This window comes from Octopus sinensis, linkage group LG10 (assembly GCF_006345805.1).
Source record: "Octopus sinensis linkage group LG10, ASM634580v1, whole genome shotgun sequence".
Lineage (NCBI taxonomy): Eukaryota > Metazoa > Mollusca > Cephalopoda > Octopoda > Octopodidae > Octopus > Octopus sinensis.
In genome coordinates, this window is record NC_043006.1 from 33,241,725 (window position 1) to 33,313,813 (window position 72,089).

Sequence of the window (72,089 nt, forward strand, 5' to 3'; positions counted from 1 at the left end):
CTTAAGGAGATAATAAAAGATACTTGTTCAAGATGCCGCGAGCTGGGAGTGAACCCGAAGCTACGTGGTTGCAGAGCAAGCTTCTTGACCACACAGCCATCACTGCACCTAAGTGATAAAATTATTTGTTAAACACAAAGCCGCAGATCAGAGGATGTACATTTTACATGTTGAAAAACAAAAAAGAAATAGATTAATTTGTATAATTACGGGAAATGATTGAGAGAGGTTAATGACTTGAAATCGGATAATGAACTTTGAAAGGTGATACAAAACCTAGCAGTATTTTTTTTCTTTTTTCAGTGAATCCCCATAAAGAGGACGTAATCAACAATTAATTTCTCGCGATAATTTACTTGCTTGGAAGGCGGCGAGCTGGCAGAAACGTTAGCACGCCGGGCGAAATGCGTAGCCGTATTTCGTTTGTCGCTACGTTCTGAGTTCAAATTCCGCCGAGGTCGACTTTGCCTTTCATCCTTTCGCACTGGGGTCGATGTAATCGACTTAAACCGTTTGTCTGTCTTTGTTTGTCCTCTCTATGTTTAGCCCCATTGTGGGTAGTAAAGAAATTGGTATTTCGTCTGCCGTTACGTTCTGAGTTCTAATCCGACGAGGTCGATTAAATAAGTACCAGTTACGTACTGGGGTCGATATAATCGACTTAATCCCTTTGTCTGTCCTTGTTTGTCCTCTCTGTGTTTAGCCCCTTGTGGGTAGTAAAGAAATAGGTATTTCGTCTGCCGCTACGTTCTGAGTTCAAATTCTGCCGAGGTCGACTTTGCCTTTTATCCTTTCGAGATCGATAAATAAAGTACTAGTTACGCACTGGGGTCGATGTAATCGACTTAATCCCTTTGCCTGTCCTTGTTTGCCCCCTCTATGTTTAGCTCCTTGTGGGCAATAAAGAAATAAGAAACGTTAGTACGCCGGGCGAAACGCTTAGCGGCATTTCGTCTGTCTTTACGTTTTGATTTCAAATTCCACCGAGATTGACTTTGCCTTTCATCCTTTCGGGGTCGATAAATTAAGAGCCAGTTGCGTACTGGGGTCGATCTTATCGACTGGCCCCCTCACCCAAAATTTCGGACTTTGTGCCTAGAGTAGAAAAGAATTTACTTGCTTGGAGAATGCAACGAGTTGGCAGAAACCTTAGCACGCTGGACAAAATAATTAGCGGCATTTCGACGGTCTATACGTTCTGAGTTCTAATTCTACCGAGGCAGGCAGGCAGACAGACAGACAGACAGACAGACAGACAGACAGACAGACAGATAGACAGACAGACAGATAGATAGACAGACAGATAGATAGATAGATAGATAGATAGATAGATAGATAGATAGATAGATAGATAGATAGATAGATAGATAGATAGATAGATAGATAGATAGATAGATAGATAGACTGACAGATGAGGTCTATCCAAAACGAAACCGACTTTCAAAGAATGCGTCAACCGTCCAGTGCAGCTTGCTCGCAAATGTTCAGTGGTGACCTTTAGCCATTAACCTTCACGTGCTAAAATGAACGTATGCCTAGTTCCATTGGCGATATGTCGTAAGTTTAACATCGAAGGTTTATGGTGTGAAATCTGTTCCAAATTGTGAGTACATTTACTGAGAATTTTCTGATGTTGCTACAGACCTATAGGTATTGTGGCCATACAATATTATGTGTGGTACCAAAGTTTCAAATCGAGAACATCTACCAAACACAACCCCAATATCGAGATGACCTTCCACAACAACGGACGGTAACCAGATTGCGAAAGTGTGTGCTACAATCCGTGAAAACCATCACCTGACTGTTGGTGAAACTTCTGACGAAAAGGATATCTGTAAAGGCTCCCTCTTTAACTTGTATGAGGTGATAGATGCTATCTCTCTCGTTCGGAATAAGCATTAAAAATAGTAAGAAAAACTATATTGTTTGTTTTCTTGCTGCAGATGATTTTGTTCATCGTTCTGGAAACAGGAGGCGCAGATGAATTGTAAAAGCTCACCATCATAAACAGTAGTGATTTGCTTCCATCTATTGTGTTATGTGATTCTGAAAGAATTTTCATGACTGAATATAAAGATGGTCTTCCGTTGCCTTTCTGCGAGTAGGTTTTATTGGACTCTCTCTTCTCGGCCAGATACAAACAATTTCGCCTCAAAACACAAACAAACAGAACCATTCCTATAAAGTATTTTATCCAAATTCCTAAGATTTTATTTAGTGGCTCAATGAAGGTCACCTTCGACACAGAAATGGAATTCAAAGGAGAATTGTGTGCATCGAACAATAAACAGTAAAGCGTATTATACCAGGGAGTAGACTAGTTCTGCATGTCATCATCCTGGAGATGTACTCAAGCTAACGAGGATGCTCCTTATGGTTATTAAACCTCCTCGAAATATCAGCCACATTTCCTTTAAATCACACACTGTTCTCATAAAAGGGATGGTCTAGTGGTTTGAGTGTTGCGTTCATGATGGCGAGATAGAAGTTTCGATTCCTGTACCAGGCGTTGCGTTATGTTCTTAAGGAAAAACACTTCGTTTTACGTTGCTCTGCGATCATTTCGACATATGTCGTGTAGCACACCTGTACAGATAATGCCGATTTGATGACGGGAGTGAACCAATGCACAGTACAAATGTTTCTTCGCTATAAACAAATTATCTGTGCAGCTTGTTCAGCAAGGAATTTCTTAGCTCTAACCTATCGTCTGCCACAGAAGAGTCCACAGCTGTCATAATAAGATGATACACCTGATTAAGTTTGAGAAAACAAAGACGCGGCTGTCGCGGCTTGAAAGCCTTTGATCATATATCAGCTTTAGTTCAGTATTGATCAAGAATTGGACAACAATAACAACGATAAAGACTAGAAGCAGGAAAATAAACCAATTTAACTTGTCTCTGTTTATTTCGTTACAAAACTTTTACGGTGTAAGTTGAGGCAAACGATGTGACTTGATAACATCTATCATATATTCCCCTCGTGAAAATTCGGTTGGCATCAGCTTAACACCACTGAGACGGCCATTTAAAGTTGTGATATTTATTGACATTTTATGAAAATATTAATAGTTATTTATTTGAGAAGTTATATCAATGTGTTATGCAGTTTAGCTTGTTCTCCATGGAAATTATAAATAATGTAAATAAGAAATATATTCGTATAGAATGAATATATAAATAAATATAAGGCACGCGCAGGAGTTTTCTATTTATAAGTATAGTTTATATGTGAATTTTCCAAATTGTTTATATATACATATATATATGTAGTGGGGGAGTGTTTGCATATATATATATATATATATATATATATATATATATATATATATATATATATATATATATATATATTTATACACACACACACACACACACACATTTATACATATATATATATATATATATATATATATATATATATATATATATATATACATACATATACATATACATACATAGATATATATATATATATGCGTATACATATGTATTCAAACACATAAATATATGTATGTATATATATATATATACATATATATATATTGTATAGTATATTATTCGAGTGTCTTGGATTAAATGAAATACATTTGGAAAATAAAATAAACATTTTATACATTGAAACATGTATATCAAATAAATGAGAGTATGTGTGCGCGCACACATATATATATATATATATATCTGTGCGCATGTGTGTGTATACATATATACATATATTTATATATATATACATACATATATATATATATATATATATATATATATATATATATATGATAATGGTTAAGACAACGTGTTATCTTCGTCACAACAGATGTAATACTTGGTTAAAACTTAACAGACTCTCAACACCTATATTTAATGAATTTGACAGGTTTTCATCTGAAGAATTCCATTTTGTAAATATATATATTTAATATACATGTCTCTGTGTATAGAATGTATATTTTGTTTTCCAAAGGTATTTTATTTCATCCAAAACACTTGGTAATATATTGCATAAGAGGAAATATGTGATGAAGGAAATGGAGAATCCGATTAGAACGTTTTGCGGCTTTGGTTCCGTCACTCAGCGGTCTGAGTCGAATTCTCATCTGGGCCAACATTATATTTCTTCCTTTTGTGGCTGTGCGGTAAAACGTTTGCCTTTCAACAACGTGGTTCCAGGTTCAGTCTCATTGCGTGGCACTTTGGGCAAGTGTCTTTTACTATAGCCTCGGTCCGACCAAAGCCGCGTGAGTGGATTTAGGAGGCGGAAACTAAAAGAAATCCATCGTCTAAATATATATATAAGTTTATGTATGTGCGTTTGAGTGTGTCTTTGTGTTTGTACCCCAATCACTACTTGACAACCGACATTGGTGTTTTCCGTCCCCGTAACTTAGCGGTTCAGCCAAAATAGACGATAGAATAAGCGCCAGGCTTTTAAAAAAATAAGTATTGGGTCGATTCGCTCGGCTAAGATTCTTGAAGGTGGTGCTCCAGCATGGCCGCAATCTAATTACTGAAACAAGTAAAAGATAGGCGTAGCTATGTGGTAAGAAGCTTCCTTCCTAACCACATCCTACTATAGCCTCGGGCCGACCAAAGCCTTGTGGATGGATTTGGTAGACGGAAACTGAAAGAAGCCCGTCGTATATAAGTATATGTATATATATGCGTGTGTGTTTGTGTGTCTGTGTTTGTCCCGCAACATCGCTTGACAACCGATGCTGGTGTGTTTACGTCCCCCGATTTCCTCGACTAAAGGCGGTGCTCCAGCATGGCCGCAGTCAAATGACTGAAACAAGTAAAAGAGTAAAAAGAGAGTAAATATTTCCTTGGTGTGCCTTCGGCATGTATAACGTATATTTAAAAACAAAGTGCCATTCCTAATGTGGTCAGCTGAAAATAATTCTTCATCATTTGAAATTTCAATAGTAGAATGGAAAATATTTTCATCATTAGTGTTGCGTTAATAAGAATTATTCTCAAAAAAGGACGAGGGTGGAGTGGGATGGATGTAGACTGCTGCAATTTCGGATGAAAACTAAAATGGAGATATGTAACAGTGTGGGTCTGGTCTTTGGTAGTTAGGGTGGCACTCCTGGTATATTTCGTCCTCCAAGAACCATGCGGCCGTGTGGAATATAGCTTCCTTCTTAACCGCATGGTTCCGGGCTCATTTCCACTGCGTGGCACCTTGGGTAAATGACTTCTACTATAGCTTCGGGTCGACCAAATGCCTTGTGAGTGGAAGAAAGGACACATTTGATAAATGTCGGGGTTAAACTAGTTCTAAATTACCGTTACTGCTGCTACTACTAAGAAGTGATTCCTTATATTTTTAAATCAATCTCAGGTAAAAAGGGCATCACCCACTGCTACCTGGCGTTGAACCGACCACTGAATCCTCAGTCTTTAGCGACGGAGAACCACCATGTATATATATGTGTGTGTGAGAAAGAGAGAGAGAGAGAGAGAGAGAGAGAGAGTGAATGTGTGTAAGTGGGGAGCGTGGTGTGTGTGTGGGTATGCGTGTGTGTGTACGCGCGAGTGTGTGTGTACGCGCGCGTGTGTGTGTACGCGCGAGTGTGTGTGTACGCGCAAGTGTGTGTGTACGCGCGAGTGTGCGCATGTGTATATGTGTGTGTACATGTGTGCATGTATGCGTGTGTACGTGTGCACGTGTGTATGTGTGTATGTATGCTTGCGTGTGCGTGTGTATATGCGTGTGTGTGTGCTCGTGTGCGTGTGTGTGCTCTTGTGTGTGTGTTCTCGTGTGTATGTGTGCTCGTGTGTGTGTGTGCGTATGTGTGTGTTGATGTGTATATGTGTGTGCGTGTGTGTGTGTACGTGTGTGCATGTATGCGTGTGTACGTGTGTGCGTGTGTGTGTGCGTCTGTGTGCGTGTGCGTTTATACCAAAGTGTAGTGATGGTGGTTAGCTGAATGGTTAGAGGTCTTCGATTCCCAATCGTAAGGTCACGAGTTTGGTTCCCGGCGATGTGTTGTGTTCTTGAATAAGGTATTTTATTTCATGTAAGCCCAGTCCACTCTATAAATTGTACCCGTAATTGGAAGGGACCAGCCTTCTCACACTCTGTTTCACGCTGAATCTCTTCGAGAACTACGTTAAGGGTACGCGTGTCTGAGGAGTATTCAGCCACTTACACGTTAATTTCACGATCCGTAGATAGAATCAACTGGAACACTCGTCGTCGTAACCGACGGAGGACCAATTATCAAGGTGAAACAAAAGGAGTTAGTGGATCTGCGTCGGCAGAAAGTGAGGACAAAAAACTTCGCAAAATGAGGAAATAATTTTAATTTCTCTTCATCAAAGCAAAACAATTTATTCAACTTTGCAAACTTACAGTGTTTATAGGTGTGTGTGTGTGGGGGGGGTGTCTGTATCAGGATGTGTGTGGGGGGTGTCTGCATCGGGTTGTGTGTGGGGGGTGTCTGTATCGGGATGTGTGTGGGGGGTGTCTGCATCGGGATGTGTGTGGGGGTGTCTGTATCGGGATGTGTGTGGGGGGTGTCTGTATCGGGATGTGTGTGTGGGGTGTCTGCATCGGGATGTGTGTGTGGGGTGTCTGCATCGGGATGTGTGTGTGGGGTGTGTCTGTATCGGGATGTGTGTGGGGGGTGTCTGTATCGGGATGTGTGTGGGGGGTGTCTGCATCAGGATGTGTGTGGGGGGTGTCTGTATCGGGATGTGTGTGGGGGGTGTCTGTATCGGGATGGTGTGGGGGATGTCTGCATCGGGATGTGTGGGGGGTGTCTGCATCGGGATGTGTGTGGGGGGTGTCTGTATCGGGATGTCTGTGGGGGATGTCTGTATCGGGATGTGTATGTGTGGGGTGTCTGCATCGGGATGTGTGTGGGGGTGTCTGGATCGGGATGTGTGTGGGGGTGTCTGCATCGGGATGTGTGTGTGTGTGTATCGGAATGTGTGTGTGTGTGTGTGTCTGTATCGGGATGTGTGTGTGGGGTGTCTGCATCGGGATGTGTGTGGGGGTGTCTGTATCGGGATGTGTGTGGGGGGTGTCTGCATCGGGATGTGTGTGGGGGGTGTCTGTATCGGGATGTGTGTGTGGGGTGTCTGTATCGGGATGTGAGTGTGTGTGTGTGTATCGGAATGTGTGTGTGTGTGTCTGTATCGGAATGTGTGTGTGTGTATGTGTGTGTCTGTGTCGGGATGTGTGTGTGTGTGTCTTATCGGGATGTGTGTATGTGCTTATCTGTTGTCTGAATCTGTTCAGATAATAACATTGTCTCAGGTGAGTGTGTGGTGTTGTTGCGAGCCGGAGTGTTTACGTATGTGTGTACGTGTGTGTGTGTGAGTGAGAGAAAGGGGGGAAGAGAGTGAGAGAGAGATGTGGCTGTAAAGTGCTTAATTATCTTTTGAATGTGTTCAAATAATTATATTGTCTCCTGTGTCTGCAACGAATATGCGTAGATACGCGTATTTGCGGTGTGTGTGTGTGTGTGCGTTCGCGCGCACGCGTGTGTGTGTGTATGTGTGTATGAGTGTGTGTGTGTGTGTGTGTGTGTGCGTGTCTGAATGTATATGTGGAGGCGGCATACGCATACAGAAAAAGCTGCGTATTGTCTATGTGTTTGTCTATGTCTGTCTGTGTATACGTGTACGTTGTTGATTTGCTCTCTAACAGTGTTTAGATAATTACATCGAGTATCGTATGCGTTCTATAGTTCTTTGGTTTGGTTTAGGAATACTGGAACAATGCCTCCAATGTTTTATGGATTTTATGTCGTCTCAATGGATGGCCGAATATTCTCTTTGTTTTTTAGTGGTGGGGACGAGTTTTTTTCTTCTTGTTTGCTTTTTTGTCTTCAGACATAGAATCTATAGCGAATGGAGTGACGAACTGATGGAGACTGCAGCCGTTCCAGATTGCTGAGAGAAATGATTCTAGGTGTCTTTGTTTTTTAAAGTTTCCGTGCCAATCTCAGTCAAATTTGGTAGATAATTTTCGGGCACAGTTGTATAACAGCAAATTTTTTTTTTAATTCCAAACTGTCTCTGTAGACGTTCCTGGAACGAGAATTTTCTTACGTCCTTTCTTGCATGGTAGAGTGTGAAACAAAAATTTAGAGAGTCTTTCACACACACACACACACACGCGCGCGCACACACACACACACACACACACACATACACACACACTTGCACTCACACAGAGGCAGTAGAATGTAAATTTACGGACAATGTGGATTACAGTGGCCTTCACTAATCAATTTGATTAGAAAAGTTTGACTCCTACTTAAAAGTATTCGGCTACAGATTAAATCCCATTTTCATTTGTGTGCGTGTGTGCGACCCTGAAACCACGGTCCACAGATATCGCTCTGTCCTGGGGTGGGGATGCTACACCCCTCTGTTCGAAAATATAAGGACACATATAGTGTGTCGTATAGCCAACAGGAAACGATGCTTCCCGGGGCTAAACAACAGTAGCATTCATCCCAACCGGGACTGGCCATATTATATTAATAAATTGGTAAATAACTAGTGTGTGTGTGTGTGTGTGTGTGTGTGTGTGTGTGTGTGTACGTGTACACTAGCTGAGGTACCCGGTTGATAGCCATGAAACATTTTTCGTCAAATTTCGGCAGTTTTCAAAAAAATTAAAATCTATATTAATGGGTGGACCAATTAGACGAAAAAATGAGCAGAGTCTGGTAGCGAAACCGTGTCGTCATCATTTTTGTTCATGTGCATAAAATGGCGAAATTTTACTCTTTGGGACAGATTTCATCAAATTGAAGTCACGATGGCCAGTGCGCAAAATGCTTGAGAAATAAAATGGTTTTACCTAATCAAAACCTGAAACGCTACGGAATTAAAACAACGAATTGAAATAATAAGCTTTAGCAAATCAAAACAATTCGCATTGAAATGAAGAATTAGCAAATGCTAAATAGATTACCGTTAATAAGCTGTCTGTTTATATCCATGAAACATTTTTTGTCAAATTTCGGCATTTTTCGTCAAATTGATGTCACGATGGCTAGTGCGAAAAATGCCGAAATTTTACGATTTTTGAAAAATCGATGCTGATTAAAAATCGATTTTTTTATTCCAAATGCGTAAGTGGCCGCATGGGCATGAGCCCCACACACCTGTCAAGTTTCCTCTAGGTCTGTTGGATAATCTCGGAAGAGTTAAAGTAACAAATTCACAAACACACAACCTTGCCGTTCATGATTATTATTATTATTATTATTATTATTATTATTATTATTATATTATATAGTGTATAAAGGATCGTGGTTAAGGCCAAAACAATGTGAGGTAAATGCAGGGTAAATCATAAGAAAACAAAAATGTGAGTTAATGTAGACTTACCTTGTATTCAATATTTCGGGGTGATGACCCCATTTGGGTCATAACCTACGCACGTTTCAATTTTTCATTTTCATTTATATTATACAATTAAAATTGCATTATGAATTTAAAAGGTAAAAAACTCTTCAGGTCAAAATAACATATTCATTCGCTTGCTTTCTTCCAAATCTTAGCTTAGGTTTTCTTGGGGCCGGTCAGATTGGAGCAGTCTCGAGTGCAACTGGCCGAAACTGCAGGGATGATCTGGAACTCGACTGACGATAGAAGGCCCCGAATGATTCGTCCTTGTTTTTTCCTGTCCTTTTTTGTATCGTCTAACTGTCCGGGTGTTTTGTTACATTCTTGTTCAACTTTTTTGTTTTGTTTTATTTATATATACACACACACACATATATATATATATATATATATATACACCAAGTAAGTTAGGGGTTGTGGATCCAACCCACTAAGGAATAATACTTATCCAATATACTGTTGATATAATACCCAATTATTAATACACAAGTGTTTTTAATTGCAATGCAATAAACTTACTTATTGTATTAAATGGGTTAAGGTAAAGAAATATTTTACCATTAATTTATATTACAAATAAGAAAATGGAGAAGCACATTAGTTGGTTCATTAGCTTTAGGATATTAAAATGTTGATTTATTTATTTATCAAAACGACAACCATAATAACATACATACATACGGTATATTATTCGTGTATGTATGTTATTATAGTTGTCGTTTTGATAAATAAGTTAACATTTTAATATCCTAAAGCTGATGAACCAACTAATGTGCTTCTCCATTTTCTTATTTGTAATATATATATATAATATATATATATATATATATATATATATATATATATATATATATATATATAATATATATATATATATATATATATATATATATAATATATATATATATATATATAATATATATATATATATATATATATATATATATATATATATATATATATATATATATATATATATATATATATATATATATATATATATATATATATATATATATATATATATATATATATATATATATATAATATATATATAATATATATAATATATATATATATATATATATATATATATATATATAATATATATATATATATATATATATAGAGAGAGAGAGAGAGAGAGAGAGAGAGAGAGAGACATACATATATTAATAGTTATCGCCAAGCTAATGTGGAAGTCCAGAAATATAGGACGAATGCTGCCATCACCTCTAGCTAGCTATGTGACACACAAACCTGTGTCCATTATAACCTTCGGACAGGGGAGGTCAGCCTGTTCCCCTTGCTGGTCAGGCAACTACAGACTAGTTTCAGGGTATTTGCCCCTTATCAATGCAGATCAGCCGAACAGAGCAGGCGTCGCTACTAACCGTCTGTTCGAAGGATTATTTACCTTAATTCAGTGGAATACATCCACTGGTTTTCAAAAGTAGAAATATTAATATTTCTAAGTCTCTCTAAAGGAGACTACGGCAGCGGTACTGGATATTAGTAGTTATCGCCAAGCTAATGTGGCAGTCCATATACCCTGAAACTAATCTTAGAGGACCGTCGCCGAACAATTGACGAACTTGTTAATATGACTGGTGTGTCCTGGAGCTCCTCTCAATGAATTTTAAGCGAGGAATTGCGAATTGAACGAATTGCAGTAAATTTAGTGCCTCTCTTGCTCATGGAAGATTAAAAACAGTCACAACTGAATGTATGTTGTGAACTTTTTTCGAAGGTTATCACTGGTAACGAAAGCTGGTACTACGCCTATGACACGGAAACGAAGCAGCAATCAAGTCAGTGGAAGCATTCAATGTCACCACGGCCCCGAAGTCAAGTAAAGTCCAACGTCAAGATGATGCTGATTTGTTTCATCGATGCGATGAGAATTACCCACACAATATTTGTTCCTCCTGGTCAGACTGTTAACCAGACATTTCACTTGGCAGTTCTGAAGCGTTTGCGAAATAGAAACACCCCGACCAGTAGCAAAATGGAGAGTGGTGGTTTCATCGCGACAATGCGCCTGCGCACACTGCCTTGAGTGTGAGACAGTTTTTGACCAAAAATGACATGACCCCGCTTACCTCACTCCCTCACTCCATATACCCAATCTTGCTTCCTACGACTTTTTTTGTTGTCCGAATGAAAAAGTCCTTAAAGGAAAACAATTTGCTGGTGTGGAAGAGGTGAAAAAAAGCGACAGAAGCGTTAAAAGGCATCGCTTCGCAAGAGTTCCAGGACTGCTTGGAACAGTGGAAAACTCGTCTGGACCGATGCATTGCTCCAAAATGGAGAATACTTTGACGGCGATAAAAATATAAACATGTAAAACTGAGTGAATAAAATAATATTGCAAAATTCCAGTTTTGGGGGTTACCCCCTTGTACATACATGCGTACTGCATTCCTTGTCTGATAACCTAGAATACATGCCCAAAGAAGTCGCATGACTCTACCGTAATGTATTATCAGATGAAAGGTCGAGCGTATATCAGCAGAAGACCATGCATGGATATGTTAGTAGAAAGCTCAGAGATAATTGTGACATTGATCATTAAAGCAGTCTATTATGGACCAACAACCAGATTACTACCTCCCACTTTGAAGGGTACATGTTTGCAATCCAGGAACAGGAAATATCAACCAAATATCTGATGCACAAAAGGGACAAAGATACAAAAAAAGCAGTAAAATGTGACACCCGATGCAGACTTGGTGGAGTTGACACTGACGATATCACCCACATCATAAGCAGTCGTCCGAAAATGTCATCACGGTATTATCTACCGATGCGACATGATATAGCTAGGACCTTCTATAATGACATCCATTGGAAGGATAACCCCGAGAGCATAGAAACGAGAACTCACAGCATGGTAAAAGCCTTAGCCACTTATAATAAAAAGGAGTACTAATGGGATGTCCTAGTGAAAACCTTAATAAAATATAAACACAACATACCTGATATAATGATTTGGGATAGAGAAGAGCAGCTGTGTACAGTTGTGGAAATCAGATGTCTAGCGGATGTTAACATAAAGCTGAAGATCAGCGAAAATGAGAACTACGATGAACTTTTGAAAAATCTGCTGTTACTCTATCCAGATTACAAGTTCAGGTTTATACATGTAAATATTGGGGCCTTGAGATCTGTAACACACTGCCTAAATACCAATCCTGAAATAAACTTAGAAAATCCCTTTGTTATGGAATATATTCATAAACACCAACTCAAGGAATACCGGTGGAATACTCCCATCAAAACTTCTGTCAAATGTAAGCTTAACAGACCGGGTATTGTTGTTTGGGATAGAGGGGCAAAGGTATATATCATCATAGAGGTCAGCTGCCCTGCAGAAATATCTCTTTGAATTTCAAAGAAAAAGAAGATATCTATGGAAAACTGCTTCGAAATCTCCAGCTTCTATATCCAGACAATGAATTCATATACATACCAATAATAATTGGAGCACTAGGTTTTGTTAGTAAATTCTTAAAGGAGAATCTGGATAAACTGGGATTTTCAGGAAGAGGAATTGACCAGCTAATTCGTACAGTACAAGTCTAATCTGTGAGTGGAAGAGTTTTCTCAAGCTCCAAATGTGAATTCGTCTGTGTTAACTACATCCCAAAGATGGAGCTTTGTATCGTTGTTGGATATTGGCTTCCCCCCTCAGTGGAAGATTTATAATAATTAAAAAATAGAAAAGGCATACATACATACATACATACATACATACATACATACATACATACATACATACATACATACATACATACATACATACAAGGGAGAGAAATAGGTTTACTGTATTTAAACTTATGCAGTAGATTTTCAGTGCACAACTACGCAGGTAATCAATATGATTTTTATGTCTTTTTCAATTAAACAAACATGAATTGATCTCAAACATAGCATATAAAAGTTTATCCTACATATTATGCGTGTGTATGTGTGTATACATATGTGTGTACGCATGTATCTGTGTATGCGTGAGTGCGTGTTTCAGTGAGTGCGTGATATTTATGCCACTCCAAGCTGCCTACACAAACTTTTGCCGTCAATGAACCAGTGACTGGTCCGTTTGACACGTAACTAACGACGCTATTATTCAACAAATGTGTGATTCCATAAATGTATGTGTATCCGTGCATTCTTCTATGTTGTGTATGTGTATGTGACTGTGTGTATGTGTGCGTGTGTGTGTGTATGTGAATACACCTACCATTGTTTTTGCACATTCAGCCAATTATATTGTTTGTGTACATCTGTATGTGTGTGTATGTGCGTGTGTGTATGTCTATATATATGAATGCATATATGTAGATATGTTTGTATGTATGTGTGCGTCCGGTTGTGTTTTGACATAAGGAGAAAGCTGTGTCCGGTTTGTATCCCGGTAATTGCACAGTCGTATGTGTGTGTGTGTGTGTGTGTGCGTGCGTGCGTGCGTGCGTGCGTGCGCATGCGCGTACAGAAATTGTATGTGGTTGTTTACTGTATTTATCTTTCGCCTGGGTGTGTTGAATTAATTACATTGTCTGATATTGCTCCGAGTCACAATTTGAAAAGGTATGATTGTCATTAAAATAGGAGGAAGGGGGGATACTACATCTTAATTCGAAAGAAACCAATTTAAAGAAAACTGTCAAGAGACGACAAAGAAAATAATAATAATAATAATAATAATAATAATAATAATAATAATAATAATAATAATAATAATAATAATAATAATAATAATAATAATGATAATGATAATAATAATGGTTTCAAATGTTGGCACGACGCCAGCAAGTTCAGGGGGATGGTGTAAGTCGATTAGATTGACCCCAGTGCTTAACTGGTACTGCTTTTATGAACCCAGAGAAAAATGAAAAGCAAAGTTGACCTCGGTGGAATTTGAAACTCAGAACGTAAAGACGGGCAAAATGTCGCTAAGCATTTCCCCCGGCGTGCTAACGATTCATCCAGCTCGCCGCCTCGATAATAATGATAATAACAATAACAATAATAATAATAATAATAATAATAATAATAATAATAATAATAATAATAATAATAATAATAATAATGGCATATTACCAGTCAATGTACGCCACTAGCCCAGAAAGAGTATAAGAGACGTCATGACAATAAAGCAAGGACTGTTTATTGGACACTTTGCAACAAGTATGGAACTGACAGAGCAAAAGAGTGATAAGATCACAAACCCGAAGGCATCATCGAAAATGATAATGCAAAGATCCTGTGGGATTTTGTGATTAAGTGCGACTATGAGATGGAGAATTGGAAATCAGATATAGTGTTAATTGAGAAAGAAAGCACATGATGCTGGATCATAGATATAGATAACATGCCCAGCTGACAATAAAGTATGCGATAAGGAAGAAAGAAAAGTCGGGAGATATGACAGGTTAGCTTGGGAAGTTAAGTAGTTGTGTTCTCTTTTCGAAAAGCTGGTAGTAGTACCAATAATTGTCGGAGCCCTGGAACAGTGAGTAAAAATCTTGAGAAGTACATGAAACAAATAGGGGTTACAATAAGGGTGGCGCACTTGCAGAAAACAGTACTGCTTGAAACTACTCGAATACTCCAGATGGTGTTCGAAAAATAAGGGGTGTTACCTTAGCTGGCACTGTAGTACATCTCCAGCGTTAGAAGCTGTGCAAAGACAATAAATAATAATAATAATAATAATAATAATAATAATAATAATAATAATAATAATAATAATAATAATAAAACCTGAAGACTAAAACAATACCTGTTGTCATAGGTGCCCTGGGAATGATAGCAAAAGGGGCTGATAGCTACCTAACTCAGGTACCAGGAAACCCAAAAATGGCAGAAATTCAAAAGATAGAGCTCATGGGAATTGCTCATATCCTACGCAAAATACTTTCTATGTAATCTCAAGGTTTAAAACAAACATAATTTTCGGTTTAAAAAAATTTTTTTTTTTTAGACATTCATTAGTACAACACCAAAAACTCCCCCCCCCCCAAAAAAAAAATATATATGGCACATTAGGCATAACAACAACATGAAATTCCAACCTGTTGTCTTTTGAGGTCTCTGGGTGAGACTTGGAGCTAACTTGTACAAATATAAAGCAAAAGTCAAACATAGAATAAGAATAATAATAATAATAATAACAACAACAACAACCGAGTGGGCATGATTGTGGGTGATCGCTGAACATTCCTTGAGTTCGTATTCCGGCAGGAGATATAAATGGAATAAAAAATGCGTCAACAGAAGATTCGAACGAGGCTAAACTGCTCATTGTATTTTATGGTATAAAAAACGTAGTTCTTTTTTTCTTGATCATTTTGTTTTTAAAATACCTCAAAACATACATATATATGTATGTATGTATGCATGTATGCATGTGTGTGTGTATATGTGTCTGTGTGTGTGTATGCGTGTGTGTGTGTGTGTGTGTGTGTGTGTGTGTGTGTGTGTGTGTGTGTGTGTGAGTGTGTGTGTGTGTGTGTGTGCGCGCAAAAATGTTACTTCTGAAATCTAAGATCAACGCAGTAGTTGTAGTGACAAATAATATTCGTATACCACTTTAACATGGCTGTCCGCTTCAGCGGACTCTACTGCGATTTTTTTAACTCCAAGAGGACATCTCCTCTAACTGGTTAACGATGCACAACTGCATCCGATAAAATTTATCTATTATATATATAATAGATAAAAGGAATTAGTAAACCTATGCATATATTAAGAAAGCACTCAGTGGTTAAGTGGAACTGGTTAACAACATCAAGCAATCAGATACCAATAACTTCTAATAGAATTAACATTCAAGATAATTCCTTGTGTATGATATGTAAATCCAGATATCGCTTGGTAGAGTTTCAAGAACTCCAAAGTATATAACAGCATTATGTTGCGTGTGAGTGTGTGTGTGTGTGTGTGTGTGTGTGTGTGTGTGTGTGTGTGTGTGTGCGAGCGTATGTGTGTGTGTGTCTGTTGGCGCCTATATACTTTGCAACACCATAGAGCTTTATGTGGAAAGCTCTGCTTCAGTCTGTGTTGGTAGAGCATTTTGAGGCGTCACTGAATTGTCTTGTGCAAATGGCTGACACAAGATTCTATGAAATTTTCACTCCTTCGTTCCCGATGTTATCAGTAGAAGGTGTATGAGCCGACACAGTGGCACATGTGTCTTCACAATAGATGGTCGAAAAGAGCTGACGACAACGGTGGACTGTTACAGAGTCCCCAGCTCCGGATTTGTAAGCAATCAAATCGAAGCAGTACTTTCTTTGTACTATTTTATTATCTCCAAACGAATGAAAGGCAAAGCTGACTTCGACTTCGAACAGAGAAAACTTTACAATTCATTAAAAGAATTAACAACTCATCAAACTTCACATCAATATTATCAACACTGCACCATTCGCTATTCCCATTGACCTTCGTTCAAAGATTTCGTATCTATTATCTAAAACGTGTTTTCTCTCTCTCTCTCTCTCTCTCTCTCTCTCTCTCTCTCTCTCTCTCTCAGAGACTTTAAGACAAGTCAGTCGGATCTTTGTGGTTTTCATCACTGTTTACAATTATCTTTTAAAGAAATGTTTTATGCATCATATAAATGTAATTTTTGATGCTGAATCCGAATTTGGTATTCATTTATTCCAGAAAAATTTTACAAAAATATTACAGGTATTCAAAGTTTGATAATTATCAGTATTTTCAGCCAATCAGAAAACAGTACGTTCACTGCCTCTTCCATCATCAGGAAGAAGTGTGGGGGGGGAGGTGTCATCGGCATGTCAAAACATTAAACTAGGATTTTATAAAATAAATTATCTTTCTGCTTCTCCTCCTGGCACGCAATATCTCTGGTTACTGTGGAAACGGTACTTGCGAAGTACTGTTTCCGTGGTGCTTCTTTGCTTTGCTTACTATGGAAATAGAAATTTTCGCCAAGGTGATGTGTAAAATATTCACTTCAGATTGGCTAAAATACCCAAATTTTGCAAATTTTAAATGCTAATAACTTTTTAATAATGGATTTATAGGAAAAATAAATTTCATTTTGATAATTAGTATACAAAACTTAATCAATATACCAAATTTGAAAACAATTGGAACAAAATTGTAAACAGTGACGAAAACCATAAAGATCCAGTCCGTCAAATGAAATAGTTAACTTACCATGAATTCGCGTATTCGTCTAATATATAAGCAATTGAATGCATTCGGTATCTACAAGCGATGTGCTTACAAGAAAAGAACGAACAAACAATGCAGTAACTGAAACATGTAGTTCTATTGTTTTGTGTGTTTGGTTTTGAAAATTTTGAACAGCTGTTTTGACTTATTTTTCTTTTTACAATGCTTAGATATGCGTCATACGTTTTAAATAAATATATATTTCTTAAAGCCAGATTGGTTTGAGATAATTTAATCATTTATATAATTGAAATGGCGAGAAAAACTTTTTGAATAAAATATTATATAGTTACAAAATTATTCAACCAACAGGCAGTTGTCAAGAACAGGAGAGAATGCAACTGTATAGAGCAAAGTTTAACAAACTGTAATTCAAAAATGAATTCTGAAACTTTTCCGTCGGTTCTTGAAGTTTGAGAAAATGATTCAGTAATTATCATTCAATTTAGTTGTCGGAAATTCAAAGGAAGACTCGAGGATAAAATGGTAATATTACATACCAGCAGTAATACCGTTGTTGATCGGGTAATTACTTTTACTCTTTCTCGGGAGCCACATTCAAAGAGTTATTATATAGAGAGATTTACTCCTCCTGTATGTGTGTATTTTATAAGAAAAAAATATGTAATAACTGAAGCAGGAAAAAGGTCAATTTCATACACGAACTTCTGTTTGTTTATTATATGACAATAATAAGTGAGTCGTATGTGTTATTTTTATATATCAATACAGTAATGGTAATTATATAATACACAAGGGTTTGGTCGGCACGGAGCTGTAATGAAAGAGAATTGCCCCACGTGCCGCAAAATGGGAGTGAACCTAAGGTTGGGAAACAAGCTTGTCAAACACACAACCACGCCTATAAAGGAGAGATTCATTTTGGATAATATACTCCTTGATACAATATTCTTAACAAAAAGAAGGGATGTTTACGGCGAGAAGACCTTCGGTTTTAGTATTTAATCGAGCAACATGACGGCGAGCTGGCAGAAACGTTAGCACGCCGGGCGAAATGCTTAGCAGTGTTTCGTCTGCCGCTACGTTCTGAGTTCAAATTCCACCGAGGTCGACTTTGCCTTTCATCCTTTCGGGGTCGATTAAATAGGTACCAGCAACGCACTGGGATTGATACAATCGACTTGATCCGTTTGTCTGTCCTTGTTTGTCCTCTCTGTGTTTAGCCCCTTGTGGGCAATAAAGAAATAGGTATTTCATCTGCCTTTGCGTTCTGAGTTCAAATTCCGCCGAGGTCGACTTTGCCTTTCATCCGTTCAGGGTCGATAAATTAAGCACCAGTTGCTTACTGGGGTCAATCTAATCGACTGGCCCCCCTCCTCCAAAATTTTGAGCCTTGTGCCTGGAGCAGAATATATTTTTAATTCATCAATGTATGCGATGTTCTTGACTCTTTCATTTTCGGGTTTTGCCTTTCGTTTTATATTCAAATCTTTAAATTTATTTTTGTTGTCTTTCTTTTGTTGTCCTACGATGATCTGGTATTTTATTTCGTTCCTTCGATATAAATTTTGTTCTGTTTTCTCAGTTATGTTATCTAAGGAGGGAAGTGTCATAATTTCACATTTTGGCATTTACTTTATTCTCTAAGATAAATTCTTAGTTGCATTCTTTTTTCTTGTTGTCTTTCTCTCATACACATTCTGTTTATGCCCATCTTTGCTGATGTTTGTCTTTGCGTGCCGTTTCATTTTCCTTCAGTTCTCCAAGATAATTTTTCTTTTTCCATGTTATAACATATTTTTATATCACTGTGCAGCCGCAGTGTTCTTAGTTATAATCTATCACCCTCATATTTCCGTTCAATTTTTGTCTCTTCATCTTTGATATTGTTTCGGCTACTTGGTTATATATTTCTTTGAATATATTTCTACATCAGCATTTTAAGTTGTATTTTTAAGTTGTTTTTTTTTTTCTTATTGAAGGTATCAACGTGTGTAGTTATTTTACGTTCATGGTTTATATTTATTAGATCTAAATTCTTTTATTGCTTTTCTTTTTCATTTCTGAATGTTTTATTGAGTAATATACTATCATCTGTTGTTCCTCTTGTTACTGGTTGACTTTGCTTGTCTTCAACGTTGCTCCTGTTTGCTTGTACCTTTTGTTCGGTTTCTGTTACATTCTTTGCCTTTTTTTTTGGTCCTGATTGTGTATTGTATAATAAAGTTCTATCTCATCTTAAGCACGCTTTTTTGTGTTCATTTGAAAATATTGCTTACCCTTCGGTGTCGCTTTGTTTGTTCTTTCCTGCATTTTTTAATGTTGTTTTGTTCAGCGTTTTTAATACTATTTTATTCTGCATTTTTTAATACTGTTTTATTCTACTTTGAGGTTATTGCGTTGCTATTTTCCAAAGTTATAATCTGGCAACATTTATTCCTTACTCTACAGGTTTTCATATACTTTGTTATTTTTCGCGTTTATTGTTTCTTGTAGTAAGTTTTTCTACTTTACCTTTTGTCATTGTTCATCTTTAAATATTGCATTATTATTAGTCTTATGTTCTTTGTGATGTATTGTGAGGAAGCTGCCAGCTTTGGTTACCTCTGGTTGTCTTCATGTTTTCTCGTCTTTGTGCCTTCTTTATTCCTCTTTTCCTCTGCCTGCTATTTTGTTTCCATCACAGTCTTTATTTCTTACTGTTTTCCGGGTTTTTTTTAATTTACCGTGATCTTAAAATGGTGCTTATCTACTTATTTTATTTTATTATATATTTTGTTGTGTGTTTATAATCGTTAATACTTGGTTCTTCATCACTTTCGTTGTACTTTTTATTCAATCTGTGATCATATAGCTAGTCCTTCCTCTTAAGCTGCCGTTGCAACTTTAATTGTGTGTATTTTGCTTTCGTTTATTTTTTATTCTGTTTTTTTTTTTCTTTAGAACGAATAACAGAATATGAAATGAATAGCCCATTGTTATTTTTCTCATTCTTTCTTTTACAATTAATACTTTATTCGTTGTTATATTCTGATATCCTCAGCTGCGATTGAATAATTGGTGGTTCGTATTTTTTTCTTCGTTATATTTGCTCAAAAAAGAAAGAAACGGTAAGGTAGAAACTGAAAGTAAAATTCGATATTTCAAACGAACTCTGCTGTGGATATTTATCTTTATGAATTATCTCTCTTTAATGGTGGTCATAGACACACGGAAAATAAGAAACTATTTATTCTTTGATTTCCCATCTTCACATTCCCAATTCTTCGTGTGTTCTTATAGTTTAGGGTTTTCGATTATCTGTTTTTGCGTATCATTAGTCTTCACTGTGCGTTGCTTGGTTCTTCGTAAATGTTTGTAGATTTGGTTCTGCATGTTTGGTAATGTTCTTAGTCCTTCTGCTACGATTGAATTGTTTGGGGCTTTTAGTTGTTGTTCATCTTTAATTATTATTATTAAGTCATGTTTGGTGAAAAATATTTGTTCTTCATCAATCAGTGTTAATGATTGATAACTAAACAAGCGTAAAGTAAAAGGAAAAGTTTGGAAATTGAAATGAAATATGAAAATGGTAATGGAATTAAAATAAAGCATATTTTCCATAATTAAGAACCGGCTTCAAATTTGTCCTTGTTAGTTGCTCAAAACTGAAGGATTGTTCTAAATTTTTATAGTCATTATTTCATTTTTGTAATTAGTTCTTCTGCTTTGATGAATTTTTGGTTGCTTATATTTTGATGGAATATTTGTGATAAATCACTTCATCCTTCATTATATTACTTTCTCTTTATCTTTTTATATTTGGTCCTTCATCTTCTACTGTGATTTATTGATCAACGATTCCTGTCTTTGTTGTGTATTTTTCCGCTTTAATGTTTTGAATTATATATTATTTTTAAATGAAGAAGTTGATAAGCAACAGTTGAATGTGAAATTTTAAAGATTTAAATGAATTATGAAAGTAATAACGAGAAGTTTTAAAATGTGTTGTGTTGACTTAAATCAGTATCTTTATCAATTTAACTTTGGTGAAAAGTATCGTCATTTCAGACATTGTTATATTTTTAAAGAAAGCTAAAGTTCACATCATTTTTAGGAGCTAAAAACAATCAGCTTCATCATTGTACTTCCGCGTGACATCTTTATTAAAAACTGAAGAAATAGATCCAAAGTCGCTTAACAGCGAAACCCCTTCGTGGGACTGGAATTTCTCTGTCTTTTCAGGTTCGTTAACATTTTCTACCGAAGAAGTTGTTCTTCGGAATCCTCTGTAATGTTTTTAGTTACATGTTTTCTGTTACATGAAGCTTTTTAAACAGCCACCATTATGATCAATTGTTAAAAACGTCTTTGTAGCTGCCATGTTTAATTACAGCCCATATTTTTCCTGAAATCTACTGAAATAGTAGACCTAATGCTGAGTAAAATGGAAAGCTGACAGAATCGTTAAGACGTCGGGCAAAATACTTAACGATATTTCTTTTGGGTTTTTATGTCCTTGGCTCAAATCCTGTCGAGGTCAGTTTTATCGTTCATCCTTTTGGGGTCGATAAAATTAAAGTATCAGTCAAGCTCTGGATTGATCTAATCGATTTGCCTCTCCATCTCCTCGAAATTGTTGTCCTTGAACCCTGTAAAGGATCGGCATCCCATTCAGGGGCAATGTTGTTATCCTTTAGAAAACTACTATTTGTAAATCTCACAACGAGAGATATTAAGCAACAGTACTTTGGAGTAAAGATTATTTGCCAACATAGCATGTCAGTCCTGGTTTAGGACTAATGTTGCTGTAACTTAGCCCCTGGAGACATCATCTCCAGCTGATTATATGACACTATCTGTGTCCTTATATTTTCGAACAAGGGTGCCAGATTCCCTTGTTCGAAAATATAAGGACATAGATCATGTCGTATAGTCAGCTGGAGACGATGTTTCCAGGGGCTAAATTACAGCAATGTTATTATCCTTGTCACTTAAATGCCGAGGAAACTGGTTAACCAGCCTTATGAGTGCTAAGACTGAAGAACAAAACACAGTGAGTTAGGTGGGGGAGGGTTCCGGCCACGAGCATAGCACTTGAAATGCTTTTCTGCTTGCATGTAATAGAATAGACTGTACAAAAACGCTATCCTTGATACAGTAAATCCGGGACGTGAGGACAAGTTGGAAGCTGGCTATGCAACAAAGTTTTGTATCAAACTGGACGAAACGTTACAGAAACTTATGAAATACCCCAACTGCTTAAGGATGAACTTCTATGAGTCGAACATCTGTTTTTTGCTGGTACAAAAGGTTTAAGGACGGTAGAGGGGAGGTAAGATGCGATGTGAGGTGTAGGAAGAAGGACGTCAGAACATCAGAACTGGTTGAGAAAAGTCACAATTTTCAGGCTGCTGTGTGTCTATACAGACAATAAGCATATAGTTTGGAGTTGGTGTGGAAACTGTTCACAGAATTATCCAGGTAGATCAGAATATGCGCAAAATTTGTACACAGTTTATTTCCTGCGTACACAGTGACAAATAAAAGGAAAGATGCGTTGGTGACGGCAAAGAGACGATTGAGTTCATTACCTGCAGTCGAAGAGTACTTGAGTCTCAGGTGATCTTTGACGAAAGCTAGATGCACCTTTATATCCTGAAGGCGAGAGATAGAGTGCCCTTTGAAAGTATCCTTGATTCCCCAAACTGAAGAAGGCCAGACAAAGCAAATTCGTTGGGAACCTTGTGGTGGTTCCATTTTCCGACAGTAAGGGCATAATCTACATTCACTAAGTTCCCTCTGGTCAGACAGTCAGCAAAGAGTACTTTGAGGTTTCATCGCAAAAGCCTGGAGCTCTTCTGCCCGGGTCGGTGGCACCTTGCATAAAGACAATGCACCAGTTCTCGGTTCTATCCTGGTAACCGACTACTTGATAGAGATGGGTGGGCATCAAAATTGATCCTTGTTTGCCCTACAGTCTAGACCTTGCTCCCTGCCACTTTCGGTTGATTCCCAAGCTGAAGGCAGAGGCAATAGTTTTGAAAATGAAGGAGGCTGTAACAAGGCTCCTGGATAGCTCCACTTTGGAGAGCTTCTATGGAGCCTTCACGAAATGGCTTGAGCATTACAAATGCATTGAAGTGCATTGGAGTCAGAGAATCCTACTTTAAAGAAGATTAGAGTTTTGTACTTTTTTTTTTAAATTAATAAATGTCTCTCTTGAAAAAGTCTGGAAGCTTCTGGAATTCACTTAGTATTTTTGCATATTCCCTATAGAACTTCGAAGATCTTGAACAATGAATACACCTTCTGTACCAATATTCATTTTAACCAGTTTTGTGCTGACATTGATGGAATATTATTCAAAGTGAATCCATTTCTTGTAAGAAAACTTCGATAGTTTTCTGTTGTATAGAATCTGTAATTTTAGTTCTCCATCATACCTTCATCCATCGAAAGATACGATTTCTTCAAATGTTGTAAATAATTTCGCACGTTCTGCAGAAAATTGCAAAAGAAAACATCTACTGTTGTTGTAGAATGTGATCATTCTGCATTTTCTTATTGTATTCTTTTTATCATCTTCTGCTAAATCCATTTTGATTGCAGATTCTTTCTGGGTAGTACAAACACCACCATAGATGGTTCTCACATCTTCCAGTGATGTAGCTATTGAGACATTTTTCAATAAAGTTTACGGTTGGAATCACTCTCGATTTTTTAGGATAATCAAGGTACATCAGTCCAATTGAGGCGATTCTATAATCCGACAATTATTTCTGTCTCATGTGTAATGTTCCGAGAATTACAGATCACAGAGAATGTGGACTTAGGTTTAAGCGGATGCATCATAATTATCCATCATCTATTCAGTTAGATTATCTTTATTTCTTTTTTTTTCTTTTGCTTTTTTTTCAGTCGATGGACTGTGGCCATACTGGGGCATCGCTGAAAAATTATTTTTCAAATCTGGTTCTTATTCTAACGGTTTCTTTTGCCGAAGCCACTAAGCTACGAGGACGATAACAAACCAACACTCTCTTGATAAGCGATGGTGGGGATAAACACAAATACTCACACAAACATATCTACATCCATACATATCTACATACATGCATACGTACGTAAAACATACATACATACATACATACGTACACATTGACACACACTCATACATGCATACAGATGTTTGTGTGTGTGTGTGTGTGAGTGTGTGTGTGTGTGTGTGTGTGTGTGTGCGTGTGTGTGTTTGTGTGTGCGTGCGTGTAAACGACGAGCTTCTTTCAGATTCCTCAAATAAATTCTCTCACAAGATTTTGGTCGGTCCGAGGCCATAGCAGAAGATGCTTTCCTAAGGTGTTACTCATAATAAATGCACAAACAAACGGAAAACGGACACAAAAGATCACCAAATCCTCATCAGTTATCAGCCAGAGGGTCAATCGCCTTCAACGATATTACTCCTCTTTGGTGGTGCCGGCAGCAAGAAGTCGCTGAGAAATGGCGAGCCAACAAACAAGGGACCAAAACTAACATAAAGAGAACAAACAAACAAACAAACAAGAAATAAACATATATGCAATACAGAAAGTGAACATACAAACATGAAATAAATGTAATTCGAGAGGTGGTCATTAGTGGACGGACGAGGGACAAAGATGAAAGCAAACAAGACGAAATGTGGTCATACGAACAAAGTGAAATAAATAAACAGACTACGGCCTTCGGACCAGGCAAGAGACGAAAATATGGTTAACGCTAGGCGGAATATCGTAGAGGGTCAGTGAAATGGATTGGAAGTGGAAGACGAAAGAAAATACGACCAGTCGACATGAAGAAAAAGTAGAATAAAAGATGATGATGACCACAGGTCATGTGTCAGTAGTAGGAGGAAGAAAAGTGGTAGAGGGCAGAGAGAGACAGACAGACAGACAGAGAGCATAGATGAAAGCCAAAAGACATAACCCTGGAAATGAATGTGGCCTGGCTAGTAACTACTATACTGCTGGGCATGAAAGAAAAGATCATTGTCCAGCAAGCCACCACCACTGCATATAAAACTGGCATGGCCAGAGACTGGATATGATAATTCAGGCAGTCCCGGGGGTCCTGCAACATATGGTCGAGACCATTACAATCGAAGATATAATGCTCAGGGTTAGACTGGAGGGCAGGATGCCTCGATACTACAAATGTGGCCTGAAAGACCCATCAGAGCGGATTGTCGTCCACCGCCAGTACTGCACATAATAATTGGCAAAGTCAGAGACTGGATATGGTAATCCACACAACCCCGTGGTACCTGGAAAATATGGTCGAGACCATTGCAGTCGAAGATATAATATTCAGTGTTAGAGGGGAGGGCAGGATCCCTCGCTGCTACAAATGATGCCTGAAAGGTTACATTAGAGTGGATTGTTCTCCATCGCCTGTAACCACACAAATGGTTCCGGAGAAGATAAAGGAAACTGCACCTCCACCGCCGGCGAGAACCAGTGGCATTAGTATATATATTTATATATGGACACATACAATAGCATGTATGCTCATACAAATATATGTACAGCCACGTGCATATACATACATACTTACATACATACGTACTTACATATATACATGCATATTCACACATATACATATGCCAGATGAACCAATATCAAGGCAGGAAACTCAAAAGAGACAGCAAGCCAATCACATGGTATTGGTCAATTAAAAGGTGATTGCACTGGTGGTGCTCCAGCATGGCCACAGCCTTAGGGCTGAAACATATAAAACAATAAAAGAATACATATACTCACACATACATCCGTACATTCATACATACGTACATACATGTATATATTCATAGATTCATACATATACATACATGCATGCATCCATACTAACAAACATATATACATACGTACATATATACATACATGCACAAGTATATACTCATAGATAACTCATAGATACATATATGCATACATACATTCTTACATACATCCGTACATTCTTATATAAGTACGTACATATATATATATTGTATTTACATACGTGCGAGCATATACATACATACATACACACATACATATATACATCCATACATATCTACTTGCATGCATACATACATGCATACATACATACATAGACACATACATACGCACACTCATACATATATATACTTACAAACACACCCATACATACACACTCATACATATATACATGCATACGCACATACATACCTACATACATACATGCATACAAAAATACCTTGTTGTTGATGTTAAAATTCCAATGAAGGAGCCTTGGATCTAGATTAGAAACCGGTTCTTCCTCTATTGGCAAGAAATATTGAAATAAAACAGAATAATGACATACATACATACATACATACATACACATATACATACATACATACATACATACATACATACATACATACATACATACATACATACATACATACATACGCACATACATACAAACGTACATACATACAAACGTACATACATTCATATATATAAACACACATACATAAACATACACACATAAATACATACATACATGCATATATATACATACATACATACAAACGTACATATACACATACATGCATACAAACATACATACATAAATACATACATACACACATAAATACATACATACATGCATATACATACATACATACATACATACATACATACATACATACATACATACATACATACATACATACACACACACATACATACGTTCATACAAAATAATATCAGAACGCACATGATTAAGTAGAGAAAAGTAAACGAAAGCCAATAAATCTTTACATATTTCTGTGCAAAAATATGAAACTGGAATTATTCCTTCGAGCCACTTCAGAGAACATAAGAATTTCTAAATTAACAAATGCAAAACAAGTGTTGACTTTTATGAGAATAAATACACAAAAGAACAGAATATCTTGAAGGAATAAAACACAGAACAACAGATAATAACTTGCCATTATAAATAATCTGCTATAAGAACTACAGATAATGATAGTAGTAGTAGTAGTATTTGTAGTAGTAGTAGTAGTAGTAGTAGTAGTAGTAGTAGTAGTAGTAGTTGTAGTAGTAGTAGTAGTAGAAGAACATTACCAGTTATTGTACAGATGGATCATTATTTTGTTACATGCAAACAAAACCAGATAAAATATAAAGGCGTGTAGTTATGTAATACATATATTTTACAAGAAGAAGAAGAAGAGTTTAAAATTTTGCCACAAGGGCAGCAATTTTGGCGGAGGGCATGAGCCGGTTACATCGACTCCAGTGTTCAGCTGGTACTTATTTTATAAACTCAGAAAGAATGAAAGACAAAGTCGACTTCAGCAGAATTTGAACTCAGAACGTGAAGGCGGGCGAATTACCGCAAAGCATTCGCCCGGCCTGCTCACCACCTTAATAATAATAAACAATAATAAGGATATTTATAAAGATAAGGTTAGTCTTACAGCTGTTTCTGGGATATTAGGGATATCCCTTCATTAGAGACGATGTGAGATGGTTAAATATTTCCCTCTATTTAACCATTTCACATCATCTCTGATGAAGGGATATCCCTAATATCCCAGAAACAGCTGTAAGACTAACTTTCTCTTTATAAATGTCCTGAAAATTCCACACACCCTCGGCTTTGTTGTTTCATATATATATATATATATATATATATATATATATATATATATATATATATATATATCTGTGTGTATATATATATATCTGTGTGTATTTAATTGTGCACCTGCGCGCGCATGTGTGTATGTATACACTTGTATGTATGAGTTAAAGAAGAGGAAAAACAACTAATCAAGGTAGGTCTATGGCATTCAAATTCATTTAGTTTGAGAGACTTAAAACTAATACAATATTGGTAGAATTATCTATATCTATTAATTTCACCTATTTGTTAACTCTCTTAATTAAAACTAAACTAAATGAATTTAAATACCACTTGATTAATTGTTTTTCTCTTCTTTAACTCATACCTACTGACACAAAGTTTAGCTACTGATTACCGATTCGCTCCCAACTGGACATTTGGGCGACCACAACTCCAGCCCCTGTTACAACTGGGATCCTTGTTTCTTTCTGTGTTCCTTTCTGTGGAAGAGCGTAGGCTCGAAACGTTAAAGACTTTTTCGCTTCCCGGACGTTATACTAATACATCTGTTTGTTGTCTACACCAACTGTCTTCGTCTTTTGCTTTTTTGTTTTGTGAATTCTCCCTATATATATATATATATATATATATATATATATATATATATATATATGGTGACCCCCTTCGGTCAGACACTGACCATGGGTTTGCACCTAGAGAGTTACCCTCTAAGGCACAAGTCTGGGCAAGGCTGTTTTATGGAAGACCAGCAGTTGCCCATGCATACCGGCCTCCCCTCTCCACGTCACCGATGTTGTCCAAGGGAAAGGCAAGGGCCGATACAGCTTGGCACCTGTGACGTCGCAACTCATTTCTACAGCTGAGTGAACTGGAGCAACGTGAAATAAAGTGTCTTGCTCAAGAACACAACACGCAGCCCGGTCCGGGATTCGAGCTCACAACCTCACGATCGTAAGCTCGACGCTCTAACCACTGAGCCACATATACATACACACTGGAGTGGCTGTGTGGTAAGTAGCTTGCCTACCAGCCACATGGTTACGGGTTCAGTCCCACTGTGTGGCACCTTGGGCAGGTGTCTTTTACTATAGCCTGGGGCCCACCAAAGCCTTGTGAGACGGAATTTGGTAGACGGGAACTGAAAGTAGCCCGTCATGTGTGTGTTGTGTGAGTGTATGTGTGTGCGTGCGTGTGTGTGAATAAAGAATAAAGAACAGATTTACGTGAATAAAGAATAAAAGAATATATACATACTCGTAACTATCGATATATGTAGCTAATACAAAGGCAGAGCGGTTATGTAATTTCGTTATCTGCGCTGCAAATTATGTACAACTTTCGATTTAAATATTAAAAGAAATTTCATACACATTTCCATTTTTACAAAACGGAAAAGACGATCTTGGAAATTTTGAAGAAAATGTATAAAATTTTCATTTATGCCAAAGATCGATTCCAAACCACCTTATCTATTTCCTATGCGCATAATTTTAATATGTTTTGTCTTATCTGGCCTATAAAGCTTACAAACCTACAATCTGAGAATTTCTAAGTTTGTTTTCTTTTTTTTTTTTTTCATAAAACCTTCTTTTCAACTTTGTAAATACGTTTTTCCTGCAAAACAATATCTTTAAGAACGTGTCGAAGAAATGTCCAATAGAAATTGGAATAATTTAAAGTGCCAAATTTTTCGTGGTTCATTGTTCTTTTTTTTTTTGCTCAGGAGTGTATGTGCATTGTGTGTGTGTATGTGTGTGTGTGTGCATATGTGTGTGTGTGCCTGTGTGTGTGTGTGCATAAGTCTGTGTATATATGCAAATAGTTGAAGAAGTGCAACAAGGACGAGAAATACCTGCAGTTGTCGCCATTATGTACAAGAGAAAAATAATGTTGGACATTATTATTTCTTCTTCACAACATGTTTTAAGTAATCTTAGTTTGACTTCTTTAATTCTCAAATCATTGAATACACCGTCACATATATTTTTGCTGTGTGTATAATCAAAGAAGAAAAAATACAAAATAAGCGAGATGTAAGACAGATTGTTAGTTGTACGCAAATACAAAGACAGACATATTGAATTATTTTCTTGTTAGACAATCAACGACTGTTATGTTTTCAGCTTCAGCTGTTTTCTAGAATATTCTTCATACATTGAACAAATATGAAAAAGAATAGATGGGAAAAAACAATAAAATACTTTTACTCCAAAGACGAGCAAATTTAATAGGGACAGAACAAATAATGCATAAAAGTAACATCAATTTATTTATAATTGATTTCGTTGAAAAGTTTCTTTACACTTTACTCCATTTCTATAGAGTTATCTATTGTAGGTTTGCTTTTCGCTTATGTATTAAAGAAATGCCACGGTTCGGTTGTTCACTATCGACAGCAAATATATTTAAAAGAAGACGTTTTTTTTTTTTAGATATTTCCAGGTCATCTCTGATCGGTCGGGCGTGTGATTGAAGAATTTCCATTCATGAATATTGCGTCTTATCACTTTATCGATCTTACTATCAAATGTTGTGCATCACTGGTCACAATGTGCTTCCTCGCACTGTTGCAGCTTTTCGAAAGATGCCATCCCCCTAGCCAGGCTGACATTCCCACATTCCATTTGAACGGAACGCTAGTCTGGTCACAGGGGGTCGCCTGTTTACGGCCAAGTGAACCGGAGCCACGTGAAAAGAAGTGTTTTGCTCAAGAACACGACTCACCACTTGTCTGAGAATCGAAACCACAATCTTGCGATCATGAGTATAACACACTAACCACTAGGCCACGTGCCTTCACATTCCGCTTCATATTCAGGAATAATATGGTTCGGGTTACATTATCCAATATATTCTTTATAAAATGGTAGAGTGTGATATATGGAGAGGGCGCGGACGCGCCTGTGCTCGTATATAGACAGAGATAAAAAGGTACATGCTTACATACATACATACATACATACATACATACATACATACATACATACATACATACATACATACATACATACATATACACACACACACACACACACACAAATGTGAACAACTTCTTTTCAAAAACCGGCAAGAAGGATAATATCTATGGACAACTGATTCGAAACCCGCAACTCCCTGATTGTCAATTGACATTAATACCGATGATCGTTGGTGTGCTCAGTGATGTTAATAAATATTTAAGCCACAATCCGGAGAAGCCAGGGTTTTCAGGAAAAGAAAGAAACCGGCTTAAACGTACTTTATAGATACAATCTGTAAGTAGAACAATAAAAATATGCAAGACTTTCTTTAAGTTCTATACGTAACAATCATTGTTGGTGTTAGCCAAACTCCAATGATGAAGCTTTTGTTTCTTTGTTAAAAACCAAGAAAAATACTGATAAATAAAAAGAAGAACAGGAAGTACATAGGAGTTAGGGTTGTGTTGAAGGCAACGCATTCCGACCGATCTCGTCTGAACCAACACAATACTATGAAATATTTACAGCTACCTCGTTAGTTTATATGGTAACGATGAGACAAAGAAATTCAGACAAATCGCATCAAACAAACACATGTGAAAATATCTATTTAGTGATGGGATAGCCCTGTTTCTGCAAACCGAACTCATTTCGTCAGCTAGAACAAACAAACGAGACAGCAGTAATTGCATGATACCGTTTTGTAAGTATACGTCAGTTATTTATTGGCGGCTTTCGGAAGAAACGACGACGAACAAAATAATTTTAAAAAATCATCTTGGTCTCTTTTATAGGAGAAATTTAAACCTGAACTCAACCGTGTAAAGAAAATACTATAAGTGCTTAGTCGACGAGGCCTTTTTCAAGGGCTGGCATGTGGCCTCATTCCCCATTGAGGTCGGCTGCCGCGGCTTTCCAGCTAGATCAGTGCGCTATTTCCTGCAAAAGATAGATCTGGAACTCAGACAACTGAAGAAAGATATCAAGGAAATGAGGACGGCAGCTGAAACTGGTTTTTACAGAAAACGTATATGGAACCCTTCCGTAAGTGAAGACTAGCTCTGAGATCGCTGTTCCACTCAGGTGAAGCAAACAAGCGAAGGAACAAAATACTTGTGACCCTGAGATACCGGCTGATGACATTGAAGTGTTTCCATCATTGCAATGGATTTAGAAGGAGGGCTTGCAAAACCTCTGAGTGGGTCCTGCATGTGGCAAAGCATCTCTGATTTTTATTTCTCCAAAGAATCAAACACGAGTCGAACGCAATTCATTCTGACCTACGCAATTTGAGAAATTACCACAAAGTATTCAATAAATAATAAACAACGGGTTAACAAAAAAAGCTGTGACATTAATCTCCATGGTAAACAAGGGGCAGTTAAATAACTCAGAAAAATCACAAATAAACACGTGAAAATACCTTTACGTGTTCAAATAAAACTGCTGATTCTTTCGATCCTTTCTATTGATATATCTAAAGTAAATACAAAAAATACGAAACCTGATCGAGCGCACGAAGTGACTTCGTCATTTTTAAAGTACATTTTACAAAAATATTTCGTGTTATTTTGTTAATTTTGATTAATGCATTGGCAATAATTTCCATTATTGTTAAATTGATTTTTATGTATTTGTTGTTGCAATCAACAATTGGATTCCATTACACTTCAATTCAATGATGAAAAATGTAATTTCAATTGACACCAATCGGCTGTTTTTAATCAAAATATGTACGTAGAATATTTTTCATCGTAATAATACAATAATACAAATGTGTGAGAGTGTGTACGTTCGTTCACAAACCAAACTATTTTAGCTTTGATTGCAAAAAATATATCACCGTTTATTATTATTATTTTTTTACATGTTAATAAAATTTTCTCTCAGGTATTTACTCATTTCTTGTTTCTATCAGAAACATTCGTTCCAATTATTTTTAAATTTCTGAAACAATTAATGCATCACAGTCATTTTAAAAAGAAATAAATTACCGATTAATTTGTTGGCAATTATAGGCACAGGCTTTCCAACAACATGGTTCCGGGTTCAGTCCCACCGCGTGACACCGTAAGCTCATGTCTTCTACTATAGCCTTGGGCCGACCAAACCGTTGTGAGTGGATTTGGTAAACGGAAATTGAAAGAATCCCGGTGTATATACGTGTGTATGTGTGTGTGTGTTTTAAGCCTGGTATTTATTATATCGCTTATTTGACCGAACCGCTAAGTTACGCAGATGTAAACAAACCAACACTGATTCACAAGCAGCGGGACGGGTGACAAACACAGACATAAAGTCACGTACACACACACATGCATATATATATATATATATATATATATATATATATATATATATATATGCTTATATCTTGTTTCGAATTTGTGTGAATGTGAAAATGGATGGAAGCACTCCGTCGGTTACGACGACGAGGGTTCCGGTTCAACGGGTTCCGAATCAACGGAACAGCCTGCTCGTGAAATTAACGTTTAAGTGGCTGAGCACTCCACAGACACGTGTACCCTTAACGTAGTTCTCGGGGATATTCAGCGTGACACAGAGAGTGACAAGGCCGGCCCCTTGAAATACAGGTACAACAGAAACAGGAAGTAAGAGTGAGAGAAAGTTGTGGTGAAAGAGTACAGCAGGGATCACCACCACCCCCTGCCAGAGCCTCATGGAGCTTTAGGTGTTTTCGCTCAATAAACATTCACAACGCCCGGTCTGGGAATCGAAACCGCGATCCTATGACTGCGAGTCGGCTGCCCTAACCACTGGGCCATTGCGCCTCCACGAATGTGTAAATATCAGTTGACATTTAATCCGTTTGTCTGTTCTTGCTTGTCCTCTCTGTGTTTAGCCCCTTGTGGGTAGTAAAGAAATAAGTATTTCGCCAGTTGCTACCTTCTGAGTTCAAATTCTGCAGAGATCAACATTGCCTTTCATCCTTTCGGGGTCGATTAAATAAGTACCAGTTACGCACTGGAGTCGATATAATCGACTTAATCCGTTTGTCTGTCCTTGTTTGTCCTCTCTGTGTTTAGCCCCTTGTGGGTAGTAAAGAAATAGGTAGTAAAGAAATAGTAAAGTAATAGGTATAGTTAAAACATGGTCTTGTCTTCACGTCTTTTTCTCATCGTGTTTTAACATTAAATACACATTTTGTAATACTCATAAAGTTAAATTCACGCTTTCGGACATAATATAATCATCAGATTTCAAATGTGTTTAACTGACAGTTGAATTTTTGACTAAAGAACTAATTTAACTTCATGAATATTACAATATTACCATGAGTATTACAAAATGTGTGTGTGTGTATTTGTTAAAATACCATAACAAAAGCCGTGAAAACCAGACCACGTTTTAACTTTGTTCAACTGATATATCTTCTTTATTACTCTAGGCACAAGACCCGAAATTTTGGGGCGGAGTGCCAGTCGATTAGATCGATCCCAGTACCTAACTGGTACTTAATTTATCGTCTCCCGAAAGGATGAAAGGCAAAGTCAACCTCGGCGGAATTTGAACTCAAAATGTAAAGACAAACGAAATAGCTTTTCTGTTCTAGGCACAAGGTCCGAAATTTTGGGGGAAGGGACCAGTCGATTACATCGACCTCAGTGCGTAACTGGTATTTAGTTTATCGAGCCCGAAAGGATGAAAAACAGAGATGACCTCGGCGGAATTTGAACTGAGAACGTAACGGCAGACGAAATACCTATTTCTTTACAACCCACAAGGGGCTAAACACAGAGAGGACAAACAAGGACAGACAAACGGATTAAGTCGATTGTATCGATCTCAGTGCATAACTGGTACTTGTTTAATCGACCCCGAAAGGATGAAAGGTAAAGTCGACCTCAGCGGAATTTGAAATCGGAACGTAACGACAGACGAAATACCTATTTATTTACTACCCACAAGGGGCTAAACACAGAGAGGACAAACAAGGACAGACATAGGTATTAAGTCGATTACATCGACTCCAGTGCGTAACTGGTACTTATTTAATCGACCCCGATGAAAGGCAAAGTCGACCTCGGCGGAATTTGAACTCACAACGTAACGACAGACGAAATACCTATTTCTTTACTACCCACAAGGGGCTAAACACAGAGGAGACAAACAAGGACAGACAAACGGATTAAGTCGATTACATCAACCCCAGTGCGTAACTGGTACTTAATTTATCGACCCCGAAAGGATGAAAGGCAAAGTCGACCTTGGCGGAATTTGAACTCAGAACGTAACGGCAGACGAAATACCGCTAAGCATTTCACCCGACGCGCTTAACGCACTGCCAGCTCGCCGCCTTATCAAAATAAAATATATCAGCAATCCCATAATTCCTTATTTGTCAGCTCAAATGTCTGGAATATCTATTTCGCTCTGTCGTAAGTTTTGAAATTTATTATCATTAACCATCATTTTGTATGAAGAAATTTTCAAAAATTCTGATATCAGAAATATAATCAATATCTATAATCTATATTATATATCTAATTTCTGAAATAGCTAATTTAATCTTTCGTTAATTTACCATTATCATTCCACGTGCACTATTACTTTCATACGAACTCTAGTATTTTCGAAATATTTGTTCAGATGACTGAAACGTGTGTTAGGGAATATATTTTGAAGTGAAATTAAAGTGTTCAGTTTTTTGGGGTTTTTTTTCAACTGAAAGTGTTTTTTTCTAAAAAATGAAACTTAAAAGTTACAAAAAATATAAGAGCAGAAAAAAGTCAAATCTCCAACAGACTCTTTTTCTTTTTTTTTTTACAACTTTGTCACAGTATTCCTCATTTTACTGCAGGAAATTTCTCTGAAAGACATCTTTGCAGGAAGGTGAGTAGATTTATTACATATTTTTTTCATTATTTTATCGCCCAACAAATTCCTGTGAAATTTGGCTGTTATATCTAGCATGTAGATAGCCTGTTTGAAGGCCGTAAAATCGGGAAGGGAGGGAGTTGAGGTAATTTTTTTTTTTTTTTTTTTGAAAAATGTTGAAATTTTACAAACAATATTTTTTTTCAGAATCATAATCTCCGTTTTTTTTTACGTGTTTCCTACCCCCAACCAAAAAAAAATTCTGGAAAATGAAAAATGGAGAAATAAGCGGGGTGTAAATTGAAATTTTGAAGTTGCGATTTTCGCCAATTTTTTTTCAGAATCTGAATCTCCATAGTCGAAAATGAGGGTTTCCGTTTAAAAAAAAATTAGGGTGCGGGATACGTCTGCGGGATAATTATTTATTGCATGACCAACCTCAGAAGTCACCACACGCCACTGATATATCAAATTCACTCCTGAGCATTGATGAGCACAAGGCTATAGTTGAAGAGACAAGCCCTAGATGCAGCACAGTATTACTGAACCCACCCAAAATTCTATGGCTGCAAAGCGATCTTCTTAACCACACAGCTACAACTGCGCCAAAGTAATTATTATGTGCATATAATTATTATGAGCACGTAATTTTCCAAGGTTGTCTCGACAGTTAATGAAAAGCGACATCAAATTGATTTCTGGTTGAAAGAATAATTATTCGTTAACCCCCAAGTCAGCCTTGATCGAGCAGGCTTATGATCAAAGGTGTTCCAATCATGACTAACCCATTCGTTTTTATATCAGGGACAACATAATGAAGTGTATTCTTTGTTATTTAAAACGATATGGTATGATTTGATGGAAGCATTACTGCTATTTCGAGTAACCTCGCTGACGTAGTGCATGCGTGGCTGTGTGGTTAAGAAACGTGCTTCTCAACCATGTCGTCTTAGGTTCAGTCCTACCGTGTGGCATTCTTGACGTTATCCACCATAGCTGCGGGCCGACCAAAACTTGTGGGTGGATTTGCTTCACAGAAACTGAAAGAAGCCCGTTGTATGTGTGTGTGTGATTACCTCTTGACAATCAGTGCTGGTTTGTTTAGATCTCGTTACTTAGCGAGATCGATAGAGTAAGAACCAGGATTAAAAATAAAGGCTGGGATCAATTTGTTCTTCTTAACCTTTCAAGGCGGTGCTTCAGCGTGACCGCAATCCAAAAAACTGAAACCAGTCAAAGATAAAAGATTCGCCATCGCTATTCATAGTGTTTCAACGAGCAGAAAGGAAGTCGTTAAATCAATATAACACTTTACTAGTTTAACGGTGTTGAAATAGAATCGATGTTGGAAATGATGAAATCTGCATCTCAAGTCGCCAGTTATTTTGGGTTGTTTTTTTTAATCAAAAACCAGATAAAAATATATAAAGAAAATTAAAGTAAAAAACAAATGACGAGAGGAATTGAGATGTAATTCGAAAAAAAGCCAGCAAGAAAATGTCTTCGCCAATAACAGATTCAATTAGTCTTTAATGAAAGATTTATTTGGATCTGCACAAATGATGCAGTGAAAAAGAAATGTATTAATCTATCACAGTTAATAATTGCTACTAAGATTGTTAGAGTAATTAAGTAAGGCGTGGCTGAATGTAAGAAATCTGCTTCCCAACCACATGGTTCCGGGTTCTGTCCCACTGCTTGGCATTTTGTAAGTGGATTTGGCAGACGGAAACTGAAAGAAACCTGTATTATACATATGTGTGTGTGTGTTTGTCCCCCACCACCGCTCGACAACCGATATTGGTGTGCTTACCTGCTCATAAACTAGTGGTTCGGCGAAAGATACCGATAAAATAAGTACTTGGCTTTAGAAAACGAAATAAGTACTGAGGTCGACTCATTCGATGAAATTTCTTCAAGGCGGTGCCCCAGCATGGCCACGGTCTAACGACTAAGAAAGGGGTAAGATATGAGTTCTTAGGTATTTGGTATGTGGTAACGTTGTTTTACTTATTTCAGTCACTGGACTACGGCCAAACTGGGGCGCTGCCTTAGAGTGTTTTAGTCGAATGGATCGAACCCAGTATTTATTGTATCGGTAGCTTTTGCTGTACCGCTAAGTTACGGACACGTAAACAAAACACTGGTTATCAAGCGGTGGTGGGGACAAAATATAGTTACAAAGACACACACACGACTGGCTTCCACACAGTTCCTTATATCTTTATTGCCCACAAGGGGCTAAACATAGAGGGGACAAACAAGGACAGACAAACGGATTAAGTCGATTACATCGACCCCAGTGCGTAACTGGTACTTATTTAATCGATCACGAAAGGATGAAAGGCAAACTCGACCTTGGCGGAATTTGAGCTCAGAACGTAGCGGCAGACGAAATACGGCTACGCATTTCGTCCGGCGTGCAAACGTTTCTGCAGCTCGCTTCCACACAGTTTCTGTCAACCAAATTCATTCACAAGACATTGGTCTGTCCGCACAATAGAACTGAACCGAAAGCCACGCGGTAGCAAAGCAAGATTATTAACCACACAACCATGCATTCGACTATGACTTGTGCCTGTTTTGTATTTACAAGGAAGAATAAAAACAATAAAATGTGAATGGAGATTAATCGATGACCAAAAATCAAATCAATCTTATCCGTTTGAAGCAAACCAAGTAGATGTGTAATCAAAGATATTTCAGCCATGACCATTCCTACTTGCAAGGCACTTAGATCCACAATGTCTGTTTTAAGAGAATGTGGTGTGATTTAGGAGAAATTTGGTTGTTATTTCTAGCATTACGAGCAACTTCCTTACAGATAACAGGAGGGGTTCGAAGAGTAGTGGTGACAACATTAGAACATCGGAGAATGTAAAAGAGAGACTTTGAACCAGAGAAACTGGAAATCCATTGTTGATATGGTTCGAGTATGAGGGGTCAGTTGATTAAGACTCCAACTTTAAGAAAGGAGCTCAAATATAAAGCTTGACCATGGCGCGCTTGATATTCTCTCATTCGTTCATTATTTACATTTGACGGATATTTATCCTCATCTTGCTTGTTTTTAACACAACGTTTCGGCTGATATGACCTCCAGCCTTCATCAGGTGTCTTGGGGAAATTTCGAACCTTTTTTTGCTTGTTTTTTTTTCTCTTTTTTAAGAAAGTTAGATGTTTGAAAGACGAGCTAATTTTTGATGGAGTTTATATGTCTCCATTGAAATCTAATGTCGGCTCCGTACCGATTAGATAATATAGTTCTATATTTAAGAGATGAGGAATTGTGTATATTATTTTCATTTGACGGATGTTCGTTCTCATCTTGTTTGTTGTTGAAATTTCCCCAAGACACCCGATGAAGGCTGGAAGGTATATCGGCCGAAACGTATTTAATAACAAACAAGAAGAGGACAAATATCTGTCAAATGTAAATAATGTACATAATTCCTCAGCTCTTAAATATAGAACTGTACTCTCATTTGTTATATCTAACCATGGATTCGATATAATGAATGAGAGTTTTGTGTTTTGGGGAGGAGCAATATTTATGCTTTGCGTGTCAGTGGAATGTGATTGGTAGGATCAAAGTTGAATTGAATTTTACCAGATCGATTCTTGCTCACTCGAGATATGTTCATGATCTTAAAGGAAAATGAATGTGTGGGGAGAGAAAAAGAGGACCCTTGGCCGATATGTTGCAGCCAACCAGTCGATCGATCTTTGTGTTTCCATTTATAATTCATGGACCACAGGTGAGACTCTTAAATATATTTGCTGACCGGGAATGGATACTAATCAAAAACTGGAGCAGAAGTAGATACGAGATTATGCACAAGCTGGTAGGTCAACCGCTTGAAGCATTACACTTGGTTTCGGGTCTGGAAAGCAAGCAAACTTGCGCTGGAGAATCACACCAACTATTAACTTCTTGCAATCAATAACACAACCACAGAATGTGTAACCGGAAACAATGCGTTGACAAACTATTTCAGTCTGGGAACTGAAATCACGACCTGAATGCTCGTCATTAAGTCAATCCAGTACCAGAAAATAATGTCAAAAATGAGGCTTGCTAGATCTACTACAGTCTCTACCATTACTGCAAAAGTTGTCTATCTGCATCATGGTTCTACTTAAGCAAATATTCGTTCTAATCTTTTCCACGGAGAAGTAAAACCGATTTGCAATTAATCAAATAATATATTTCTAGAAGATATCACACGAGTGAAAGAGTTTTGATTTCCGGTTGTAATCAATTCGCATTATATATTTCATTATGGTTGGTCAGTAAGAACTTAAAGGTAAGACATTCCATTTTCTATTACGCTTTAAAATGATGAATTCAGATATACCGCATTAAGATCCAATACCATTCTTGACTGAGTAGTTTTTATTCAGATTCTGGTTTTATTTTTAAGCTGCCCTCTTTAGTAATAATACCACTACGAGTTCGCTCGCATTCTGCTACAGTTAGCAATCAAAATTCCGTGACATCAACCCTACAGTAATAAAATAAGAACAGATCTGGATAATGTAGTAACAAGTTCTACATAATCTGTATTAATTATATTTCTAATTAACATACAGGGTGCACTATTAATTGAAAAACGACAGAATCCTTGCAGCCGGCATGCCTTTGTTTATATAAACGTTTTTAGTTGTACAAACATTATTCAATAGATTTTGTTTTTAGATTTTACCATTTCTAAAATTTTGCTATTAATATATTTTTATGATAAGGCGGCGAGCTGGCAGAAACGTTAGCACGTCGGGCGAAATGCGTAACCGTATTTCGTCTGTCGTTACGTTCTGAGTTCAAATTCCGCCGAGGTCGACTTTGCCTTTCATCCTTTCGGGGTCGATTAAATAAGTACCAGTTACGCACTGGGGTCAATATAATCGACTAACTCCGTTTGTCTGTCCTTGTTTGTCCTGTCTGTGTTTAGTCCCTTGTGGGTAGTAAAGAAATAGGCATTTCGTCTGTCTTTACGTCCTGAGTTCAAATTCCGCCGAAGTTGACTTTGCCTTTCATCCATTCGGGGTCGATAAATTAAATACCAGTTGCGCGCTGAGGTCGATCTAATCGACTGGCCCCCTCTCCAAAAATTTCAGGCCTTGTGCCTAGAATAGAAAAAACTATTTTTATAATAAGAAATTGTGGGATTTCATTGTAATGTTGTCGTTTTCATCGTCCAGCCCTGATCGATTGGATCTTATGATCAAAAATGTTCCAGTCAAAAACGAACTTTTTGTTTCTGGCACAATGTATCTAGGGCTACAATATCCAGGGTTATCCTTCCTTGTATCAAGAAAGGAAGGAAAATCTCTATGACCCTCAATTTTTCAGAGCCTACGATGGGAGGCCCTGACAGGAAGAAATTTATCCTCAAACCAGTGAGCAAGTCTCAAAGGTAACTATTGTGTAAACCCTAAAATCAACGAAGGACCAGGTAGGAGTGTTGAACCAGGTGACAGATTACGTCTACCTCCCCTAACAACAACTCAGAAAGCAAAAATCCGAAACAGTTTCTACAACACTTGCTCAATGCTCTAACAGCCTCACCAATCCGTTAACCTGGTTTAGTTGTATTTCATTTGTCGACCTCAAAAAGGATCAAAGTTGACTCCGGCAAGATTCGAACTTGGAGCGCAGATAGAACAACTTCAGAGCGGTATTTTGCTCTCCGCTCTAACGAATCTCATACCTCGCGGCCATATTGTTTTTTTTTTCTTTTGTAAATTAATTTGTTATTGTAGTAGTAGTAGTTGTTTTCATATTTCTTGTCTTCATTGTTGCTGTTGTCACTCTTACCGCTATATTTGTAGTTGCTGCTGCTGTTGCATTTACTGCTGTTGTTGCCACCAAATAATCTGTTTGTTCAGATTATTCTTGCTGGTTCGTTTCCCCTCTTTCTTATGGACATCTTTTGTGAGATTTGCATTGTTGATGATGATGTCGTTATTGTCGTCGTGCTGCAGTCACTGGTGTGTGTATGTTTGTGAATGTTTGTGTGTATGTGTTTCTTCTCAGATTCTGAGACAAGATGTATTCACAAGTTCCACTCGTATATAATGCTTCGGTAAAAATGGATAAGACAAAGATTATGTCTTCAATTCAACTACAGAATTCTGCTCTTTTTCTAAACGAAATTGAAAACGAAGCTTTTTTCGCAATACACGTTAAAGTATCTCGCAGAACCTGAAGAATCTACCAACAAACTTAGGAAAAAAGTTCTAATGTATCCAGCTAAATTAGGATAGACTGCTCCAATTGTAAAAGAGATTCGACTTGTGATTAAGAATATTTTTGAAGAATATGAAGAAATTATTACGCAGTGCTGTCTCATAAAACCACTTCATGATTGATAATGTTGTTGTTGGTGGTGGTAACACTGCGAGCAAAGACAGCTACGTTGGATTAGATTTTTTCTATATCATTAACGCCAGGGAAATCAGAGTGGAGCCCTGACTCGATGGATCTCTGTAATTGAGAAAGGATTTCCAGTTTATGTTATGTTGTGGCCCGCGAGCATGTCCTGACCAAGAAGACTTATGACAAAAGACAACCCATCTTATTAACTGGAACTATATTTTCTAATGTATCCATCGTTATTTAAAACTATGCGGTATATTGGCGCAGGCGTGGCTGCGTTGTAAGAAGCTTGCTTCTCGACCTCATGGCCCCAGGTTCAATCCCACTGCGTGACACCTTGGGCAAGTGTCTTCTATTATAGCTTCGGGCCGAGCAAAACCTTGTGATTAGATTTGGTAGACGGAAACTGAAAGAAGCTTATGTATGTATGCTGGTCCCTCACCACCGCTTGACAACCGATGTTGGTTTGTTATACGTCTCCGTAACTTTACGGCTCGGCAAAAGAAACCGATAGAACGACTACCAGGCTTCAAAAATAATAAAACTTGGGGTCGATTCATTCAACTAAAATTTTCCAAGGCGGTGCCCCAGCATGGTCACTGTCAAATGACTGAAACAAGTGGAAGGTGAAAGGTATAATTTAATGAAGATTTTTGGCTGCTATTTCTAGCAGACTGATCGACTATACTGAGGGCTGCCTTGTTGACTTCGGAAAGGGGTAGTTTTATATTGATATCGATTCGACCAAATGCGCACCCTCCTTTTAAAGTTTGGCCTTGGGTGTTGGTCACCGCGCTGCTGTTAACCGCCATCTTTTCCTCGTCTTAATTGATTATCGTGATTATTATTTATTATTGTTATTCTTACAGAAGAGAAGGCGACAAGCTGGCAGAAACGTTAGCGCGCCGGGCGAAATGCTTAGCAGTATTTCGTCTGTCTTTATGTTCTAAGTTCAAATACCGCCGAGGTCGAGTTGCCTTTCATTCGATTAACTAAGTACCAGTTACGCACTGGGGTCGATCTAATCGACTTAATCCCTTCCCCCAAATTTGAGGCCTCGTGCTTCCAGTAAAAATGATTATTCTTTTCGAAGACAAATTCAATTGTGGGATGTCCTGTCATTTCTCAATGGCGTTCATGACCTGAAATGATCGTGGCCCAGGGGTTAGTGCTGCACTAACAATCCTAAGATCGTGGTTTCCACTCTTGGACCGGGCGGTGCGTTGTATTCTTGAGCAAAACCCTTCATGTCATGTTATTCCAGTCTACTCGTCTGCAAATGAGTAACCCTGCACCGGTCTGGAAGCGAAGGGAGGGAAGTTGTGATCTCGGTCACTTTAGTCGCCTTGGAGACAAAGTAACTGGCCCTGTTAGTCCTAAAAATCGAGACATTAAAGTCCAGGGATTGTTGTAGTTGCTAATGATGATGATGATATTGCCTAAGAAAAATAACTAAAGCCGGCAGTCAAAACTCGATTCGTAGTTTCATTTGCCAAGAGCTTACCTTTTTCTCTTCGACACAATTCTATTCAAAAATACTGCGGTCCTTCGACTGCACATTAAAGGTGTCACTTTCGAAGCGGATGGGATTTATAGTCGTCATACATTTTCCTCAACTATTCATGATGTAAATGAAATTAAACAATTTTGAAGCTGAAATGAAAACTTGGTTATGATTGCGAATTTTCGCAAACTTTCGGCGTCCCCTAATGTTTTGCTGTTTCTTATTTTAAATAAGATTGATTTCTTGCATAAGCATTAGGCCTGAGATTAAAAAAGAGTGCGAAATAGGATTGTATTAAGTTTATATCTTTATCAGGTATATTTTGGTGTAATCCATCCATCCATCTTTTCCACCCACAAAACCGGTGAGGATAGAGTTCTCGGGCACCTCTTCCATAGAGTCTTGTCAGAAGCAACTGCCGTAACACTTATTTTATTGTTAATCCTGGAAATTTAAACTCGATTGTGGAATCGATTGGTCCAGTGCTCGCCTACAATTGTACAGTGTTTGCAAAAACAAAAAAAATTAAAAACTAAATGTTATATATGATACAGGAACCCGGTTTTACAAAGTCCCTGTCCGTTCATTCTGTGGTCCTCCACCCGTCCTCGAGACGTGATGATTGTCACAGAATTACTCAAACAAAACCCCGTCATTAAGGACTTAGAAGCGCTTCTCCTCGCCACTCCAGACTAACGATGATTATACTGTGGTACAACTGTTTATAGAGAACAATGAACTGTACTTACTCATAACATCTATTTACTACAAAAGAGGTTGATTCAGCGAGTGTTAAGTTAAAATGCATTTGCCATAAACACGGAGCAGATCCAATAACAAAATACGAACCATCAGGCTTCGTTTTATTAATTTAACTCTCTATTAATTTGTCCTTTAGCTGCTGATGATTAGGTGATTAAGATAATTTAATTAAATTTGACCTTGGGAATCAGGATTAACAGTTATAAACATTCATGCTAAAAAGTATCTTGTGTGAAACCGTATATTTCGATGAGAAATTTTGTAATAATCGGCGAAAAAAAGTTGCTTGAGAGAAAAACCATTATTTCTTAATTTAATTCATAAGTTAATTTTCCGAACTATTTGATTATATTAGCCAGAAAAATAACTTAATGTGATTGGTTATAGATAATTTCCTTTTATATGATCTAATAATTGTATATTTGATTGCTGCGGTAAATTGTGCAGATATAAAACTCAAAGCAATAACAACAACAGCCATAAAGATCCGAATATGTTTTTTTTTTTGTTTTTTGTTTTTTTAGATTTTTTTACTGACTTCATTGTAGCAGTTCTGAGTTATTTTATTGTATTATATATGACACTTAATCATAACAGAGAGCTAATAAGAAATCCTACTTGTTTTACTAACAGTAGTAGCTCGTGACATTGATTTAGTGCATTCAGACTTCATGTCGATCATTATTAGTTATCTTCCGAAAATATAAGTTATGTAGACAATATATAAGTTAATAAATATTGCTATGAATTGCTATAAATTAATAGTTGTAGTTACTAAAGAAACACAAAACGATATAATTTTTTTGTACGCTTCTCTTCTTTGAGAGAAAAAGAAACTATTTTGTCCAATTGTGGTGGGTTTGAGTACATTAAGTGCGATATTTCCAGTGAAGAGTCGACAGTTTGTATGCAGCAACAGGCGGTACGCTAACTCAGTCAATCTAATCAACCTGATTGTATAGTACAGGCTTAGTTCACCGCTGTCGACGAAGGGAGCACTGTGTAATCCATAAGTGATTCAGCAACAATACCGAGTTCTCTGGCTATGAAGGAAGCTCGACTTTAGCCATTCAAGCACCAACATGCGCCCAACAGTACTACACGAAATCTTGACCAAATTCTTCAACCACATCATAACCTCGGCTCAACAAATGCCTTGTAAGTGACACGTCTAAGACAGAAACTATCGGAGATTTGCCGAAATTCTAGAAAAAACAAGTTGCCTTGTAAGTGCCATCACTTACATACATGTACATGTAGACACAAATGTGTGTGTGTTATACATAAATACATATACACATACATATATGCGTGCACATGCACAAACATGTATGTTCTCGAGAGAGTGAAAATGAGATAAATAATAATTTCTTGTTACCATTTCCCTTTCTACTTTGGCAGAGTACAAATTTTCTATTCTTAAACAAGAACTTATTGACAGTCTTCGAAGTTTCGGCGAGTTAAGCCATCGTCAGACTACGATGTATTGAAGTTAATCTTGGTATTTTTTTATAGTCTCTGGTGAGTTAAAATCATCCTTGGGTGTGTAATTGGATTTTAGGTGGATTGTTATGGAGAGGTGTATTGGAGAATCTTTTTAAAATTAATTTTGGGGTTATGTCATTGTTTAGAATTTATCAATGCGTGTAGTACTTTGTAAGCAGGTGAGAATATTTCTCCAAGATGCCTCTCCATAACAACCCGCCCTAAAATCTAATTACCACCCTACTCGAACCCACACACCAAAGGATGACTTTAAATCAACAGTGACTACATAAATCCCAAGATTAATTTCAAAGCATCGCAATCCGACGATGGCTTAACTGGCTGAATCTTCGAAGTCACTGTCAATAATATTCTTGTTTAAGACTAGTATATATTTTTATAAGTGACCAATACCGTGTGGCAGGATCAAACCAAGAGCAACATGTTTCCAAAGCGAATTGCCTCATGCAATGAGTTTATAGTGTTCAAACGTGGTTTACAGAGCGTGTGTGGAGGTGCAATAGCCCAGTGGTTAGGGCAGCGGACTCGCGGTCGTGGGATAACGGTTTCGATTCCCAGACCGGACGTTGTGAGTGTTTATTGAGCGAAAACACCTAAAGCCCCACGAGGCTCCGGCAGGGTGTGGTGGTGAACCCTGCTGTACTCTTTCACCACAACTTTCTCTCTTTCTTCCAGTTTCTGTTGCCCCTATATTTCGAAGGGGACCAGCCTTGTCACACATGTGTCACGCTGAATTTCCCCCAAGAACTACACGTTTCTGTGGAGTGCTCAGCCACTTACACGTTAATTTCATAAGCAAGCTGTCCCAGTTGATCGGATCAACTAGAACCCTCGTCGTCGTAACCGACGGAGTGCCACGACGACGACAGTATGTGTGTGTGTGTGTGTGTTCATGTGCGTGTGTGTACAGTTCAAATATTATTTAACTGTATTTGTATATTTTTCAATTACGATTTCGCCACGTTTATATATTGTTCAGATACGGCTCTACTTTCCCCCTATCTATCTATCTTTCTTTATCTCTCTCTCTCTCTCTCTCTCTCTCTCTCTCTCTCTCTCTCTCACACTCACTCACATTCTCTGTATTCCTCTGTGTGTGTGTGTTTGCGCATTGTACACAATGCGCCTCTGATACGGTTTGCTTTAACGTAAGGTTTCCTCTTTAAAATGTCTCTTATTGAATAAAGTTTGCGTTGCCATAACTCCTCCTGTTTGTTGTATTATGGCTCCGATTAACGCTGTTCCGCATGCTGCTGTTGGTGCTCTGCTGGTGATGGCGACAGTGGATTGCTGTTTAACACCGAGGTCGACCTTGATCGAGAAGAAGGGCGAAGGCATTCTTGCTGTGATTAGCATGTCTTATTCAAAGCATTGCTTTTTTGTAACGTAACACAGCGTAGTTTGAAGGAGATTTTGGTAGTTATTTCTAGCAAGTGGAGCGACTACATCGAGGCTCAGTAGTTGTGTTAATTCTTTAGCATAGATTTCTGTGACAAATATATTTTCTAGAACAATAATTCAACAGCTGCCCTACTTTCAAGTTTTTATAGCAATTAAATTTAATTTGTTTTCCTTTTGCTGCCGTACATGATGTTGAATTATCCTATTTATGAATCTTTCGTCAAAGTTATTGTGTTTTTATTAGATTTTTATAGTAGACACTTTGTTTCTTTTCTATCTTATAAGTAATTACAGCGTGAAACCTATTTCGAAAATATCTGCAGACAAATCGTAAAGAGAGAAATACTACACAATAAAATCAGTTTGAACGAAATTTTGACCGACATAGAAACCGACAAGTAATATGCGATGACAATGTAAAAGCTTTGTTGCGACAGCCTGAGTTCCTGTTTAACAAAAGAACTTTGGATTGGTTTTGCTCGACTACTTGACAAGAAAGTTATCGTTTTCCTCAATGAAGCATATCAATGAAATTTGCTCATTATATTTAACAAGCATCGTCATTATATTTAACACACTGTCATTATATTGTACACACACCGCCATTATATTTAGCACTTTGTCAAGCTAGCTTGTAGAGGTATTAGAGCATTGGAAAAACTACTTTGCGCTATTTTTTCCGCTCCATTACGCTCTGAAGTTCAAATTCCTCCGAGGTCGATATTTCCTTTTCATCCTTTTGAGGTTGATAAAATTAGGACCAATTGAGCACTGGGGTCAATGTAATCGTCTTACCCTTCTGCCCTCGAAATTTCAGGCCTGGTGGTCAGGATGCTGCACTCAACAGAAGCGCGGTACGGAACAACAGTTCTGTCAATGGCCACAACCGACGGGCATTTTTCTCGTTGATAAATTCTAAATAATTGTCTGCTACTATTTTAAGAATCATCCTTCTCAAAAGACAGAGAGAGATACTTACATACACAATTATCGTTATGTTAATCAGACTTGTACACACACACACACACACACACATGCATTCACTTCTCCATCTTTTCACTCGCATTTACAAATATATATACATTCCAAACCAACTCTTCTTATACTTAGACACACGTGCACAAACATACACTCGCATATACTTATGTAGAATATGTCTTCTTTCATACGTCATATAAACACTAACTTGAACGAAGACGTCGTTAAAAGTTCCTTTTATTCAGATATTTTTCGGTTTTTTTTCCCCCCGAATGTAAGAGAATCTCTTCATATCTTCTGAATAATAATCAATCGTTCTCTGAAGGTTTCTAATGAATGCCCAAAACTGTTAGTATCAAAGAAATTCTCACTCTCGCTGCGCAGTATGGCTAACCAATTCCCGCTGAATATTAACATTACTTAGACATCGAATTCTGATTCATGAAAAGAACTACAGTGCTTACCAAAATAAAGTATGTGCGACGGAACCAGATTTGTATTCATGTAAAAACAAGGTTATATATATATATATATATATATATATATATATATATATATATATAAGCCTGCTGGTGGTAAGAAACCTGCTTCCCAACCACATGGTTCCGAGTTCATTTCCAGTGTGTGGCACCTTGGGCAAGTGTCTTCTATCATAGCCTCTAGCTTACCAAATCATTGTGAGTGGATGTGGTACACGGAAACTGAAAGAATCCCGTCGTGTGTATGTATGTGTGTGTGTGTGTGTGTCCCACCATCGCTCGATACCAATGTTGGTGTGCTTACGTCCCCGTAACTTAGCAGTTCGGCGAAAGATCCATAGCATAAGCACTGGGTTTACAAAGAATAAGTCCCGGGGTCGATTTGTTCGATTAAAGGCGGTGCTCCAGCATAGCAGCAGTCAAATGACCGAAACAAATAAAAGGATAAAAGAACTCAATACAGGAATAATAAGAGCCTCCCCTACTTGACGCGTCTCTTGGTGTGGCATTAGTGAATTTAGGCAGCGATAAGGGTATCTTCGTTGAGCTGATGTATTATCATTTTCAATCAATTACCATCATGGTTTAAGATTGGCGCACATCGCATACCTGTAAGACTGTTTAAGGCATTGACACTTCCTTTTAAGGCAAAGATGACGTGAAACATGAAACGAAACCGCCTTGAAGACGGAAGTCACAGCGAGGTTATCTCTTGTGTACTGCGCTAATCAGTTTTCACTTTAATTACCATAATTATTTTCCACTCGATATACTTTACGGCAACAGTGACTTCCACTTACACGCGGCTTTCTTTTGGCCAAGCTTTATATCTTTGTTGAGATTTGAGCATTCATACCTTTCCCAAAGATATGAATCACATATGGGAAGCACAATGTTTCCTGTGATTTGAAACCGTTTCACACTCTAAGACAATCCTAGATCTTAATGCGCTCCCAATAGCACTCGCCACTTTCCTCCACGTAAATATAATTTCTGTGATGTTTTTCTCGATGCAAATACCCTGTCTTTCAAGTAATTGAGATCTTTTTGAAACACCTTTTACAAAAAAGACTTTCATTACAGATTAAATCTTGTAAACTCATTTCACCAGGGGGCCGAAACTCACGACATGTGTTCGATTTTCTGTGGGCTTCTTTTGATGTTTGTGACTCTCATTGGCTATTGAATTTTGCTAATAGTAAATCGAAATTTTTTCCGATAGTAAATCAGAGACCATCTTGCTTTGGATTACTGACACGAACTGAAAAGTACAAGGAAATAATTGAATTCAGACGCCTCGGGTGTGAATTGAAATTTTAATCACAGACTCGATTTAGTAGCAGCTTACGACTATTTTACTATTCTTACTATCACTCAACTACTCTCCAACACAAATTTACCCACTTCGTTTCAGGTGCACGCCAGATTCTCTAGCATGGAATAATGATTTATATTATTGGCACAATGCCATGCATTTAGTAGAACAATGTAGAAGAGAAATATTCGACCGGATTGACACCAGTATATTCCTGGTACCTATTTTATTGATTCTGAAAGACGAAAAGCACAGTTGATAGTGATGAGATTTTAACTTCAGATTCATCAACTGGCGTAGGAGTGGCTGTGTGGTAAGTAGTGTGCTAACGAACCGCATGGGTCCGGGTTCAGTCCCACTGCGTGGCACTTTGGGCAAGTGTCTTCTATTATAGCCTCGGGCCAACCAAAGCCTTGTGAGTGGATTTGGTAGACGGAAACTGAAAGTAGCCCGTCTTATATGTGCGTGCATATGTGTTTGTGTGTCTGTGTTTGTCCCCCCAACATGGCTTGGCAACCGATGTTGGTGTGTTTACGCCCCTGTAACTTAGCGGTCCGGCAAAAGAGACCGATAGAGTAAGTACTAGTCTTACAAAGAATAAGTACTGGGATCGATTTGCTCGACTAAAGGCGGTGCTCCAGCATAGCCGCAGTCAAGTGACTGAAACAAGTAAAAGAATAAAATAATAACGAGGAGGAGGATGCGAGAATGGCTTCCGTTTGTAACTGGTATTTACTCCATCGATTTGGGAAGGAGAAAAGTTAAGTGCCACCGCGTGACTTTTTGGGAAAGTGCCTTTTCCAACAGCCCCGAGCTGACCAAAGCCTCGTCGGCGGATTTGGTAGACGGAAACCCTGTGTGTGTGTGTGTGTGTGTGTGTGTGTTATACTCTCTCCTTACATTGACATCGCGTGATAGTTGTAAACGAATGTCACCGTCATGTAAGTCTCTTTTGCTTCCAATCTTCCATGAAAACATGTCTGGTCATAAGGAAATTTTACCTTACTTGAAAAGAAACAAAGATCAGCGATAGGAAGGACATCAGGCCGTAGAAAATCCATCTCAAGAAACCTTGTTCGACCCATGCCAGCATCGAATAGTGGACGTTAAAACTATGATGATCAAAAATAAAACTCAATGCCGACATGATTTTGAACATGAAATTAATGGGCGAAATAAAGAATTTGATGCCATTTTCAACATCGTTCCACAGATACTGCTGCACATCATCCTTTTCCTGTCTTACATCAAACGTGTATTTCAATTTCCTACGCCATCTTTGAACAACGAATGCTGTACGCTTTAATCTTCCATACCAATCTCTCCTTTTGCATTCCATCCTACTCCGTTTTTTACCATCTTTGTTCTGTCTTCACAAGTATCTTCAACAAGCAATTCTAAGCAACCAACAACAACAATATTAACAACATCGTGCGATTTTCTTATATATTACTACATTCGCATATTTTACTTTTCGGATGTAAAGATGATAATAATAATAATAATAATAATAATAATAATAGTGGTTTCAAATTTTGTCACAAGGGCAGCGATTTTGAAGGGAGGGGGATGAGTCGATTACATCAACCTCAGTGATTCTTGTTCTATCGACCCCGAAAGGATGAAAGGTAATGTCGATCTCGGTGGAACTTGAACCCAGAACATAAATATCTATTTCTTTACTACCCACAAGGGGCTAAACACAGAGAGGACAAACAAGGATAGACAAACGGATTATGTCGATTATATCAACCCCAGTGCGTAACTGGTACTTATTTAATCGACCCCGAAAGGATGAAAGGCAAAGTCGACCTCGGCGGAATTTGAACTCAGAACGTAGCGGCAGACGAAATACCGCTAAGCATTTCGCCCGGCGTGCTAATGTTTCTGCCAGCTCGCCGTCTTAATAATGATAAAAAATCCTTTCTACACTAGGCACAAATTCTGAAATTTAGGGGGAAGGTGCCAGTCGATTAGATCGACTCTAGTACGCAACTGGTACTTAATTTATCGACCCCGAAAGGATGAAAAGCAAAGTCGACCTCGGCGAAATTTGAACTCAGAACGTAGCGACGGGCGCAAGTACTTCGTCCAGCGTACAAACGATTCTTCCAGCTCGCCGCCTTTCACTGCCTTATTAATAATCTTTTCTACTCTAGGTACAAGGCCCGAAATTTTGGGAAAGGGGCCCAATCGATTAGATTGACCCAGTACGCAACTGATACTTAATTTATCGACCCCGAAAGGATGAAAGGCAAAGTCGACCTCGGCGGAATTTGAACTCAGAACGTAGCGGCAGACGAAATACCTCTAAGCATTCCGCCCGGCCTGCTAACGTTTCTACAAGCTCACCGCCTAATAATAATAATAATAATAATAATAATATAGAAGAAGGGAGATTAAATGACGTAATATTGGTTTCAAATTTCGGCACAAGGCCAGCAATTTCACGGATGGGGGAGTAAGTCGATTACATTGGCCCCACTGTTCGACTGATACATATATCGACCCGGAAGGGCGAAATGCAAAGTCGACCTCGGCGGAATTTGAACTTCAGAAGGTAAAGACGAACGAAATGCCGCTAAGCATTTTATAATAATTCTGCCATGGGTTTATTCTTTAAACTGCATCCGATAATGGTGGGGTCTGGTTTGGGTGTATCAGGGCTATTATTCCCAGGTTACTTTCACCCGTAGTAGTAGCAGCAGCAGCAGCAGCAGCAGTTAGGGTCCAAGCTGAGGGTTCGCAGTCAAATGCCCGAAACAAGTAAAAGCATGAAAGAAATATATATACACTCATATACAGATATACATACATGTATACACACACACATACAGACACACACACATACACAAACACAGGCACACACACCGACACACACACAGACAGGTACACACGTACACATACATATATATATATATGCATACAGATGTATATACACATTCACATGCATATATACATACACATATACATTCTCATAGATAAAAGATAAACCTCGTGTAAAAAAACGGTGGTAGCGGTGAGATGATGATGATAAAAAGAAAAACGGAAATATCTCGAAAATATTAATGGAGAAGGAAAAAAAAATTATAGAGGAAAATACATTTTAATCAATTTTGTTTTTCCGTAATTCAATTCAGTCTTGTATTATTCAGTTTATTATTTTATATTTATTTTAATCTATCTTACGTTTATTTACAAACTTCGGCCATCAACCTGGCTTTCATACAATATTCATTTCCAAACATTCGTGTGCTAACCTGCGCATTTCTCCTTGCATGTGTATGTATATGAGCAGATGTATGTGCATATGTGTATATCCGTTTATGTATATGTGTGTGTATGTGTGCATATGTCTCCATAATCGGATAAGTATACGTAAATGCATGTGTTTCTTTGCATGCGTCCGTGTGTGTGTGTTTACGTGGTTATGTATACACAAACACACAATCATACACACGCGCATATATGAATGGATGATGGTGGAATGGATGTGTATGCATGTATGTATGTACGTATGTATATATGTATGTATATATGCATCTGAATGTGTATATACATCTGTATGCATATATATATGTGTGTGTGTACCTGTCTGTGTGTGTGTCGATGTGTGTGCTGTGTCTGTGTGTGTGTGTGTGTATGTCTGTGTCTGTATGTATGTGTGTGTGTATACATGTATGTATATCTGTATATGAGTGTATATATATTTCTTTCATGCTTTTACTTGTTTCGGGCATTTGACTGCGGACATGCTGGGGCTCTGCTTTTAGTCGAACAAATAGACTCCAGGGTTTATTCTTTGTAAGCCGAGAACATATTTTATCAGTCATCTTTGCCGAACCGCTATGTTACAGGGGCGTAAACACTCCAACCTCGGTTGTCAAGCAATGGTGGGGAGACACACTGACACATACATGCATGTGTATATATGTATGTATATGTATATGTATGTATATGTGTGTGTGTGCATGTATGTGTGTGCATGTATGTGTGTGTATGTATATATGTGTGTGCGTGTATATATATATGTATATATGTGTGTGTATATATATATATATGTGTATGTGTGCATATATGTATGTATATATATATATATATATGTATGTATGTATGTATATATATGTATGTATGCATGTGTGTATGCATATGTGTGTGTGTATGCATATGTGTGTGTGCATATATATGTGTGTGTATATATATATATATACATATATGTGCGTATGTATATATATACATACACATATGTATATATATATATATATACATATATGTGCGTATGTATATATATACATACACATATGTATATATATATACATACACATATGTATATATATATACACACACATATATATATACACACACATATGTATATATATTACACACACATGTATGTATATATATATATATATATATATATATGTATATATACATACGCACATACATATGTATATATATACATGCGCACATACATATATGTATATATATATATATATATATTTACATATATGTTTGTGTGTATGTAAATATATACATATGTGCGTATGTATATATACATATATGTGTGTATGTATGTATGTATATATATATATATATATATATATATATATATATATACACACATATGTGTGTGTATAATTCAAAGTGAGTTAGAGGTTATGAATCCAACCAACTACAGGATAATATCTACCCAATATACTATTGGTAGAATACCCAATTATTAATAAACAAGTGTTGGTTATTACGTGGCAATTACCCTTCTGAGTATAATGAGGCTAATAAGTGGTTTTACCCTTAATTTATATAACAAGAAGAAAATGGAGAGAATCCAGAGGTAGTCAGGCCCTCAACTATAAACACATAATATATTTATGCATAAGTATGTGTGTACATTTATTTATATGCAAGGACAATACGAACCACTGCAGGAATACACCCTACCTTACGCCCTTCGGTCCTGAATGACCATGGGATTGCACCTAGAAAGTTACCCTCCGAGGCACAAGTCCGGGCAAGGTTTTTTATGGAAGGCCAGCAGTCGGCCATGCATACCAGCCTCCCCTCTCCACACTACTGATGTTATCCAAGGGAAAGGCAAAGGGGCCGATACAGTTTGGCATCAGTGATGTTGCAACTCATTTCTACAGCTGAGTGAACTGGCGCAACGTAAAATAAAGTGTCTTGCTCAAGAACACAACACGCAGCCCGGTCCGGGATTCGAACTCACAACCTCATATATAAATGTGTATGTGTGTATGTGTATATATATATATATATATATATATATATATAATAAACCTTTACATAAATAAATAACGTGAAATACACGAAGGGACGAACAAAAAGACAAACGGGTCATTCAAAGCCTTCATTCTTCAGTCAGAAACTGATCCCTCATCGCAGATTTCGGCTGTTTAATTCTGAGATCCGCTCTGAATCAGCCAGCCACAGAAGGAAAGAATGCAACGCAACAGAGACGAACATGAAACGAAAAATCTTTTTTGGAGACAGTAACGGTTAAAAACATGGATGATACAGGCGCCCTACGGCTTTGAGACAAAAAGAGAGACACAAAAACAATATCAGCAAGCGTGGAAAAATAATTACCTTTTCGGTGATAAGACACATGTTGAACAAGCGGCCGATGGAAACAGAATGGCTGAGGCAGCAAGTCACAAGAGGGTAAGAGAGAGAAGGGGGTAAGAGAAAGAGGGGACCAAGGAGGGTGGAAGGCGAGGACAGAAGCAGTGACCGAGAGAGAGAGGGAGAGAAGGAATCAGAGAAAAAGCAGTGACCAAGAGAGAGAGGGAGAGAAGGAATCAGAGAGGCTGGGAGAAAAAGGCGCCAAAACAATTTGGCAACAAAGCAATGGCGAAGGAAAGAAAATAGTTTAAAGACATCGTGCAGGGGTTTTGATATGATAAACATAAAGAAGTTATGCACGTACGCTGCGAAATATATAATAAACCTTTACATAAATAAATAACGTGAAATACATGAAGGGACGAACAAAAAGACAAACAGGTCATTGAACCTGAAGATTGCAGAATTTAATGCATGAAAGTACTAGTTCAATCAGAATGAACATTTAACATTCTATTATTTTATTTTATTTTATTATAATATATTATCTTATATTATATCATTATAAGATTGTAAATAAAACGTGAAAATCAGACAAGGTTGGAATTCCTTTTATTAATATATTCTTCTATACACAATCACACCCCCCCCGCATATATATATATATATATATATATATATATATATATATATGCATAATTTAGCCCTGTGAACTTCTTGGACTATTTCATAAAACTCTCTGACGAAGCCTAGATGCATGCCCAATTACTCTAATTCTATCTACAGATTACTACAGTACACAGAAAAGTTGTAAATAACTTTTCGGGTATTGTGACCTCTTACAGAAACAGCTGTAAGAAACTTCTCTTCTTTTTCTATTCTAGGAATTACTAATACTTTACACATGTATTTATTTTAATCTGAACTGTTTAAAAAAATAGACATAATGTCTAACAGCTGGTGATACTACTTCTGGATTCCTTCCATTTTCTTCTTGTCACATATATATATGTGTGTGTGTATGTGTGTGCGTATATATGTCTGTGTGTATGTATGTGTATGTATATATGTATGCGTATATAGGTGTGTTTATGTTTATGCATATATATATGTGTGTATGTATATATATATATATATATATATATATATATATATAAAGCAAAATTGCTAGTTCTGAAATCTCACTAAGATCAACGCAGTAGTTGTACTAACAAATAATACTCGTAGAAACTTTAACATGGCTGTCCGTTCGAGCGGACTCTACTGCGATTTTTTTTAACCCCAAGAGGACATCTTGATGCACAGCTGAATCCGATAAACCTGCGAGCAGGGGTCTTGAAAATTCCCCACAGTCTTGGCTTTGTTGTCTCATTTTATTTAACATATACATGCTCATACAAGACCTGCATTAGATTCCTCACTAGTATTAGTTTCGAACCGAGAGTCTAACTACGTCCTTCCATAGCACTTGCATAGCGTTAGCTGCCACCTTGGCTCTTCTGGGTACTAATACCTGTCATACCTTTGCTTCCTTGCTAACACAGGTAACGCTAATATAATGCATAAATAATTCCTTGGAATCTCTCTTAAGGACATATCCATTCCTTCACAAAAAAACCTTTCCTCTTACTCCTACTCAACAAAACTAAGGACTTCATCCGAAGAATGGGGTGAAAAGCCTTCTTCCACGCAAGAAGCATTTCTACCACTTCTACACACCATTTCCCTTTGATAATGGAACTGCAACTATAGTATCTTTATATATTTTTATTTCTACAGTCATTCTCCTATTTCCCTATATACTCCTTATTTCCTTCCTTTTCCAAAATAACTCCTTATATTAAACTCTTAATATTTCCCCCCATTTAACCATCTCACATTTCTCTGATGCAGGGATATCCCTAATATCCCAGAAACAGCTGTAAGACACACATAAGCACACACACACACACAATCACACACACACAAGCACACACATACACACAAGCTCACACATACACACAAGCTCACACATACACACAAGCTCACACACACACAAGCTCACACACACACAAGCTCACACACACACACACGCTCACACACACACACACGCTCACACACACACGCTCACACACACACAACCACACACACACAACCACACACACACACACACAAGCACACACACACACACAAGCACACACACACAAGCACACACACACACAAGCACACACACACAAGCACACACACACAAACACACGCACACAAACACACGCACACAAACACACGCACACAAACACACGCACACAAACACACACACACACAAGCACACACACACAAGCACACACACACAAGCACACACACACAAGCACACACACACACACAACACACACACACACACACACAAGCACACACACACACAAGCACACACACACACAACAACACACACACAAGCACACACACACACACAAGCACACACACACACACAAGCACACACACACACACACAAGCACACACACACACACACACACACACAAGCATTCACATACATATATCTATCTTTTATCCAAGAGAATTGCTTCTTTTAGTCACTGGACTGCGGCCATACTGGCGTACCCCCTTTGAAAGGTTTAGTCAAACAAATCGCCCCTAGTTTTTTCTCGGGGGGTTAAGCTTGGTACTTACTGTATCGGACTCTTTTGTCGAACCGCTGATTTACGGGAACGTAGACAAACCGACACCGGTTGACAAGCGGTGGTGAGGGACAAACAGATAGACAGATACGCATTCAGATACACATACACGCACACAAACACACACACACACATATATATATAATATATATATTCATAAAAATAGTAAGACAACAAAAGAATGAAAGAGACCTCGATATTACGTAAATAGAGGAATTTATCTGTAAATATAATATGTGACAATTATTCGCTAGCCATGATAAAACTCGGATGCCAGGGTGGAAATCCACGCCACCATCTCTTCAGTTATCCGGCCATCGGAAGAATACTATGAAAATGACCGTTATACAAAGGGAAATTACTGTGTGATTGACCGTTATTAAGACAAAAGAGCTATTTGAATGACCACTAAGTGAAGAGAGGGAATAAAAGTAAGGGTGTAAAAAGGTTCATAGTATTCGCGTAAGTGCACATGTTCATACCTACACATGCGCGCCCGCACACCCACGTGCATGCGCCTAAAAGTATACACCATCACTTGAAACGTACACATCCTCACTCGAAACGTACACATCCTCACTCGCACCATTCGCCAAATATATATATAAACAAACCCACACACACACACACGTACCATAAAGGTTCATACACACGTCTATATACGCACAAGCGCAAGAAAACAACAGGGCTAAGGATAACAATACAGAAAAAAGGTGTAAGGGAGTATACAAAGAGTAGACCACGTCTATATACGCAAATACCCGTATGCACGCACACACACACACATTTACGCACATACCCGCACACGTCTACATACGCGCGCACAAAAAGTTCCTACACACGTCTATATGCTCACATACGCAAGAAAAAACTGGGCTAAAGGCAAAAATACAGGAAAATGTATTAAAAAAAACAATGAGTAAAGCACGTCTATATACGCATATACTCGCATGCACGCATCTTGTTGATGATGAACTTATCTGAGTGGTAGGCAATGCTCTCTCCTAAGCATTTGCACTTTAGGGATAAAACTCTATATTTCGGAAATTACATGCCGACCCCCTTCGCTCTTGGTTTTTTTGCAATATTCATGCATTGTGGTTCGTTTTTACTGGCACACGACATATTCATGGTGCTGCAGCTCCCCTTAATTTACTTTTTGTTCCCTTCAGAATATGTTTACCTTTTATTTTCTTGCCCAGCGATTTCACTATAATACAAAAATTTAGCCGATTTACGTATGTCTTAAATAGCCGAAATATTAGTTTCCATACATGACACATAGCTTTGTATTTAAAGAGATAAATATTTCCATGCATCTGATTCACTACTACACACATTGCCTTTTCTCTCAATTCCTTATCAAAGCATTTATGTAAATATAGCACTTAGTTTTAAAGTCCATTCTTGCCAGTAATTTCAAGGAAGAGGGTGTAAGTCGCTTACATCGAGCCCAGTGTTCAATTAGTGCTTATCGACCCTGAAAGGATGAAAAGCACAGTGCACCTCGGTGGAATTTGATCTCAGAACGTAAAAACGGACGAAATGCTGCTAAGCATGCTAACGATTCTGCCAGCTCGCCGCCGTAAATGAAAAAAAGAACATTGTTCACCACCAAAATTACATATTAGAATTCTTCTTTACAAAATTTAGTTTAGCAACGATTGAAGTTGCTAAGATCTAAAGATAAGACCAAAACTATTCTCTTCATGTTTGTACATCCTATACATTGCTTATGTTTACTGCAGCACACTTAACGTCTATTCTATAACAAAATACATGTATACATTTTATATCTTCAGAGGTGTGATTTTCCTTCAATAAAAATATCTTTTTTTTATTCATTCTGCACTCACAAATATTATGAAAGCAAATTTTAAATCTTGAATTATTTTTTTCATTTAGATTTCAATTTCAAATCTTAGAAAGTCACAAAGGATGGTAAATAAATTTCGAAATTATCTTCAGCATGCGGCACAAAGCAAAAATCAAATCAAATAAATTCTTACGCACACGTATATAAATACACACACACACACACACACACACACGCCTAATTATACAGATGTTAAAATGCACAATAAAATAGTGTGTGTTTATGTATGTGTCGAGTGCGTATATATATATATATAATATGCATGTACTATATGTATGTTTCCTCTTAATTTGCCTCGACGCTCTAACTGTCTTATGTCAGCTAGCTTAGTGGGGTGGCGTGTGAGGGCTCCATCTGAGTGCGTAAATATTTACTTTTGAAAAAATATTGTATGAGTAATGTTTATTTTAACTTCCTACTAAAACAAAACAAAACAAAATGGCAACTTGCGTGTTCAGAAAGAAAAAAAAAATGAGGAATCTCTTCTGAAGACTAACACTGAAACTTCACTGAATAGCACGTCGCTTCTTTCTGACGGAAATACAACACGTCAACGTAAGAATTCTTAGAATCAAACTTGGCACCTGCCAATTCATAAACACGCACATGTATCCCTACATTTATGTATATGTCTGTCTGTTTGTCTAGATAGATAGACAGACAGACAGACAGACAGATAGATAGATAGATAGATAGATAGATAGATAGATATGTTTCTTTATTAGCCACACAGGGCTGCACACAGACAGAACAAATTACAAGGTAAGATAGATAGATAGATAAATAAGAGTGTGTGTATTAATGGCTTCTGTTTGATACTAAATACCCATAAGTTTACGATATCTCCGTAAGTCTTAAGGAATTACCAGACATGAAACTTGACAGGATAATCCCAAACTTTTAGCTTTTTTATTTATTTATTTATTTTGATTCCAGGGAGAGATAGAAACCTTTGTTTACATTCAGCTGCCAGGTTTAAACTACAGACATCACTTACGTTAAATTTAATGCGTGCGTGTATGCGGATGTGTAACAGACAGAACTTCATTTAGATTATTTTAGCGACATTTTAGGCATAATAATGAACACTTACTACATATTTGTATATATATATATTACATATAGATATGTATATATGTACGTATATATATATACATATATTACTATATGTGTCTGTATATGTATGTGTGTACGTTTATACTGTCATCTCTCACACCGCCCGCCTCCAAGCTCTCAAACATTTCCTCCACCTACGAACCATTCTGAATCCCATTATCTCCATAGATAAAGGAATTCGGTTATTTTATATCAATAGTCATGATTGTCAAGTCATCAATTCTCTCATCAGTAAGCACACACTTGTATATATGTAAATATATGCCTGTATTTATTTATATATATATATATATATAGGTGATATAGCATGAAGCATAAATGGAGCCAGGGGAATAGATAGAAAACGAGAGAAGTTACAACAAAGTAAGTCAGAAAAGTGATGAGCAGAATGTGAATAAACAAAAAGAAAATCATTAAAAGTTATTCGCAAAAATGTTACAGCGAAAAGGAAAAAAGTAGACGATCAATGTGCCAGGTAAACTCCTTATCAAATTAGAGTAAGAAGTAAGATAAAAGAAACAAGAAAAGGAAGGATACCCTTCTGAAACACATGTGTATACACACATGGTTTAAACAGGTATCATTTCTTTTCTTGTTTATTTCTCTCTTACTCTACTTTGATAAAGAGTTCACTCGAAATGTCAGTCTGCTTTTTTTTTTGCTTTTTTCTATTTTCGGCGTGCCATTCACTGTAAACAACTTTTTTTCTTTTTTTTTTTGCATATTTACATTTTTTTCCATCAATTTTTGAATTTTTGTCTACCTTTCCTAATCACTCATGTTGGCCATTTGTTCGTGTCTTGTTCCTGTTGCTCCATTTGTGCTATTCACCTATCAATTTTCTTGTGTCAATGCAGCGGAAACCCGAGTACTTCCCATATTATCTCAAACAACTTTGTGTGTGTAATACATATATATATATATATATATATATATATATATATAAAGCATAAAAAGTAAGAAGGTATGAATGCGAAGTGAATATATTTATATTTAACCACTTGCCATCCCTACGGTTACAGCCGTTTCGCAGCCTTCATCATGTGATTATAATTTCAGTGTATAATATATTATGTTTACATGTCTGCCCTAATGTGCATGCCACACATTATACAATTCAAGCGTATAATTCCAAATCAGCATGCATATTAGTGTAGACATGTAAAATAATTTATTACACACTGAAATTATTATTACATGACGAAGGCTGCGAAACGGTCGTAACCCTAAGGATAAGAAGTGGTTAAATATAAATATATTCACCTCTCTTGCCTTCTAACTGTTTGTGGTTTATATATTCATCATGAAATAACTACATCGATAGATCTCCTGGATTTTAGCTGTATGGAACTCTGCATTATACTCCTTCATGTTTTGGATTAGTATGTGGTCTGGTAGCCGGATCCGCTAGAGGTACTTTCCTTGATAGCCTTATGATTTTATGAATCCATATATTACACTACAAATTTATATATATATATATGAGAGAGAGAGCGGGGATGATTGTATATGGTACAGTTATACTTAAGGGTACAGTAGCTACCATGCCTATATTCTGAAAGTAGATGCCAAATACGTCTAACCACTGCATACATTCACTCCATATATATATATATATTTTTTTTTTTTTCATGTTTGTTGCACACACGCATCTTTACTAGTACATAAGCAGTGAAGCTATACATTAGCGTCGTATTTATTACGTTCGCTATTTTCCAGTAAATATCGGTGCTTCGTTGTGCCATTTATTTACTTATATATATATATATATATATATATATATATATATATATATATATATATATATATATGTAAAAGTAAATAAATGGCACAACGAAGCACCGATATTTACTGGAAAATAGCGAACGTAATAAATACGACGCTAATGTATAGCTTCACTGCGTATGTACTAGTAAAGATGCGTGTGTGCAACAAACATGAAAAAAATTGTCTTACCTCTAGGAAGAACATCTGAAAAATGAAAAACCTAGAAACGGATAATGCAGTACCGGTTTCAGACTCTTCAAAATACGTTTGCCAACGTATATTTGATTTGTCTTCATCAGCTGCATATACCTCGACAACATTTCAAATGTTGCCACATCTATGCCAGTACACTCGTCTGAACGCCAAAACGTTAACAGAACGAGAACAGTGAAGAAGTTTATATATATATATATATATATATATATATATATATATATATATACACACACAGGGTGAAAGCGAGAAAGCAGACTGGCTAAAAATTCCTAAAATATTTCAGATAGTTTTGGATTGATCAATTTCTGGTTTAGTTTGATAACTTTTCCTTCATCAGCAAAACATACTGAGTGAAATGAAAATACTTATACATACTCACAGAAAAGCACATGCAAAATGCGAGTACATTCAAATATTCACCAATATATACGCATCGAATTTCGCAACCCACCTCAACACACGTGTATTTTGCCAGAATAGTACGGAAGTAAATAAACTAACCCGAAGTGAATGTGTTATATTTAAACATAAAAAACATATTTAAACATTAAAATTTTCTGTACCCTTATGTATAATTGTACCATATATTTTACCTAAAGGTTTTTTGTATATGCTGACCACTGATAAAACTCATTAATTTTGATGATTCTATCCTTTAATTATGTTTATATATATACATACACACACACACGCATATTTGGATAACATTTTTATGGTTTCATTTAGATTGTATTAACAAGCAATAAGCTGATGTAGGGATTATAACAAAATGTTGATATGCTGGGATCCAACTAATTTTGATAATAACTGTTTGATAATGTTTTACGTCATTGCAATAAGGTTCCACTGTACACACACACACACACACACACACACACACACACATATATATATATATATATATATATATATATATATACCGCCCAGGTGTCGAAGCCATAATCATATTCGTGGAGCAGTTGATGATGGGGTATGTTGGATAGTTTGTATGACTGTTTTTGTATATGTGGAATAGTATTATAACACATCCTTTTGATATATATTTATACACACACATATATATATACACACATACATATATGTGGTGGGTGTATGCATGTGCGTGTGTGTGTATATGTATATATATATGTGTGTGTGTGTGTATATATGTGTGTGTGTGTGTATATATGTGTGTGTGTGTGTGTGTATATATGTGTGTGTGTGTGTGTGTGTGTATATGTATATATATTTCCCGAATGGCTATTGTTCAGTTTAGCCTTGCGTGATTTCAGCTATCATATCCTCAGGATATCGTTGCAGAATCTTTAACGCAATTATATTATTCGGCGAGAAAACTGCTCATCTCCCACAGAGGGATTCACTTCTGTTGTGAAAGTTTAAATTTGTATCTTATGGTAAATTACGCTTTTTACGCTGACTAGCGTATTGTTTATAAACTCGTACATGCTCACACATATACACGTATGATCATTTATACCACCTCTCACTCACTCTTTCTCTCTCTTCCTCTCCCTCTCTCGTCTGAGTATTCTTAGAACGACACGCACATACATATACACATCTACAAATTGTCTGCAACAATTATGACGATGCATCTATATGTACATATGCGTGTGATAAAATCACCTCAATGAAGTTATATAAAACTCAACCCCTACACGAAGGTAGACGTCTCCTATGATGTAAAGAAACAAACTTCTTTCACTATTTACTATGAGACTATATAAGACAAACATTCTATCTGATCACATCCAACTATCTTAAATAAAAGTTATATTAAACAGTGTACAAACGACGGGGTTGTCACGAGAAAGAAACCTTTTACATTCTAGTTTGGTTCGACTATAACTGAGCTGAGATTCACCACCACGGCAATGACTGTCTGGAGTCTAGAAGGGAAGGCCTCTGCGTGGACGTTTAGACCTGCGAGATACGACAGCCAATTTCCCACAGATTGCACTCTCGTCTTAAACTAGGGAAAGGTACACTGGAAAATATGTTCTTATATTTTGTAAGAGATTAGATGAATATATGTGTGTATATGTAAATATACTTGTGTGTGTGTATGTAATATATATATAATGGAAAGGCGCCTGGAAAAGAAGCAATCGTACAACTGGAAGGGAAAGCAATGTTGCATGCATGAAGAAACGGGTATAAAACTAGATACTTAAACTCAGTCCTTGATAAAATCGGGGAGCTAATTGACAGATGAAAAATAAATCTGTTCACCGAGCAAAAGATGAGCAACAAACCTGAAGAGAGGAAGGCGACAGAGCAGAGAAAAGAGAGATGTAACAACAATTTAAACAGCATGGCGATGTGTGATGAAACAAAACTGTGTGTCTGTCAGTATCAAAAATAAACTGGGTAGAAATGATGAAAGCAGTATAACAGACAGAGCAAAGGATAAAAGTTTAGGCATATCAGCCGTCTGTAACGGGATTTTGGCGGTGTCGTTGCCTTAAGACAACTCCCATATCGCACTCACGTAAACAGAATAAAATACAAAGAGTTTGTGATAAAGCAAACAGGGTGAACACGTGGTACAAGACCGACAAATATCAAGGAGTGATGTTTGTAGAAGACGCAGCCCATGGAGAACTAGCCCGTAGATTTAGGAAAGCTCTGAAGAAGCCCAAACTCAACATTAAGATCGTTGAAAAGCCAGGGAGCTCCATCAGATCACAACTATGTGGGACCTACCTCTTTGAGAATAACATATGCACCAATGATAACTGCATGGTATGTAGGATTAACCCTGGCGTTAACTGTAGAACTAGAAATGTACTCTACAGCATAAGGCGCATAGAAGGTACTTGTAAAGACAAGAACATGATATACACAGGTGAGACATCTAGGAGCATTGCGGAAAGACTAAATGAAAATTTGAGACAATATGACGACAAAGAACAGTCCCCCGTACTCTACCAACGTGCAAAAGACCAACATGGAGCAACCAGGTCAACTTGACATCCGCATTTTATCCAAGCAAACAAAGGACCCAACACTCAGACAAATAAATGAAACATCCCCAGTAGTAAATAGGAAATATACGTAGTTGGTAGTCACAGTCCTATACCCACAGTTTATATATATATATATATATATATATATATATATATATATATATATATATATACACACACACACATACAGGTAGAAGAGTTAGTGGGCTGTTGTGTAGATGTACGTATGTATATGGATATGAATGTAAACTGACAGACTTACAGACAGATAGGTAGATAGGTAATATGAACAGACAAGCACACGTACATATATGCATACACATGCATACATACATATGTGTATGCGCACGCACACTGAGCCACACAAGTGCACAAACAAACAAAAAGAGCGCAGCTCAGATAACGGACAGTCAACGACTATTGAAAAGTAAAATAAGTAAATGAGTGAAAACTGAACCAGTGAGTGTGTTAAATAATAAGGCACAAATAGAGAATGACTCTCCCTAGACACAACAAAATATGCTTCAATACACGTACTCACATAAAGAATCTTGCAAATCAAATCCAAAATATATATATATATATATATTCTTTACATCTATTTACCGCTTTATTCTACTTGATAATAATTCAACTAGAATATTGAATTTTAATCATTTGGTTGCTTTTAAATTATTACCTCCGTCAAAGAAAGATGTTATGTTTTCATCGGCGTTGGTTTGTCTGTCTGTGTGCAAAATAACTCAAAAGGTTGTGAACAGTATTTGATGAAACTTGCAGGAAAAGTTAGTAATGACACAAAGAACAGATGATGAAATTTTGATAGCGATCCGGGAATTTTTATAGATTCTTGACGGATTTTTCATTTGTTATATTTCTTCTACATGAAGTATTACAATGTTACGCCTTTGGTTATCTCCCTTGAAAACACGTTCATCGTTTGCACGTAACCTATGGTGGCGTTGCTGTTTCCAAAGTTTATTTTCGTTTCTCTATTAGTAATTTTACTCGCGTATCTATCTTAAAAGGAGCTGCTTGGCAGGGGTCTGCGGAGGATGACATGACAAGCCTTGATTATTGGGATCGACTCAAAAAGCTCAGGCTTTGCTCCCTCCACCACCGCTGTGAAACTAGCTTGCTGTTGTCATTGATGTATTATAACTGCTTCAGCTGATTCCTGTTTTTAAAGGATTTTTTTTAACCTCGCCAAGGAGGTTATGTTTTTGCTGGCGTTGGTTTGGGAAATTGGGCGATTTTCAGCATGCGTGTATATGGGTGGAAATGAGCTGCTTGGCGGAGGTCTGCGCTTTCCGAGTGCTTGGATCTTTTCACTTTGACTGGCAGATTTTTAAAATAATTTCTATGTAACTAAAAAATTTTTAAATTTCGTATACTGGTAGAATGTGTTTATAGAACATCTTTTTTTCTTGGCTTTCTTGAGAAAATTCTGTAATTTGTAACATATTTGTTGTTTAACATCTTGCATTTCGGCAATTTCAACCAATCAATGACGTCTATTGAGGTGAAAACGATTTCTGCCGTAACATTTTCTGGCGGCGTCACATGAAAATGTCCGTTTTTTTATGAGAAAAAAGATACCCTGTGGCCATAAACTGAAGAGTCACTCGTCAACAGCGCTGGATAACAAAACCGTTCCCTCTTTAGTGTCCACCCATAATTATGACCCTAGTATCGATCTATTGCATTTCAATCTGTTTTAGGGTTAGAGTTAGGGTTAGGGGTGGGGAGAAGGGTATCTTTTTTTCTTCAGAAATGTAAATAAACCCAATCTGTTTCTTAAACGAATATATAATTAATATGTAACAGGGACATTTTCATATGACGCCGCCAGAAAATGTTACGGCAGAAATTGTTTTCACCTCAATAGACGTCATTGATTGGTTGAAATTACCGAAATGCAAGAAATTAAACAACAAATATGTTACAAACTACAGAATTTTCTCAAGAAAGCCAAGAGAAAAAGATGTTTTATAAACACATTCTACCAGTATACGAAGTTTAAAATTTTTTTAGTTACATAGAAATTATTTTAAAAATCTGCCGGTCAAAGTGAAAAGATCCGAGTGCTTTTCTAGTTTATTGTAGAATAAGAATGTTTAATAAAAGAACCTTGTATTTTGATATTTAGAACGGAAAGAAACATGGGTATTAAAGAAGAATGAGTATAAGAGACAAAGAAGATGAGAGAGAGAGAAAAAAAGTGACATTCAAATACAATCTGCCAGTTAAGTAGTGAACAGAATTGGAAAGGGTCAATATATCATTTGTTTTATGACTGCTAATAAAATATGTTTAGCGTTCATTTATAACTGTTCTTATAAATTGTTTCGGAGAATGAGGGGAAGAAAGAGGGAAAGAGAAAGGGGGGGACTGAAATGGAAGGAACAGAAAGAGCGGATGCAGAGATTAGAGAATAAATCAGTGTCGTCGCCGTCATCATCATCATCCCTTACCATCATCATGACCATCATAGTTCTCATAGTCTTACTCCCTCTCTCCCTCTCTCTCTCTCTCTCTCTCTCTCTATATATATATATATATATATATATATATATATATATATATATATCTTTTCCTTTGTTCGCCTTTTTACGTCTCTCTCCCTCATGTTTTTTTTCCAAATTCTTTCTGTAAGTACCTCGCTCTTTATTTTACTCTTTTCCTTTCACGTGCTTTGCTGAGAAGCGGAAGGGCAGCGCCAATGATTTTTCAAGAACCCTCAACACTGCTAAATGAAAAGCTGTTACTCTGGAGCACATGTTTATTGTCCTGTTTTTTTCTTTCCCAGATAGATGTTATCTTCATTCTTTTAAATCTTTCATTTATCGTTTCAAGATTCTTAGAACAGATTTTTTATTTGATTCTTCTTTCTTTCCTTTCGTTTCTAATTTCCAGCATGCTAAATGGTTTCCGGAAGCCCATTTCATTTCTGGTTACCTGCCAATTTCTACGAAAACTGTCAAGAGTGCGAATTCCTGGCGCGAATACTTGCTACGGCGTGTACTCCACCAGAAGCACCCAAAGGCCAGGCAGTAACGTTAAACTGGAAGGTCCTCCGCTTAAAGCAGAGGAACCACACCCTCCCGTATCAAAGACGAGAAGAAAAAAGAAGAAAAAGAATGGGGCAGTGCCGGCGGTTAGCAGTATACTGCCGACATGTCCTGAAAACCACGTCGGTGGAAATTGTGCCACCGACGGAGGGAACTGTGGCCCCTGCCAGTATAATAAATGAGGAATTGTATCTTCTTTCTCAAGGGATGGGGCCGTAGAGAACTTCGTGAGGAAGGTCGAGAAGAGGAAGTCCTGTCCTGCATTGAAAGCCCGGATTGGCCTCCGCAGGTGGCTGCGGGGGCCATGGCAGAAAATGATTTCTACAGAGTGATGGATTCCTTTACCAAGGATGAATACAATTATCTCTTATGGGGCCCCGACTTGCGACTGCATGTGGCAAGAGACTTAGTCGGGGAGGTAGAGTAAGAGGTCTTAGTGCCTCGACTGGAACTTTGTGATTTTGGTAAGAGTCTTAGCACTTCAAGTTGAAAGAACGATTGAATATATTTGCTGAAAGTTTGAGAGATTTAATTGGTAAGAGGCTCAGCGTTTCAATTTGTAACTGTTATAAGAGGTTAATACCTCATTTGAGTTTTTTTTTTTTTTTAAAGAACAATGTTATTGGTAAGCAACAATCGACGGACGTTGTCTGCTTCTCCCACCAACCATCTCCTTTTTAATTTCATCATCATCATTGTGTCTGTGTCCAGCCCGCAAGCTTCCATCTGTAATATGCCTTTGTGGCAATTGTAATGAAATAAAGAAGCTTGCTTACCAACCACATGGTTTCGGGTTCAGTCCCACTGCGTGGCACCTTGGGCAGGTGTCATTTACTATAGCCTCAGGCCGACCAAAGCCTTGTGAGTGGATTTGGTAGACGGAAACTGAAAGAAGCCCGTCGTGTATGTGAGTGTGTGTCTGTGTTTGTCCCCACCCCCAACATCGCTTGACAACCGATGCTGGTGTGTTTACGTCCCCGTAACTTAGCGGTTCGGCAAAAAAGGACCGATAGAATAAGTACTAGGCTTTCAAAGAATAAGTCCTGGGTCGACTTGCTGACATAAAGGTGATGCTCCAGCATGGCCGCAGTCAAATGACTGAAACAAGTATAAGAGTAAAGGAAATGAAAGAATATTTAGTGCGTTCAAAACGTATCCGGCTTTATTTTTTTCCCGCCAAAACTAATGCCGCACGAGCGAAATCGTTTGGCTGAGAGATGACACCACGTGTTTTGTTAGTATATAATGCCTGTGTACATAGGCACACATACACACTCATGCATGCATGCATGCATGCATGCATGCATGCATACATACATACATACATACATACATACATACATACATACATACATACATACATACATATATGCTTGAGTACATTCATACATATGTAGCTGCATATATACACATATATATTATTGCATGCATGGGTCTCTGAGTGCATATGTGTGTGTCCATATATATATATATATATATACATGTGTATATGTGCGCGTAATTGTCTTTATCTGTGTAACATTATGGAACCAATGTCAGAAGAATGTTATTTAGATTTCCTTCCGTAAAACCTTCCTGTAATGCCTTTGTTGATTGGTGTAGAATTTTAAGTGATGACCTTTTGACAGCTCAAAGACAACTGACAAATTTTGAGACTAAATCTGAGAAAGTGTGACTGGAAAATCAATAAATTTCTAACCAAACCAATATTTGTTAGTGAACTGAACTTCTCAATCATATTTATCGTCTCAGGATCTTAGCTTCGTATTGTCGCTGGGTGTTGTTATCTTCAATGTGACGTCGCTGATAACAGAAGTGTTTTTAGATAGATTTCAATTACTCTGTGTAACAATGAGTAAAGTTTGCTTTATTTGGAAATTTTAACTCGATGAAAGAATTTTAAATGCTACTTTACAAAGTTTGTACTGTAATAGTTTTGTTGTATAATAATGAAGGCTGGTTAATAACAGAAATACCAGTGGTGGTGGTTTCCATTCTGAAGATTATAACGCCGCCTCCCTTTGACCGGGAAAGACAGGCGGTATTTGTATGTCTTGTGGCCTTAGCGAAAGAGGTTGTGTGATGGACCTGATAGGTGCTGAAAACGGACACAGTCCTCTTTGGCCGAGCTCGCGTCAGCTTTTTCAAGTTCCACTCGAAAATGAAAATATTGGTGAAGAAGGAAGTGCTGTCTTCTTGGAAATTTGTTGAAGGTGAATGTGGTCTGAGTGAATGGACCTATTTTAAGCATGCGCTTCTATACTGAAGGAAGACGATGAGGAGAGGGCACTTGCTCCAGTAGTCAGGGAGACCGTGATTTTGTATGGTTCCCCCTCTTTTGGGGAATTGTTCTTTTAATATATTTTACTGTCATGCTTTTTTACATGCTCTTTTGTGTAACCTTACATTGTATTGTCCTGTATCTTTCCCAATGGTTTTGTAAATCCTTTTGTGGTTAATAAAGAAAACATCATTATTGAGTGAGAGAGCAATGCATGCCATCAAAGTGACACTGGAGTAGAAA

General features: G+C 37.3%; 1 long non-coding RNA gene across 1 annotated transcript; it reads right to left on the reverse strand.

Moving 5' to 3' along the window:
- Positions 1-12,857: 12,857 nt before the first annotated feature.
- LOC118764962 lies at positions 12,858-31,458 on the reverse strand. Its single transcript, XR_005000803.1, has 3 exons — positions 31,425-31,458; positions 18,452-18,453; positions 12,858-12,961 (listed from the first exon to the last, which is right to left on the reverse strand). It is a non-coding gene; the product is annotated as an uncharacterized LOC118764962 (long non-coding RNA).
- Positions 31,459-72,089: the final 40,631 nt, after the last annotated feature.